Source organism: Vipera berus (genome assembly GCF_964194415.1).
Source record: "Vipera berus genome assembly, chromosome: 1".
NCBI classification, from domain to species: domain Eukaryota; kingdom Metazoa; phylum Chordata; class Lepidosauria; order Squamata; family Viperidae; genus Vipera; species Vipera berus.
The window spans coordinates 308,807,634-308,879,722 of NC_138202.1; the positions used below are offsets into that span (position 1 = coordinate 308,807,634).

The 72,089-nt window shown below is 38.5% G+C and overlaps 1 protein-coding gene across 1 annotated transcript; it reads right to left on the reverse strand.

The window, feature by feature from the left end:
- Positions 1–2,518: 2,518 nt before the first annotated feature.
- LYPLAL1 (lysophospholipase like 1) lies at positions 2,519–23,865 on the reverse strand. The gene is made up of 5 exons (XM_081312813.1): positions 23,630–23,865; positions 22,604–22,703; positions 6,396–6,565; positions 4,231–4,346; positions 2,519–3,029 (listed from the first exon to the last, which is right to left on the reverse strand). Exons 1-5 carry the CDS (start codon positions 23,718–23,720, stop codon positions 2,805–2,807), a joined length of 702 nt encoding a protein of 233 aa, XP_081168939.1. The 5' UTR covers positions 23,721–23,865; the 3' UTR covers positions 2,519–2,804.
- Between the last annotated feature and the right edge of the window lie 48,224 nt (positions 23,866–72,089).

The window sequence follows — 72,089 nt, forward strand, 5'->3', positions numbered from 1 at the left end:
TTATCATAATGTCTTACAAAGATTGAAATTCCTTAGTAGTAGTCGCCCGGCGCCAAATCTAGGCTATATGGGGGTGATCAAAAACATCCCAACGGAACTACTTCAGGTTCTTGGGTGTGTCTAGTAGTGTGCAGGCGAGCATTAGAATATAATAGAGCTAGACGGGACCTTGGAGGTCTTCTGGTCCAGCCCCCTGCTTGAGCAGGAGAACCTATACCATTTCAGACAAGTGACGGTCTAGTCTCTTCTTAAAAACCTCCAGTGATGGAGTGCCTACGATTTCTGAAGGCAAGCTGTTCCACTGGTTAACTGTCCTCACTATTAGGAAGTTTCTCCTTAATTCCAGGTTTATTCTCTCTTTGGTCAGTTTCCAACCATTGTTTCTTGTCCTGCCCTCTGCTGCTTTGGAGAATAGTTTGACCCCTCTTCTTTGTGGCAGCCCCTCCAATACTGGAATACTGTTATCATGTCGCCACTATTTCTTCTTTTCTTTAGACTAGCCAAACCCAAGTCTTGCAGCCGTTCTTCATGTTTTAGTCTCCAGGTCTTTGATTATTTTAGTTGCTCTTCTCTGAACTTTTTCCCAAGGCCTCAACATCTTTTTTGTAGTAGGGTGACCAAAATTGGTTGCAATATTCCAGGTATGGTCTCACTAGGGTTTTATAAAGCGGCACTAATACTTCCCCTCTGTTTATACAACCCAAGATTGTATTAGCTTTTTTGGCTGCTGCTGCACACTGCTGGCTCATAGTCAAGTGATCATCCACTAAGACTCCAAGGTCCCTCTCACAGTTGCTGTTTTTGAGCCAGGTCTCATCCAATCTGTACATGTACCTTTGAATTTTCCTGCCTAAATGTAAATGCCTAAATGTCTTTCCTGCCTAAATTCTTTTTTCCACATTAAAACTCATTTTGTTGGATAGGGCCCATTGTTCAAGTTTGTCAAGATCTTTTTGGATTGTAGGCTTATCTTCTGGGTGTTGGCTACTTCTGCCAGCTTAGTGTCATCTGCAAATCTGATGAGCTCCCTTTCTATTCCCTCATCTAAGTCATTAATGAAGATATTATCTTATATCATTATTCATTATCGTGAACCAACACGAACACTGGAAGTCAGCATGCCCTGATGCTTGTTATAGATGGCTCATCTTGAGTTTTGTAATGTTTCACAGTAGACTTCTGAATTGATGGTGGACCCACGCTCAATGAACTTCACTAGCAATACTTCTTTGGCATCTTCACATTTGGTGAGATTTTCTATGGCACCACTTTGGGTGTGGTGTTGGTTCACAATGCTCACCCACACACTGCTAGACACACCCAAGAACTTTTAAAGCACTTCTACTGGGATGTTTTTAATCACCCCCCCCTATAGCCCAGATTTGGCACCAAGCGACTACTGTTAAGGAATTTCAAACCTTATAAGACATTCTGAAGTGCCTCAATTTGAATGGTGATGTCAAACGTAATGTAGTTTTCTAATGTGCATGATAAAAGTTCTGTATCAGCAAGTGTCTTGTCATTGATAACCAAATGGAGGTTTATTTCCAAATTGCCCTCATATTTAGCTTGGAACATTTTCAGCATGGAGACACTATAGATGGAACAATCGGTTTTGAAACTCAAAATATTTCAAAGTCAAAATGTTCTGCGCTCCACTGAAAATTGAGTTTGAATTTCTGAAAAAGCAGCTTTCTCCTGTTATCATAGGACAACTGCATTTCAAAATTACTGTGCAACTTTGCAGTGTGGAAAAAAAGTGCCATACAAAAACATTCCAAGTGGATTTGATTCTAGCTTTAACTATTCCAAGAACCAACTGCCTTTATTTATTTTGCTTCTTCACTTTTAAGTATTCTTGTTATTATTATGAAGGTTGTAAAACATCCTCCCATTCACCACACATACCTCTTGTAAACTAGGCTCATCCAGGAGGAAGAATGGTACGAACAATTGCAGTCCAATTATGCAATCACAAGATGCATAGTACACATTGCAAAGACACTCATTCCTGAATAAATGTAATTCATATAAACATATTGATGACAAGTGATTTTTGATGAATTGTCTGAAGGAAGGCAAAATGATAAAGGTAGTACTAGACTTACAATCATTTATTATAAAGACATGAAAAAAGTGACTTATGACCATTTTTTTCAAATTTATGACCATTGCAGCATTTCCTTGGTCATGTGATTAAAATTTGGATGCTTGGCAACTGGCTTGTCTTTATGAAAGTTGCAGTCTCTCGGGGTCATGTGATCACCTCTTATGACCCTGTGACAAGCAAGTGAATAAGGAAATCTGATTCACTTAACAAATGTGCTACTAACTTAACTGCAGTGATTTACTGTGGCAACTGTGGCAAGAAAGGTTGTAAAATGGAGCAAAACTCTCAAGTTAGAACTATCTTGAATTTTTTGGCTTATTTATGGTCCTAAGTTGAGGACTACCTTTATATGGATCTGCTGAGAAATAATTAACTTGCTGCCATTTATCATGCAATGTAGACAAAGAAAACAATCACAAAATTGATTTTATTGAAACAAAATCATACAGCTAATCAGTTTCAAGTAACTGAAATATATAGACAAGTCCTGGCATGTACTACAACGTTTTCAACATGAGAAAGACTATTTGATATCATTTGAAATACAGAAATAAAAAATGAAGAACTGAAATTACACTGTATAAAATTATCAATATCCTATTTTATGTATTTTTGCAGACGCGGTCACTCCACATAGTAGTAAGAAACAATACTATTTTGCTATATCATGGCATTCTTCATTATTGATCTTTAATCAAGGCTCTTCTGGCAATTTTTTCAAAATCCAAGATCGCAGTTTTTCTAGCTCACTTTTGCTTAGTTCATGATAAAGATTTGGTAGACTCAAAAATGTAGTTGTTACTCCCAGAGCTTTTAAAGTCTTGTTGGTTTCTTCTCCCCAAGAATACAGAACCAGTTCATCAGCAGTTCCATGACACTGAAACAACTCTGGGAGTTCTCTTTCATTCTTCTCCAGCTCCTAGTAGCAGAAGAGACATCTGCTATGTTAGCAATCTTAAATCATGTACATTGTTAACAAAAAGAAAATAGATGTCCAGACTAGTGTCTGAATTCATTGTCTTTCCCATTTAAAAGACTGACAATTGGACAATAAGGCAGTATACGAGTTCTATGCATTGAAAATAGTATGAACAGAAATGTACTATCTGGCTCTGCCACCTAAAATAATTATTATACACGTAGGATGAAGGTCTGCAGTGGAAGGCCTGTTATAACGAAGTAGGTTCTCTCTGCAACACTGATATTGCATCATCAGAGTTCTAAATCAGGCAAGACTCTAAAACTGCAGCAGACTCCTTACTACAAACCTGTTTTCCAACCCACAAGAACAAGGAGACAGGACAAGCGTGTGATAGAGAGATACCCTCAGCTAGCAAGTCGCTGTTCTCTTGTGCATGATATGAAGTTATGAGAACTTGAATCAGTAGTGTTAATGAGTTTTCAAAGAACCAGACAAAGCAATTTACTAGGCTCTCTTCCTTGGGATGCCTCAAATGGAAATGCCCCAAAAGAAAGGCACTTTGCCATTAAGCTATTGTTTCTTCAACTGCAGGCACTTTGCCTCTGAGCTAAAGCTTTTCACCAAATTTCTGCTGAAGAAAAACAGTCTGGAAGAAGCTAGAATTATGTAACTCCATTAATGGAAAGAACCCTACCGCCTTTGCCCTAGTACATGGCACAATGTTACAACCATCATTTACTTGTGGCTGACTTACTACTGTTCCTGTTCTTAACCTATTTGCTCAAGGATACCTTTAAGAGAAGGAGCAAAAGAAATGATATAACCAAGGCAGATTTTTACAAGGTTATAAGATTTTAATGAACTTCATTTCTTTGAGTAATTTGGATTCCATAGAAAAATATAGCATTGGGCAATCCATGTGTGGACAATCCATAAATTTTACAAAATGAAAAGTGTGGTAGACTTCTTGTGCATAGTTTAAGTCTTACAGATAAATCCTCATATGCTCCCCCAATTGTTCATTTGATTTGTATCTTGCCAATCTGATAAATGAAGACATTCAACAAACAAAAACAATTCAGTAGATGAAAGAAATACTTCTTAATGAATTTTACTGTCTATTGGTTTGCCAATTCTGGAATAATTTTATGGATACAAGATAGAATTGAGGATTTTTTAAAAGCTAGTGAGCATCTACCTGGTAAACAGCTGAATTCTTATTAAGAAAACTTGAAAGTGCAAATACTCCAGCCACCTCTTGGTGATGTCTGTAAGCCAAATGCAAAGCCATGCCTCCACCCATTGAAAAACCACCTGTGGATGTATTTTAAAGACAAGAAAAAGAGATTAAAACTTTAAATACTGAGAAGATTTCAGAACTCTCTTCTTTTGTGCTGCATTTGTTGTATATTTTTAAATAAGAATTTTTCCTTCCCTAAAATAATTACTAGTGAGGACAGAATCTTAGATTCTCTGACCACAAGTTATATTAGAAAAATAAGCAATGATTAGGAGATACAAATAATACAGCAAATGACTGAAAAACAAGCAGGAGTCTTGGTGTTAAATTTGTCATTTGACTGACAAATGCTTAAATTTCCTAAACAACACTTTGGATTTTATAAATTTACAGTTCTTTTGATGAATTAACTTTGCTTTAAGACAATAAGATGTATTTCATATTTCTTAAGACCTGAGATAATTGATTTTGTGGTAAACTCCAAATCTGTTTCAGGTTTCTTGCCATTTTTGTTTTAGTACCTTTTAAAATTGTTCATAAAACTGAATTACTGGTTTTAGCGTTGATAAAACTAATTTATATTGAAAACTATATGATTTTCTGAGACAGCTAGTGGAGCTGATCCAAAAAGGACCACAAATGCTTTATCTGGATCTTATCTATAGCAATTACATCTAAATGTTTTTAAAATCTCATTAATTTCTTCTGGCTGGGGATTGATGGTTTTTTAGATGTCCCTGTGAATGGCTTGTTAACAGGGATAGCACTGTGGTGGAAATGTCAGTCAGGAACCAGTTTAAAAAGGTAAAGTTTCCCCCGCACATGCGTGCTAGTCGTTTCATCTGCGTTTCAAAGCCGAAGAGCCAGCGCTTGTCGTTTCATCTCCGTTTCAAAGCCAAAGAGCCAGCGCTTGTCCGAGGACGTCTCCGTGGTCATGTGGCTGGCATGACTAGATGCCAAAGGCGCACGGAACGCCGTTACCTTCCCACTGGAGTGGTCCCTATTTTTCTACTTGCATTTTTACGTGCTTTCGAACTGCTAAGTTGGCAGAAGCTGGGACGAGTAACAGTCGCTCACTCTGATAATGCGGCACTTGGGATTCGACTCGCCAAACTGCCGACCTTCTGATCGACAAGCTTAGCGTCCTAACCCACTGAGCCACCGCGTCCCTAGGAACCAGTTACTGGCTGACAAAAAATCTTCCCAGAGAAAAGGAGAGATATGGTGATCACCCACTTATGCTTTGGAAGAGCTGCTCCTTGTGAGGAGATCACAGGAACTGCCTTTTTTTGTGGTTGCTCATAGTTGATATGAACTTACAACCCAAGAGATATTTCAAATGGCAGGGAAGACAAAAGACTCTTGGTTAGTTATCTTTTTTTTCATATTAAGAAGGAGAAAAAAGCTATCCTAAAGGATTACAGCTTTAAAACAGATTGTGACTCAAGAAAATTTTGAAACGATAAAAGGGTTAGCAATTTTAGAAACATTTGTGACCAGAAACCACTTATGGACTTTTGCATAAAAATGGAAAAATTGAACTTGTGAATTATGGCTTTGAAACTTTCAAGAAACTTTCAAGAATATTTTGTTAAACAATTTTGTCAAAACTGTGGAAAAAGACAGTTATGATACCTTTCTGAAGCACAGCAACACTTAGCAATAGAGCCTCAACACTTTGTCTAGGATGGACCAAAATTTAGCTGCTCCCTTTTCTAGAACTATCTTAGGTTCTTACGTCTTAGTTACTATTCCACCTCGCTAATGACTAAGCGGGAATTTTCTAATTCGGTGTCTTCCAACTGTGTTGGACTGCAGAATATATTATCCAAAGCATGTTGTGCTACCTGGTAATGGTGACATTTATAATTCAACTAATTCTGGAGTACCCCAGGGTGGGAAAGATAGTATTAATGGGAATAAGAAAATGTTGGCTTTCTCTCTTCCACTTTTCATCTTGTATCATGTCTATTACACTATAAGGCTTCAGGCATATAAGATACTGTTTTCTTAAGAGCTTAGAAAACTTAAGGTATCTTAATATATTGGCATTCTTAGGCCTGCCTTGGCTCACAGGATGAGTTATCCTACAAATGTTATATATTTCTCCTTACAAATCTTACCCAACAGTATCCTGTTTTTCCTGATGCCATTTTTAACTTCATCATCAATCAAACTGTTAAGTGCTTGACACATCATATCAATGGTTTCAGTATGTTCTGGGCAATCATTAGAGATCTTGCATCTGTCAAACCACACATTGGACAAAGACCCCCTCATTGGTGTATATGGTCTGAAAGAAAGATGGATGAGAAATGCATGAAGACAAATTTCATACAAAAGTTTTTTGTGTTTTAGAATCATTCCCTTTGTACCTAGGAGACTGTGGTGTGTAAAACTGCCATTCAGTCATGGAGGTAAGACAAAACTACATCAAACATCTGTTTGTTTAAACAAGACTTGGCTCATTTTTAAGGGTATGTATGTCTATAGAACATTAAGAGCAAATAGGCTATTCATATGCAGGAACTAACCTCATGTTTGCCATATACTCTCCTAAACTTGGTTGTGTGTATCTTTGCTTTAGAGCTTCTCTTAGCATAGATTAAAAAACATGCAATACAAAGAGCCTATATTTAAAGTAACTACTCTAATCCCTAAGTAAAGCGACAAACCTTTAAACCAGCCTTGCTTTACTCCTTATATCATACAATTAACTGCAATTTATTCTACAATGTTGTTGTGAGAGAAAACATAATATAAAGCTAATGTGGGAAGACTGCAGCTGTTGCTATAAAGCATGATGTTTAAAGTAGTAGTTACACAAATCCATAATTAAAGAAACACTCCCATTCATAACTAGAGAAAAACTTGATAGAATAGGGCATATTAATTATCTTAATAATTAATCTTAATAATATCTTGAGTTTCTTCAGTTATCAGTGTAATAGATTCAACAGTAACCAATATTAAATGTATTAAAAAACATTTTCTAAACCTTCAAAAAATCAACACTGTACTCTTCACACAGATTCTTCACACAGTTTATACCCTAAAATTATATAATTCTAGATATCCGCTAACAGAGGACAACCTATCAATTTGAACAAAACAATGTTTTTTAAGGAATGAAGATTTTTAAAAATAAAAGGCTGTTTAGGAAAGACACTATTAATCCCTTAAAAAAACGTCTGCCAGAAAGAAGGATGTGTAATTTCATTTCTTCCAAAATGAAGCTCTGGAACCTAACCCTCAGTCCCAGAACTGTCAATCCAGTTTAGTAGAAAAATAAACATATGTCAGATAAGGAATGATACATTCTGAATCTGAAGAATAATGTTAAGGGGCAATAAGGAAGTCTCAGCAATGCAAAATACACTGCCCTCCTTTTTTTTTAAAGTTAAAAAAGTTTTTCTTGTAAAACTGCTAGCAGCAAATTTAGGTAGACATGTCTGTAGGAATAATACCGTCTCTACTATATTAGAGAAGCTTGGTTTACTTTTCCTGAGATTCAGTTTTGAAATAGAGCAGTCCACTGGTGGTAGCTTCTGTTGGCTGTTGGCTTCCAGTTCACTGGCAATAGAAAGGTCGCCATGGGTGCCAATTGCCATACTGAAGAATAGCTACACATACGCATGTTTTAAAAATTCATTTTTTTGTCAACTCAGCTTCTTTGTTGTAATAAATGCTCCCCAGCTGAAGTTTCTTTTAATTCCATGAATATAATCCAAGAAAGCTAAGAAAAGTTTTAAGTGTCCTCAGTTTCAACATGGGAGATTTAACCACTTGGCTAGCTTTTATCCTTTTATATTCTACCCACTGAAGATAGATGTGTATGCTTAAATATTTTTTTGAATCTGAGCCTCTGGCTGTGCAAAAATATTTCTCAGGCACTATATTCGATACTGTGACATAGCCTTCCTCCCCAAACCTCAAATTTCCAAAGAAAGAAAATATCTGCTTAATCTAACAATGATTTTAACACTTATTCATAATCCATAAATTCATGTTCATTAGCATAACTACATCTGGGCAAGGAGTCTGGATATACAGGTAGTCCTCAACTTACAACATTCATTTAATGACCTTTTGAAGTTACAATAGCAGTGATAAAAGGACTTATAACTGTTTCTCACACTTACGGCCATCCTTATGGTCACGTGATCAAAACTGATATGTTTGGCAACTGGTTCATATTTATGACGGTTGCAGTGTCTTGGGGTCATGGGATCTCCCTTTGTGACCTTCTGACCAGCAAAATACATTTCTTTTAATTTTTATATATTGTATTTTATTGTATTGCCCTGTACACTGCCCTGAGTCCTTCGGGAGAAGGGCGGTATAAAAATTAAATAAATAAATAATAAATAAAATCAATGGGAAAGCCCAACTGACTTAACAACTGAGCTACTAACTTAATAGCTGCAGTGATTCACTTAACAAAATGGGCAAAACTCACTTAACAAGCATTGCTTAGAAACAGAAATTTTGAGCTCAATTGTAGACAAAGAGTCAAAAATGAAACAAGTGAAAAGTAGTTCTGAAAATCTGAGGAATAAGAGCCATCGAAAAACCTTCAGAATGAAGCAGGTCATAAAACAGACTGCACTAGGGAATATTTTAATGAAGTTATTTCACTTGTGTGCAAAATGTAAACGCTGCAATTAAAAAAACCCTTCAGCACCAGGTTGCCCATGTTGAGAATAGCTCCCACTTTTCAGACACTGGACGTAGGCTTGGATAACTCTCCTATTCAGATTAGGAAATCTTGTTATAGCATCCATACTCTTTTATTCTTAAGAACTATTTGCCCTGAATATAACTTATGGATCAGCTTTTGAAGATACTATCAATATTCTTTGTAGTTGAAAAAAATACAATTATTATCACATTATAGTGGTTTAATAGGAACATATAATCCTTTTACTGTTCTACTTTTTTAAGTGTATGCATTCAGTAATGTTAACCAAGCATTAGACAGACTATCATTATTGACTTGGGGGTTTTTTGCTGTACCATTCCGGAAAATGAAATTCTAATCCTGTTTATCTGCACCTCCTTCAACATCATTGTTATTGATGGAATGGTATTCAGAAGTATCTGATGAAAAAGGTTCTAGCCATGTAAGTATGACAGAAAGACCTAGTGTATCACTGATTGATGATTGATTCCCCTACCCCACCCCAAACGAAATACACAACAGACACAGGCATAACCAGGTCAGAGGAAGAAGCAGGCAATGAAAATTTGTTTAGTTTGTTTATACAATTCTGCATGTGACTAAAAACACTCTCTTTGTTGATATGATGCAGTAAATTGAACCAGGCAACAGTTTGAACCAGGCAATAGTTGACCAAGCAGACCAAATATTACAGGGAAATTCTTAAATAAAATGTATAATAAAAGAAATTAAATAAGTAATAAATTTCTAGAGGAGAAAACTGTTATCCTGAGATTTGATAAATGGAACAATATGTACAATGATTCTGTCAAAGGTATTAGTGCAGCAATAAAAAATAAGGAAACTTTCTTTCTAAAAGAACAATTGATACATCAAGAACTATGCATAGCACTAAATCTTAATATATAGCCAAGGCAAAGCTGTAGCAAGTAGCCAAAATAATTTCAAATGCTTAGAACATGACTTTGCACAGAAAATCTCCTTTCATATTAACCATTTTGCAGAAACTGCTCTGAAGAAAGCTTGGGGAATCAAATTAATTCTACCACATGATATTTATATATATACAAAAGAGGTACAGATTTAATTTCACGGTCATGGCTGTTGCCTTGCCTATTTGGACTCCCTCGTTCATTGCCATGTAGAAATTTAGAAGGAACTGAATATAATTATAAAATGTTTCCTGTGCAGAGTTAGATGTATTACTTCAAAATTCATATGATTCTTTTATGTTCAATCTATTTTTAATTGAAGAAAGCTAGCCAGGCAAATAAGATGGTTAGTACAATCACTTAAACATGAGCAGCTGCCAAAAAAGCCAACACAGTGCTAGGCTGCATTAACAGAGGGACAGAATCAAGATCAGGTGAAGTGTTAATACCACTTTACAATGCCTTGGTAGGGCCACACTTGGAATACTGCATCCAGTTTTGGTCATCACAATGTAAAAAAGATGTTGAGACTCTAGAAAGAGTACAGAGAAGAGCAACAAAGATGATTAGGGGACTGGAGGCTAAAACATATAAGGAACAGTTGCTGGAATGGGATATGTCTAGTTTAATGAAGAGAAGGACAAGGGGTGACATGATAGCAGTGTTCCAATATCTCAGGGGCTGCCATAAGGAAGAGGGAGTCAAGCTATTCTCCAAAGCACCTGAAGGCAAGTCAAGAAGCAACGGATGGAAACTAGTCAAGGAGAGAAGCAACCTAGAATTAAGGAGAAACTTCCTGACAGTTAGAACAATTAATCAGTGGAACAACCTGCCTCCAGAAGCTGTGAATGCTCCAACACTGGAAGTTTTTAGGAAGAGACTGGACAGCCATTTCTCTGAAATGGTACAGGGTCTCCTGCCTGAGCAGGGGGTTGCGCTAGACAACCTCCATGGTCCCTTCCAACTTTTTATTATTGTTGTTGTTGTTAAGGATGTGTCAATGCCAAAAATACTGTCCAAATATCTATCACAGTTAATTGTACTTGAGCTCATTCAATGCCTAATGACTTCACTAGTATATATCTACTTGTTTAATACTGAATCAACATTCTGGTTTTTTATTAAAATGATTCTGAAAAATTTCTAAATAATTAATTTGCATGATTATGTATACTATATTATAAAAATGAAGTCTATACTGAAGAACTGAATCCTGAATAATATATACTTGGGTTATTTTATAAAGCAAGAAAGCATTTTTCCTGGAAATGATAAGTTTAGAAACATTTTGACTAGTGAATACACTATGATTTTATAAATAACTATGCTGGATCTTCTTAATGAATGATTCAAACCAGTACTTAAAATGTTTATTTTTGTATAATATTTTTATTTAATCTTTGGTGAGTGTTCATTTTTATTTCATATATGTTTGACAATGGCTTAATAAAAAGTATTCAATTTTTTTTTTAAAAAAATAATGTGTTTAAATTAACTCCACCCTGATTGCTATAGAGCTCCATGCTATGCAGAGGGTTGAAGAATAACAGGCATTAGTTATCTTTACATCAGATCTCCACAAGCTGAAGCCCTAGAGATCCAGCCAACTTTAAATGCAGACTCTATAGAATTAAAAATTAGTTCATTTCTAAAAGTTTTTTGTACTCCTTTCATAAAAAGTCAGAAGAAGTTTATAAAGGTCACACTATTATTCCATAAAAAAGAAGTCTAAAGTGAGATTAAACAGGATAACAGTGTAAACAAAATGAAAAAAGAATACAGGAAGGTCTCCAAGTCAGTCTTGGCACAGGACAAGTACATGGACATGATGGGATTCAAATATGTGAACAACTGGTTCTGTGTGTGGATACTGCTTCCAGAAGTCCGTTCTGGGCTTGGGCAAAAAAAAATTAGCTACCGGTTTTGCCGAACTGGTGCGAATTGGCTGAATCCCACCACAGCATGTAATACTATGGAAGGGATTTACTATTGCCTTTTTTTAAGTCCCCTCCCCCGACTGTAAGTCTCTAACTCTTGAATTTCCAATGCTTTCCCAATCATATACTAACTGGGTCCGACTCCTGTTTATCTTTTTTTTTTACTATGAATCAAAGACATCTAAATGAGAACAAAAAATAGCCGCTATAATAGAACTACTGGGAAATTTTGTAGCTGGAGAAAGTCAACATAAAATGAGGAAATTATAGCTCCTTCAGCTCCTATAATTTCAGGAAACATTAAAAAGCAGATATCTAGAGACCTACAATTCTAAAAAAAAATTGGAATACAATGCTAATATATAAAATTACCAACTGTAACTTTATTTAGAGTAGAAAAATGAATTCTGTACAAAAATACCCAATTTGAGTTTCTCATGAAATTCTAGCTTTATTGAATTTCACTGTACTGCTTTGTATATGTAAATAAAAATACTGTGTGCTTAGAACATCAAAAAATGTGACCATAATTAAAGTTGATTGAAAAGAGTAGGAATCCGACTGAGGTATTTGGGAGAGTTATTCACAGCAAGTCTCCCAATACAATTCTATCAATTCATCTCCATTGCTATCAACAGGGTTTTTGTGGGTCAAGTATCTGCCAATCTATTTAAAATAGTGTCAAACTGACTGATGATTCTGTACCACAGCCAAAGAAGAAAGAATTGCTACAAGGAACTCAAGAAAAAAAAGAAAAGAATCTGCATTGAAAGCTTAAAAAAAACTGCACTATTCTACAAAGCCATTTTCCAACTCTCCATAAATATTTTCTTAAATGGAAAGAGATCAACATTCTTCACAAAATATACAATAAGAACTGTAAAAATTATCTGCTGGTAACTGAAAAGAGTGCATGTAGAGTCCATTTCTTGCTAAGTTCAGTTTGGATTTACAGTGGGAAGGATTGTAAGAAGGAAATGTACAAAGATTCCTTGACCTAGATTTAGTGAAGCGTAACAAGGTACAGTGTAGTTATTCCAAAAAGTTGGGACAACATAATTTTAACTTGAACACGTTACCTGCTATAATGCCAATTTAAACTATCACTTTCTTATTTAGGAGAAATATAAGAAATATTCTCTCCTGATTTAGGCATTCAACAGAAAACAAATGTTTAAGTTGCTCCGCTAGCAGCTGTAACAGTATTTACAGTTTTTAGCCATGCCTGCTGAAAAGAGAGAAAAAGAATTTTGAGAGACGTGGCAGCAGATGCTATTTTTAAAATCCCAACCAAAGTTGCAACACATTTAATCACAATAATCAAGGACTGCGGGAATTAAAAGATGAAATTATATATCATAAGAGAAAGCTGAATCAGTTGTTTTCGGCACTGTAAATAATTAAGTGACCTATGGAAATATAAAGTAGTGCATAATCCTTAACCTATAAATTACTTAATCTTTGCAAGATTATTATTTGGCCACAATTATAAATCTTCTAGGAACTGGCCTTTGGAAAATACAGCCCTTAAACGTATCTTCTGCACTGACTAGTGAGCACAGAGGAAGGGGCTAGTATATTCACCAAATGAATCAGTTGTTTCAATTGGTCACCAGCTAATGCACAACACTGCAACTTTGACAAACTGGAAAACAGTGAAGGGAAATGAATGATAAAACTTACCATCAATTCTCTCTCCCTTCCCCACCCCTTCCTGTTTTAATAGCCATGACCATTGGCAGTCTGTTAGTAACAGAAACTCTTGTTGAAAACAGAACTGTCAGTTACTAAAACAAATACCCCCACTGTTCTCCACAAGATTAAAGGAACTTCCCCCCCCACCAACTTTTTTAAGCAAAGATGTCTGATGCTGCTCACTGCAGCATAGAGGAGCTCATGAGAAACTTCACTGTACTATTGTAATAACTGAAAGCTTGTAGCCTAATCAGTTCATCTGATTGGCAGAGGGCCTTTAAGGTTTTAAATGGAAGAAAATATTTTGTGACGGTGGTAGCACGATCCATTTTGATCTGAAGACTAAATCAGTCTCTTTTATGTAAAATGTGCATTGCAAATGAGCTATGCTTATCTTTCCATATAGTATTCCCATTCAGTGACCATAATCTATTGGTACAGAAAACTGTTATTAAGGAATATAGTTACTAAGCAGCTAAACTCTGAACCTAAAGTTAATAGAATGAAATCCTCCAATTAATTTCCCCCAAATTACTATAGTAAAGAAGGCTGTGCAGATCTTTGAAGAGATGTTTTACTTCAACAATGTCACACTTCTAGCCAATAAAGCTGCCACAGGTTTTACTTGTAACTCTCACCTCAACTTTTATCAAGATTGATTAGCCATCATCTACACAGGCCCAGCAGAAAGTTCAGTAAATGAAAATAGGCAGCAGACATCATAATTAAATGAGAGTCGTGAGATTATACTGGCAAACTGTTCACAATTTATGGTATCAAGAAGCGCTTTCTTCTTTTTCTTTTAAATTAAAACCGGAAATTAGATTTATTTTTTAAATTCTGAAAGGCAGAAGAAAATCTGTTCCCTTGATCAAGTCTCAAACCATTCTGTCACAGGAGCACTATTATTGCTAATCTGGCATAATCCAGTTTTAATGAGCTGGTTTTGGTATGCCCTGGCTTCCTTTCTTCAGATTATGTTCCTATTCATATAAGGCCAGCAAGCAATCCAAATATATTCCAAGTAGGCACACCAATCAAAGGAATCAGAAATCAGCCATTTTTTGAAATCTCATATAGATATTAACTTCTAGTTTTGAGAAAAAGCATCTTCTACCTCAGTGTTCTTAAGCTTGCCAAATTAAGATTTGTGGACTTCAACCTCCAGAATTCCTCAGGCAGCATGCTATCAGAAGGATTTACAACAAATCAGAGCTGAGCTTTTCAGCCAGATCCACCATGCTGGCCAAGCATTATTGCTAAAAGTACACTAGATTTTTAGGTATGCAGCATTTAGTAAAAGTCTAAGGTCACTTCTAAGAGACCCAATCAGTGTCCTATCACAAAAAGCTAAAAATATCTGCTCTCACGATGATCATGTTATGGTTGGCATTTTAAGTGTTGATTTGAAGGTGTAAGGCCAATTTTAGAGTGAGATGGTTTACCTTCTTGGCATCAGGGCGACAAATCATTAATTCTGTTTGACTATGCAATATATCAAGTCTGAAGCTTTTGAAAGCAAACGAAGGCAGCACTGACTTATGACTGAAGCAACACTTTTGTTCATGCTGTCCTTCCTCTGATTAGAACTGCCATTCCCATCATCTTTTCTAAAGCCTTTGAATGGAGAACATTTAATAGAAGAGAAAGAACGTGTCTTTGGCAACTTTCCTCTAATAACTGGAATGCAAGAACAGCAAATCCACTGCAGATAAATCCAGGAAATACCAAGATTTGTGCTCTTCCTCCATTGCCTTTGAATGCTTCTCTAACAAATAACATTTGTTGTTTTCTTGGAAGGAATAAAGTAAAACTTCTCAAGCTTTTACATTCCTACGCAGAGATACCAGTAAAGTATAAGTACATGGCACAGCTTCGCTTCACAGAACTGTCTGGACTCCCACTGCTAGTCAACTAGGACCATGGCAAAGGAAACCATGGTGTCCCACCATGATGCTGCCAATTGATATGTTGAGGTGGATTGCTTTGCTTTGATGGAAATCCCTTTTTTGCACGTGTACAAAAAATACTATCAAACTCCAATGAAACAACTGTCTCGACTAACAAATCTGTTGTAACCTCTTGAACATTTTATGTTGTGAACTGGTATCAAAGAGCCAACTGAGGTGGCTGTTTATACTCTAAACCAGGGGGTGTCAAACTTGCAACGTCATGTGATGTGTCGCGATATATTGCGACTTTTTTTGCCATTGCCGGCAATGGGGTGGGCGCGGTTTCGCTATGATGCATCCGGCAATTTGACACCCCTGCTCTAAACCCTGAAATCATTTTAACTGCATTACATATGGGTTTTGCAAACCTTATTTCTCTATTTCCATAATCACATGAATGCCTAATGCAAAAATTACTAAACAAATTATCAAAGGGAAGACTTAGTAGAGTAATAGTTCTGCCTGTTTATCTGGAGATTGTCTGTTATATTTGAATATGGGTTTTCAAATTTGATCTTTCAGGAATAGGCACAGAACCCAATCCATGAAAGCACACTGACTTAAAGGATTTTCTACCAAAATCTATTCTGTGTCCATTTATCAAAATACATGCAACATAACTTCATCCGATCTGTTTCAACTTGTTACTGAATTATATCCAGGAAGGTGACAGCATAGCAACACACTGATTTACTGCCCAGCTGCCAGTATCACATAGAAAGTGACATTTTTAGTGACAAATAAAGGAAGGTTGGAGAAGAATAGCTTATAAAATCTGTTGAAGTTTTAAATCAAGTTACATAAATGCTTTGCTGTAAAAACCAAGAAACAAACGCAGAAGAGCTTGCCTAGCAGTTCAACTTGATTATGACACCAAATCAGTGTCACCTCTTAGCAATCAGAAAGATAGATTTTCTCCAGGACAATTTATCCCCAATCTAGTTCTTCAGTCTCCTCATGTTGTACCCCCTGCCACTGTAATCAAAGCCATGTATCTTGATGCTTCTCACTGCCTTCTCGTCTTTTCTTCCATCTTTCCCAGCATTATACTTTTATCTAAAGCAGGGGTTCCCAACCAGGGGTGATCGTATTCCGAGGGGGGGGGGGCTTGCAAAAACTTGGGTTTTCAAAATTATAGTATATATGCATAATTTGTTGCTGGTATTTTGAACTTTTGTAAGGGGTGCAAGAATATATCAGAAGTGTTCTAGGGGTGTGGGGTATAGAAAAGGTTGGGAGCCACTGATCTAAAGAACCAGTCTTTATATAATGTGTATGAAGTATGATAATTTGAGGCTGCTCATTTCTGCCTTCAGTGAGAGCTCTGGGTTCATTGTATTTTCTTGGCTATTCAACACTAAAGTGCAAAAATGTCAATACTCTTTTTATTCTGCTTCTTCCAAATCTAACTGCACAATTCTAATCTTTGTAAGTAGAGACATCTTATATATCTCAATATATTTTCAAGGTTCTTTGGAATATTTTTAAAATTGGAGGAAAAATAACAATAGTCTACACTATGTTGAGGAAACTACTTTGATAGTTGAAAATGTGAATGATCTGACGGCTCTAATAATGAAAGTCATGAAGAAAAGTGGAAAATGAGCTTAAGTTATATGTATAAAGAAGACAAAAGTAATGGCAATCGGTACAGCAACCAGCCTTATTGAAGATTATCAATAAGCAGGCAAGAAAAGACTCCGTCTAAGCACATGGTAGAGTAATAGTAAAAACCTTGAAAATATAAAGACTGCCTTCCTGGAATCATGACGGACACAATTGAAGGTCTGTCTATAATTAATGAAGCATATATAGGCTGCTTTTTCTTATTCTTTGGCTTTCTCAATTATTCAGCATGAATTAATAATAATATATCTTGTTCCTTGGCCTCTTCTAAAGCCATGTGAGCATTATTTTGCTAGCATGTGAAATTAAAGACACTGTAAGGTAATTTGCATACTTCATTAACTCTTCTTTTCATCGGTACTGGTGTGTAGACTGATCTCTTTCAATATACTGGCCACTATGCTGTTCTCCAAATGTGCTGGCATAGATTGGTTACAACCTTTACTGATTCTTCTTCTGTTACTTGCCATATTTCTGTATATTCCTGTAGCCTTTTGATTTGGTAATATTCGGGGTACTGATCTAACTTCATCTTCTAGTAGTAGGAAATGATCCACTTGGAATCAGTTATTATCTGTCCATTTGCATCCTTTAGCATACCAGTTCAAGGTCAGAACTTACTTTTGGGTCAGAAATCTTCAGCCTTCCCTCTCCACCCCCACCCAAAGTCTTAAAATTCTATTTTCTTGTGACAGTCATCTACTTGACAGAAAACACTGCATGCTAGTTCTTGATCCATTCAACTTTTTCAGATTTTCATCTTAATTCAACCTGCATCAGAACACAGGCTGAGTTCAATTTCTCAAACCTGGTTCAAATGATGCCTTCGTTTTTTTATAATAATTTTATTTAAAATTACAATTACAACAATACAAACTAATACAAATAAAAAATAATAACTACAAATAATAATAGAAGGTTCAGGAAAGAAAAATGGAAAAAAGAATAAATATATAAAGACATGACTTTCCTCTTCATTACAAATATAATTTTAATAACTTATCACCGTTTTAAAAAATGCAACAAATATCTTTTCCCCATATCCTATCTCTTTTCTATAAATAGTTCCATAAAAATCCAGTTTCAATCCTGATATCAGCAAAAATCCTTTAAGTGTTGCCAGAGATAGCAACATATCAATTTTAATCTTAATCAAATAAACCAACTTTGTTGTTTTACTTAACCATCTTGATCTTTCGTCCCTTCTGATAATGTGCTAGAACTTGGATTTATTTTCATTTTCCACTTTGTCCCTTCTCACAAAATTCTTCAAGCTTTAACAAGCCTCTTTTGCAAATCCAATATGTTTCCTTTCTGTCTGTAGAGTGATTTTTGGAGACCCAGTCTACTCACTCTACTTTTTGTGGAACTGTCCTCAGTCTGCCATTTCTTCCCTGGAAGTCCAGATACCTTTGTGTTTAGATCACAGTATACAAGAAGTGATGTGCAACCCCTCTTCTCTCTCAAGTGGTGCTGTGATATCAGTAAGAATTCTGGGTGTGCCACTGCTCTCTGCAACAGAAAGCCTTTGGATACATAAGATAGCTTTCTCATGAACTGGAATGCTCTTTGTTGCTTTTCAAACAGAATCTAAAATTATAGAGTTGGAAGGATTCTCAAATGCAATTTAACCCAAATTATGATTGATGCAAGATCTACTAAAACATTTTTGAAATGGTGAATTTTACATGAGAATGTTTTGTCTGAATAGACACTATGTTAACCATAAAAGTGAAAAAAGCTGTGCACCTGAATGCAACTATGTTTCTCTTTACTTTACAAAAATACCCTAGAAAGCTAGGATTATGCTAGGATTGAGAAACTCTTGGGAAATAAGAATCCCGACACTCCCATGTTACACCTCTGCTCCGCGAGCTGCATTGGCTTCCAGTTGTCTTCTGGGTGAGATTCAAGGTGTTGGTAATGGCCTACAAAGCCCTACATGGCATGGGTCCGGAATACCTTGGGGAGCACCTGCGGCCGGCGTCAACTTCCCTCCGCCCAGTATGCTCCCAGAGAGGGCCTCCTCAGGGTGCCACCGGTCAAAGAATGTTGACTGGTGGCCCCCAGGGGGAGGGCGTTCTCTGTGGGCGCGCCGGATTTATGGAACCATCTTCCGGTCGAGCTCCGGATGGCGCCTGACCTCCGCTCCTTCCGGCGCGATCTCAAAACCTACCTTTTCGAACAAGCTGGCCTGGCCTGATGGGATGGGGTTGGGTTTTATTAATCTGTTTTAATCTATGTTTTAATGTGTTTTAACTTATTCATGGGCATTTGTTTAATTATTTTTAATTTTTGTATCTTGTTTTTTAATACCGTATATACTTGAGTATAAGCCGACTCGAGTATAAGCCGAGACCCCCAATTTCACCCCCAAAAACTGGAAAAAGTTATTGACTCGAGTATAAGCCGATCCGCCGTTCTGCAAGCCTCTGCCGCCAGCAGAGGCTCGATCCGCCATTTTGCAAGCCTGAATACACAGGAATACCCTGTGTGGCCGCGGCTCGTCGGCAGGTCTCCGTTCCTCCTGCCGACCTTTGGGGAGGTTTGGGCGCCTCCCCAAACCTCCCCAAACGTCGGCAGGTCTCCATTCCTCCTGCCGACCTTTGGGGAGGTTTGGGCGCCTCCCCAAACCTCCCCAAACCTCGGCAGGTCTCCGTTCCTCCTGCCGACCTTTGGGGAGGTTTGGGCGCCTCCCCAAACCTCCCCAAACCTTGGCAGGTCTCCGTTCCTCCGCGCAGACCTGCCGACCTTTGGGGAGGTTTGGGCGCCTCCCCAAACCTCGGCAGGTCTCCGTTCCTCCTGCCGACCTTTGGGGAGGTTTGGGCGCCTCCCCAAACCTCCCCAAACCTCGGCAGGTCTCCGTTCCTCCTGCCGACCTTTGGGGAGGTTTGGGCGCCTCCCCAAACCTCCCCAAACCTCGGCAGGTCTCCGTTCCTCCTGCCGACCTTTGGGGAGGTTTGGGCGCCTCCCCAAACCTCGGCAGGTCTCCGTTCCTCCGCGCAGACCTGCCGACCTTTGGGGAGGTTTGGGCGCCTCCCCAAACCTCGGCAGGTCTCCGTTCCTCCTGCCGACCTTTGGGGAGGTTTGGGCGCCTCCCCAAACCTCCCCAAACCTCGGCAGGTCTCCGTTCCTCCTGCCGACCTTTGGGGAGGTTTGGGCGCCTCCCCAAACCTCCCCAAACCTCGGCAGGTCTCCGTTCCTCCGCGCAGACCTGCCGACCTTTGGGGAGGTTTGGGCGCCTCCCCAAACCTCGGCAGGTCTCCGTTCCTCCTGCCGACCTTTGGGGAGGTTTGGGCGCCTCCCCAAACCTCCCCAAACCTCGGCAGGTCTCCGTTCCTCCTGCCGACCTTTGGGGAGGTTTGGGCGCCTCCCCAAACCTCGGCAGGTCTCCGTTCCTCCGCGCAGACCTGCCGACCTTTGGGGAGGTTTGGGCGCCTCCCCAAACCTCCCCAAACCTCGGCAGGTCTCCGTTCCTGTTTGGGGAGGTTTGGGCGCCTCCCCAAACCTCCCCAAACCTCGGCAGGTCTCCGTTCCTCCGCGCAGACCTGCCGAGGTTTGGGGAGGTTTGGGGAGGCGCCCAAACCTCCCCAAAGGTCGGCAGGAAGAACGGAGACCTGCCGAGGTTTGGGGAGGTTTGGGGAGGCGCCCAAACCTCCCCAAAGGTCGGCAGGTCTGCGCGGAGGAACGGAGACCTGCCGAGGTTTGGGGAGGCGCCCAAACCTCCCCAAACAGGAACGGAGACCTGCCGAGGTTTGGGGAGGTTTGGGGAGGCGCCCAAACCTCCCCAAACGTCGGCAGGTCTGCGCGGAGGAACGGAGACCTGCCGAGGTTTGGGGAGGTTTGGGGAGGCGCCCAAACCTCCCCAAACAGGAACGGAGACCTGCCGAGGTTTGGGGACGTTTGGGGAGGCGCCCAAACCTCCCCAAAGGTCGGCAGGTCTGCGCGGAGGAACGGAGACCTGCCGAGGTTTGGGGAGGTTTGGGGAGGCGCCCAAACCTCCCCAAACAGGAACGGAGACCTGCCGAGGTTTGGGGAGGCGCCCAAACCTCCCCAAAGGTCGGCAGGTCTGCGCGGAGGAACGGAGACCTGCCGAGGTTTGGGGAGGCGCCCAAACCTCCCCAAACAGGAACGGAGACCTGCCGAGGTTTGGGGAGGTTTGGGGAGGCGCCCAAACCTCCCCAAACGTCGGCAGGTCTGCGCGGAGGAACGGAGACCTGCCGAGGTTTGGGGAGGTTTGGGGAGGCGCCCAAACCTCCCCAAACAGGAACGGAGACCTGCCGAGGTTTGGGGAGGTTTGGGGAGGCGCCCAAACCTCCCCAAAGGTCGGCAGGAGGAACGGAGACCTGCCGAGGTTTGGGGAGGTTTGGGGAGGCGCCCAAACCTCCCCAAACGTCGGCAGGTCTGCGCGGAGGAACGGAGACCTGCCGAGGTTTGGGGAGGCGCCCAAACCTCCCCAAACGTCGGCAAGTCTCCGTTCCTCCGCGCCCTGCCTGCCTGCTTCTTTCCGCTGCGGAAAGAAGCAGGCAGGCAAGGCGCGGAGTTTGGGGAGGTGCGCGCGCACCTCCCCAAACCTCCCCAAACTTCGGCAGGTCTCGGACGGCGGTGGCTTGGGAGAGGTGCGGGCGATCCCGGAAGCACCAAAGCCTCGGCCGCGCACAAGTCCTCGGTAAGTTTTTTTGTTGACTGGAGTATAAGCCGAAGTGGAATTTTTCAGCCCAAAAAGTGGGCTGAAAAATTCGGCTTATACTCAAGTATATACGGTATGTATTGCCCTGTTCACCGCCCTGAGTCCTTCGGGAGAAGGGCGGTATACAAATAAAATTAATAAATAAATAATAATAAATAATAAATAAATAAGAAGTTGGAAAAATAAGTCTTATTTAAACCATGGTTTCATAGCTTGGCATTTTTATCCAAAGCAGAATATCCAGATTCAATCACAGTTTTGTTCCATATAGCATCAACCTTGTGAATTCTCAAGTTTTCTTTCTGCTCTGTACTCAAAATGGACAGTGATTAATGTGTGTGTGTGTGTGTGTGTGTGTAAATCTATCTATCTATCTATCTATCTATCTATCTATCTATCTATCTATCTATCTATCTAGGATCAGCTGCAACTATAAACTATAATTTCTTGGCTTACTTTTCCATTTAGCTGAGAGGGTAGGAAAAGTCTTTGTGATGAACTACATGAAGATATTTTATCCCTAAGGGGAAGAAAGTGATGGTACTTTGCATGTTTAGAAAAAATAATTATGACTGACAGGACTGCATTAAGGACAACACGAAGAATCAACAAGAGTTAAAACAAAAAAAAAAGAATCCCTACTGGGCTTGTTTTTACTTCTATAAATAACTTCACCTACTAAAGAAAGAAATAACAAGTCAGAGGGATACTGATTTCTGAAACATGAGTGGAACTTCAAATCCTTATAAAAATTAACTTCTACCTTTTCAATATAATTTCTAGATTTAGTCTACTGGAGATAAGAAAGAACAGAGTACCTGGCAGGAGCTGTTGGATAAACGACTTTTATATGCTGGAAAGACAAATCTTGCTTCAAAACCTGCTTGATCCAGTCTCTTACCCCTGGCCCAGTATCACCTGAATATAGCACAGAAAGATAGAACTGAATTAGACATCCATACAATGGAACAATGTGAACTGTCTTATGAACCTCAGACTTCATCTTGTCCGTACAGCTCTCTCTTTTCAAACTTCATTTTAGAAAAGTTACAACTGGTTGCTTATAGAAACCAAGCCTAATGGGCAATTTTCAAACATCAACAAGTAAGTCCTTGACTTACATTATGGAGCTTGTCATTATGGTTGTAAGTCATAATGGTTGTAAAGTGACTTATTTTATTACCATTTTTGTAGTGGTCATTAAGTGAATCACCGAAGTTATTACACATATTTGAGGTGGTTAAATGAACTCATTGTTTGCCATGGGGCCTTTTTTTGCCAAAATCTGGGAGTAAATGCTGTTAAGTTGTGGTCATGTGACTGCAGGATCCTGTGAATGCAGGCCAGATGCCACAAATGTGTGGATAGCCTTCGAAACTTGAGTTATAAGTACCTTTGGGAAGGGTCTGTCATAAGTTTGAGCAGTTGCAAAGCAACTGATTGTAAATCAAGGCCTGCACCCATCTCCACTAAGGAAGCCCTTTCAGGTGTCCCTATCCTACTGAGTGCAAAAATCCAAGTTTATAGAATCCTTGTCAGCTCTCTTGTCTCTGCTTGAATACATCCAATGAAGGAGCACATACTACCTCCGATAGCTGGTTGATTCCTCCCTGGGCAGACTTTCCTTTCCCGAGTATCTCCCTGGGACGGTTCACACATTTTAGGTTTATTGTACAAAACACGAGGGCTTGCCCCATTCCACCCGCAGTCCCGTAAGCCAAAACGATGCGAACCGCGTTTATGGGCTTAATGCACGCGTGACCTCTTTCGGCGAAAAGGCCCCCACAAGCTAGCCCAGAGATTCACGCCCCCAGCAAGACCATCTTGGGATCGGGAGCCTCCACCTGAGCCATGGAGAAAGATCACAGATGCCGTGTGTCTCCCCGCCGGGCCCACCGCTATCAGGCTCTTCTGCAACGCCGTCTGAACAGCCATGCCGCCTGTTTCCTTCCCATGCCGAACCCAAAGGGGGGGAAAAAAAAGAAAAAAGCAGGCCGCCGTTTACGGCGCAGCCGCGCTTGGGAGGTTCGCGGAGGTTCTCGCAGCAAAGCGGCAGGAGACTCCGCCTCCCACGAGTTCAGCGAAAGTGGCTCGGGAGCGCGGAGCGGGAGGGTGGTGGGTGTCTGTTGTGGGTCTGGGTGAGAGGAAGACGGGGGTGGGGGTGGGAGGTGCTGTGATGCTCCAGGCAATGCTGTGTTAAACCAATAAGTCTTTGAAATAGGTGGCTGTGAACGCGTTAAATTCTATGAGTTGGCATTTGCAAGGGAAACGCCAAGAGAAAAGAGCGTAAAGCAGGGGTCTTCAAACTTGGCCCTTTTATGACTTGTGGACTTCAACTCCCAGAATTCCTCAGCCAGCAAAGCTGGCTGAGGAATTCTGGGAGTTGAAGTCCACAAGTCATAAAAGGGCCAAGTTTGAAGACCCCTGGCGTAAAGTCTGTTAAAAGGCAATAACGCTGCTTTTTTGGAGAGAATGACATTCGCTTTCTTCTCTATCTTTTATCTGTGTTTTTCCGCCTTCAGATTTTCCAAGAACTCGCTGTCTGATAATCGACGCCATTCTAAACATTCATTATCCCTACTCCAAAATAAAGGTTGCATTGCCAGCCACGTTTACTTTGAGAGTCGATTACGTTGCATTCACAGGAATCCAATCTTGAGTAAAGCTGTGTAAAATCGTGCGATAATCCAGCGTTGCGAGGGCTGAAGAAAAAAAAAGAAACGGGAAGATAGGAATTGGTGATAGAAACGGGTGCTAAGTTGTTTTAGAATGATATTAATAGGACTTGAATTTATACAGATTTATACAGATAGAAATAGGAATTTTGGGTTAAGATTATGTGGATTTACAGTATTTTCCCTTTTGTGCCCAGAATGCAGGCTTTTACATTTTTCTCTTAGCACTTGCAATCTAACTCCTGCACAGGTGTGCCCAAGCTGTCACTTTTCTTCAGTGACCCTGTGATGTTTCATCTGCTCCCTAGTTAGCTCCTACTTAAGCCATCCTTTACTACAACAGTGTTAAAATTGTGTTCCCTCTCTTCTTGACACAGCTATTGCCATGGATACAGTCAGATACACTTCACGTCCCACTAACCCAAGGGTGTGGCATGGGATCAGCAAAGCTGGGTTTGTGAAGGGGTCTGCTTTTTTGCCAGGGCTTGGCTAGCTGGAGAATTCTGGAATTGAAGTCCACAGATCTTAAAATGGTCAAGGTTGGACACTCCTGTTTTATGCCTTCCAAGATAGCCTGCTGCTGTCAGAAGTAGTGGAGGATGGTGTCCCATGCCCAGGACTGAAACAAAACTCAATATTTCTTATAGTCCAAGGTCTATGCAAATTGTCCTGTCAGACAGCAATGTGTCTCAAGTGTTTTCACAATTGCCTGGTGCTGTCCATAATCCTTCCTTGACAACTCCTCAGATCTCCTTAGGAAGACCTGGTGCTCATTTTGAGCATCACTGCAATTTGTAGGAGGCATTTTAATATCCCACATATGTGGATAAATTCAGTAAACAAAGTGAAATAAACAATTATCTACCCCTTCCCTCCCCAATTACATTTTTATACTGCTGGGGTCTCATATTTATGGCTTTCATGTTTTGCCTAATAAAGATATAGAATGGTGTATTTTTCTCTCCAGTTTGGGTTCTGCCATAATAGTAGCTTCCCATCAAACCCCTGCTCCCTACCTCATTTTTTCATCACTTATTAGTTCAGCTATACAGCTGTTCAGCATCACTACTGGGTGTGAAGGCATAATTCTGATGAGTGTACTTTGGTCCAGATTTATGGCATGTCACAAGGTAAACAAGTGTTATATTCTAATTTCCATTAAAGGTAAAGGTTACCCCGCACATGCGTGCTAGTCGTTTCCAACTCTAGGGGCCAGTGCTCATCTCCGTTTCAAAGCCGAAGAGCCAGCGCTTGTCCTAGGACATCTCTGTGGTCATGTGGCCGGCATGACTAGACGCCAAAGGCGCACGGAACGCTGTTACCTTCCCACCGCAGTGGTCCCTATTTTTCTACTTGCATTTTTATGTGCTTTCGAACTGCTAGGTTGGCAGAAGCTGGGACGAGTAACAGGCGCTCACTCTGCTACGTGGCACTCGGGATTTGACCCGCCAAACCTCCGATCTTCTGATCGACAAGCTCAGCATCCTAACCCACTGAGCCACCGCGTCCCTTTACCTTTAATTTCCATTACAATATACTTATTTTTGTATGACAGCATCTGTCCACACAGCACTAACAGCACTGAAAATGGAGCATTTTTGCCAGGTTAAAATGATGTTTGGGTTGGCTTGCTTATAATTGGAACAAACTGACTGTCAACAAGAGGAAAATCAAACATGTTGGCTGATGCATCAAATTCGTTGTTAACATCAGGAGTGACATTTCTTCCATAGACATTGTGCGATGTCGTGTGACGTCATGAGTTTGACATGCCTGCCATACATTATGGTTAGCCTCATTTGCAGTCACTATATTCCTCTGAAATATGTCATGTTGTAAGATAATAGGTGACCAAGCCAAATTTAATTCCTAGAGTCCTAGGCAATATTGTATTTCTACCATGTCTTCTTGACATTTGCATATATGAGGATACATGTGCACCCACATGCACTTTGAAGTGGCTTGGTCTTGGACATCCATTAACAACACCAGTTATATGTTTAGTTTACTGAACTATTTTTTTCTTTATTTATTAATCCCTTACAGTCCAAGCATACATCACCATACGACTCAAATTGGATGGTGAACCACACACCCTCAGTTCAGCAGCTGATTTCCTAGAGAAATCACAGTCAACAGATTCAGAAATTCTGAGACAAATTCTCTGATGTTTTCTGATAGGTGATATGCGTGATCAATTGATGTGCCAGTGCAATAAGATTTGGCTAGCTCTCTCTTCCCTCTGTCCACTGAAGAATGAATAGAGAATGCTTATCTGAATAGAGTCTAATATTGTTCTGCAATATATCTGATGGTTGGCGAAGATTGTTCATATACGGTAGTATTATAAAGAAGACCAGTTATGCCTCTCTTGCTGCAGTCCTTTAAAAAGAGATGGTCTCCTTGGCAGATTTAGAAGTCTGAACTATCATGCAGTGAGGTTGCTGAAGGACAGGTGGATCAGGGACACTCCAGATTTGGTTTGTGTGATTTTCTATGAGTCACAGTATTTGGGAATGGGAATATAAACAAAAATCCATAGCCCAGAACAATAATAGAATACATTTTAAATGGCTTCTCTGGAGACTTCTCACATTCCATCCCCTTTGTTCCAAGAATCAATTTAACATTTATTTTGTTATGAGAAAATCTGGCTTTGAAAGGTTTCTCAATTTTTTATTGATATAATGGACTCAGGAAAATTCCTCAGGAGCTTTTTTCCCCCTTTTCTAAATAAATGCAGATAGATGATTTTTATTAACTTTGGTTAGCAACACCCTGGAATAGCTTTCATAAATCAAAGATAAGCCTTTCCTTAACACCACTTAAACTTGGTTGTGAGAAAATAAAGTCAGTTGACCATTGTAGGGATTATCTGGTAACTTGTTTATTAACAAGTAATTTCAATGGTTCAGAAGGCATTTTTCAATAGAAGATAAAGCAAATAATGCCATTTTCATTAAAAAGTCACTGGATGACAATGCCTTCAAAGAACTGCAAACCCATGAAAAGAATTCATTATCTCCTGTGCCCATCCTAAACACCACTTGTCTCACTTTGATTCCACCAAATCTCTTCGTCCTAACCTACACTAATTCTGTTTCCCATGGATACAGAACATCAACTGCTTTTCTTTCCCACAATTCAGCCCACATCAATCTGGTTTCATTCAGATATAATAGAAGCCACCAACCATCATGAGAGACTGATTATCTGGACCCGTACCAATCGGGCTTCAGGCCCGGACACAGCACGGAGACGGCATTGGTCGCGCTGGTGAATGATCTCTGGAGGGCTAGGGACAGGGGTTGCTCCTCTGTCCTGGTCCTATTAGATCTCTCAGCGGCGTTCGATACCATCGACCATGGTATCTTACTGCAGCGTCTCAGGGGGCTGGGAGTGGGAGGCACCGTTTTACAGTGGTTCTCCTCCTACCTCCAGGGCCGCTCGCAGTCGGTGTTGACAGGAGGGCAGAGATCCACCCCGAGGTCTCTCATTTGTGGAGTCCCTCAGGGGTCGGTTCTCTCGCCTCTCCTGTTCAACATCTATATGAAGCCGCTGGGCGAGATCATTCGTGGTTTTGGGGTGGGGTATCATCAGTACGCTGATGATACCCAACTTTTTCTTTCCACCCCGAACCAACCCAGTGATGCCCTCTCCGTGATGTCCCGGTGCCTGGAGGCGGTTCAGGTCTGGATGGGGAGAAACAGGCTTCGTCTCAATCCCGCCAAGACTGAGTGGCTGTGCATATCGGCATCTCGGGTTAACCAAGTTATTCCATCCTTAATGATGGGGGGTGAGGTGTTACCCCCCGTCGATAGGGCTCGCAACTTGGGCGTCCTCCTGGATTCACGGCTCAATTTCGAAGACCATATAGGAGCCGTGACCAGGGGGGCTTTTGCCCAGGTTCGCCTGGTGCGCCAGTTGCGTCCCTATCTGGACCGAGACGCCCTACGCACAGTTACTCATGCGCTTGTGACCTCCCGTTTGGACTACTGTAACGCTCTCTACATGGGGCTGCCCTTGAAGACCACTCGGAGGCTTCAACTGGTGCAGAATGCGGCCGCGCGAGTTGTAATGGGGGTTTCCCGATACTCCCATGTAACACCTCTACTCCGTGAGCTGCATTGGCTTCCGGTTGCCCTCCGGGTGAAATTCAAGGTGCTGGTTATCACCTATAAAGCCCTACATGGCCTGGGTCCGGGATATCTGAGGGAACACCTGCTGCCGGCATCAAATACCCTTCGCCCAGTGCGCTCCCACAGGGAGGGTCTGCTCAGGGTCCCGCCGGTAAGAGACTGCCGGCGGGTGACACCCAGGGATAGGGCCTTCTCGGTGGGAGCGCCTGCCCTCTGGAACCAGCTGCCGGTGGAGCTGAGAACTGCCCCCGACCTTCGATCATTCCGCCGGGGCCTGAAGACCTGGCTCTTCGAGCTCTCGGGCCCAGACTGAGGAGGAATTTTTAATTTGGGGTTCTTTTTAACTGACTACAGGGTTAATTTAATATTTTTTAATTTGGTTCTTAATTTTTGTATTTTGGATTTTTAATTCCCTGTAAACCGCCCTGAGTCCTCAGGGAATAGGGCGGTATATAAATATAACTAAATAAAATAAATAAATAAATAAATTCCTCCATTAGGTATACTAGTCTGCAATTTTTGGAGATGTAGTTCATCACTTCTAATGGGTCTCCAACCATATGGAAGACTACAATAATCTTATCTGCCTGTGCATGTCTTGCTTAATTCATAGCTTGGCGATCAAGCCTGTATTGTCACTTTTGTGGTAAGTATCTCTGTGTGTCTTAATTGGTCAGTAAACTTATGTCTACATAACACTTTACATGACAGAAACTTGACACCAATTGCATCACCCTGTGCCCCTCAGGATATTTGGCCTGTCACTTTGTGCTACTCTGCTGAAGTCATTCCTTGCCATTTCCTGAATGGATGCTGGTGTGCAAAAACATCTAATTATTTTTCTTTTGCTATTAGCAGAAGAAACACCATATCTTCACAAAAATAATGCATAGACCATGTAGACAAGAAAATAAAACAAGGAAAAGGATATCAGAGATAGAAGTTATTATGCAACACATTGTATAGAAGAAAAGTTATCATTTTCTTGAAACTGGAGAGAGGATTATCTCTTTACCTTTCTCTTTCTGTTCTTATTGTTTTGAGCCAAAGTTCTTTTTGTCCCTTCAAATAATTTTTCCATATTTTTCTTTATTATTTTCCAACAACTTTTTCCATATATCTTTTTATATATACATTTCTCTAATGTTCTACACTTCTAATAAAAATTATTACCCAATTGCACTTCTTTTTTTAAATTCAATTGAACTTTAGAAGTTAAACATTAGAGAATTACAAAAACAAATGATAATTGCATTCCAGTTTATTCAAGAACAGGCAACATGATACTCATGGACCCCAATATGGTATGGACACTACATTTGATTCCTTACAGGTTTCCTCTCCCAGAATCATATTTATCTGTGGGAATGTTTAGGGTCCCCAAATGTTCTTCTAGGATGGCAGAAAATTTTTTGGGCTACTTCCCCATCTGGTGGATAGGTGTTCAGTGATTGACTAAACATATCATAGCAGCCAATTTGTAAATGGGCCAATTCTGAGTGAGCATTCATGTTCTTGAAATGCACCCTCAGCCTTCCAGTTTAAGAAAAAACTGGCCACACTAAGATCCTTTGGCAGTAGCCTGCAACCAATTCAGTTTGGATTGTAATCTACTGGACAATTCCCTTGCTTTGGTGCCCTACTTTTTTTTTGTCTCAGGAAAGCAATTGCTAACCTCTTTCTTTCTACTGTGAGTGCCTTACTAGATATACCTAATACACATACTGGGTACCGTATAGTGGATATAACATTTACTTAACTTACGTAGCATTCCCAGTTTGAAATTGATCAGAAACATAATAGTTTTTTTTATTTTATTTCAAGAATGTTGTTTTCCCTGTGCCATCTACTTTTCTCCTGGCTTTATTTGCAGTGGCTGGAGATAAGTAACACTCAGAATCACCTCATTGGGGTGATGGGTGACATATTTTTTTAAAAAAAATAAATAAATAAAAGTAAATAATCACATTGAATCTAGAAACTGTTGATGGGTCTGTACTCAAGACAAGGCAATCAGGTAGTATGAATTGTTGCATTTAAAAATGTGTTTTGTTGATTCATAACATGTGAATTAAAGGAACTTCTCTCCATATATTGTTGGACTCCTCATTTATGTTTTATTTAAGAAAAATCTTAAATTATTGTGATGGACATTAGTTTCATTGTTTAATAGAAAAATGGTGGGAGAGTTGGACAAGCCCTCAAGTTTTTTTGAGTAACAGATATTCTATGGCCCTGGATTTAAAGTAGAGATTTATGCCCAAATCTTGCTACTTCAATCTATGTTTTCTGTTCAGTTGGGCCTATGTCCAAACAAAGCACCAGGTTATAGCCTTCACCATGTTTATTTCTGAAGCATGCTCGAGGATGTTCTGTGGGGTCCAGGGGTACTTTTCCAATATGTGAGAGGCTATCATTATTTTTGCAAGCCTCACATGTCATTACTAATTGCTTAATTTTTACAATTCCTAAGTGTTAAATGACAAAAGTTAGACAAAAGAGTAGGAGCTAAGTGATGTGTACTCCAGGATCCACCTACACCATGTATACGTTAGAATATAAGAGTGGTAAAAATATCTTTTCTTTCTTTTAGTATAGTGTTATGGGTGGATTGGGGATTTCAGCACATGTAATGTATATGCAACCCCTTGTCAGGTATAGTTTTCATTCCAGATTAATTCATGCAGAATGCAGGCTTTGTCATCTTGTATAAATATCACATGAGAGAGATTAAAAGGTAATGAAAATTCTCCATTACCTCCTTTCCCTCTGTTTCTTATTTTCTCATATTTATAGAAGAATGCTTTTCTATTTTGCCTCCTGTTCAAGACACAGGTCTCTTTATAAAGTGCTCATTGTTGTGCTGAAATATTTTTCCAATTGAGAATTCACTAATACTGTTTCTACCTTTAATTTAATTCTTTTATTTAATATTTAGTTATGTTTGCACAAAACCCTGAGCCTTTTATGTGTTCAGGCTTTTATGGTAATATAATATACCTACACCTTCCATTTTCTTTCATTTTAATTTAGTGCTCATAACATTCTTTGCATCTAATTTTTGACCCATATTACAATGGCCTATGTCTTAGTTTTTCTTGATTAGACTGAATGGAGAGAGAATTTCAACTACGTCTTTTTAAGAGTTTCTTAAATATGTCCAACCTTTTCTTAATATCTTATCTAGTTACATAAAGTACTGTCAGAAGTAACTTCTATTTTAATGTGGAGGCAACTGTTTTATTTTGTTAACTGCTTTCAACTACTTATGTACTGCTGTCAAAGGAATTGCATTAATGTGTCCATGAAATGACCAGTATTTAAGTTTGACTTGAAGGATATTTTACCTCTACTGAATAAAGTTAACTCTGGAAATCTGGCAGGTAGTGGTTTCCTTGTTTTTTGCTCAAAACAGAAGCATATGGCATAATTTATAGCTTTCTCCATTGTTAGGGATAAAGATAATTTGCTTCTATGATGATGATGACGGCGATGTCAATGATATTAAATTTATGGTGTTTTAAGGCTCCTTCTGTGGATAAGATGCTTTCATTCAAAACAGAACAGTGCAGAAACATTCTCCTGCATGTTTTATTACCAGTGTTCATTCAATTTAATAGAAAAAAATGCTTTTAAAAGTTATTTCGCGAGGGAAAAAAATCACTGAAAGTTTCAGGAACAAGGCATAGTGTTCTTGTACTAATGAGGCAAGTATGGATGTAGATATGAATGCCTCTTCTTTCACTGCACAATAATCTTACAACTGGTTTGTAGTCTCTTGGTGTTCCATACCTCACTTAAATCCAAGGAGAGGCAGCATGAGGGAAGTTTTTTCACTTTGTTTTTCCAGGCTGGGAAAAGTTGGCAATCAAAAAACTTCAAAATAGTGGAAAGTTGTTTAATAGACAACATCAGCGGTAGCATCGTCCATCATCTTCACAATAAAGTAAAATAATCATCGAGGTAAAGCTGAAATACACAAGGAAACAGCCTTAGAAGTAAAGCTCAAAAGTCCCTTTTTTTTGCAGTGCAAGAAAACTGATTTTGGCACAGTATTATTCAGCGATTTCTTAAATTTATTTAAAATGTGTGTATACTGCTTTTACTAGAAGTGTTAACAATAAATGCATAGTAGATAGTGATAGCTTCTCCCTATGAACAATAAAGGAACCAGCAGTGAAGAGATATGCTGCAGACTAGCATTTGGTAGTGCTGCTATAAAGGCCTCGGAAAGATACTCAGATGCCAAGATGGGACTATAGCTACAAAGATCAGAACTGTGCAAACAATCTTATTCTCTGTGATGCTCTATGGAAATGGCAGAATAGAACGAGTATTAATGCTTTCAGATTTCTATATTAGAGAAGACTCCTGAGAATATAATGGATAACTGAGAAAACAAACACATGGATCATAGAACAAATCAATCCAGAGTTCCCATTTGAGGCATAAATGATCAGGCTCAAATTGTTATATTTTGAATGTGTTATATGAAGATCTAGCTGCACTGTGATATCTGTAATGCTGAGAAAGGTGGAAGGTCAGACAATAGCCAAGCTATTCTCCAAGGCACCTGAGAGCAGGACAAGAAGCAACGGATGGAAACTAGTCAAGGAGAGAAGCAACCTAGAACTAAGGAGAAACTTCCTGACAGAACAATTAACCAGTGGAACAACCTGCCTCCAGAAGTGGTGAATGCTCCAACACTGGAAGTTTTTAAGAAGAGACTGGCCAGCCATTTGTCTGAAATTGTATAGGGTTTCCTGCCTGAGCAGGGGGTTGGACTAGATGACCTCCAAGGTCCCTTCCAACTACTACTACTTCTACTTCTTCTTCTTCTTCTTCTTCTTCTTCTTCTTCTTCTTCTTCTTCTTCTTCTTCTTCTTCTTCTTCTTCTTCTTCTTCTTCTTATTATTATTATTATTATTATTATTATTATTATTATTATTATTATTATTATTATTATTATTATTATTATTATTATTATTATTATCTAGCAGCAAAACAGATTGACTTGATTAGGTGATGGTGTATTTTTGAAAGATATTAAAGGCCAGGTTGGGTAGAGATTATTCTGAAGAAGATCAAACTAGGTGGCTGCTAAGAGTCAACACTGATTTGATGGCACATAATCAATCAATCAATCAATTCTGCTTTAAGCAATATTATTATTAAAAACAAAACATTAAAATATAGCATTAGAAAGTTAGCACTTAGGAAAACTAGTATAAAATGGAATGTTTTCAAAATATTCTTCAAATATGCCCTATGATACAGAAGGATGATAGTTCAGCAAGATAGGTATCAATGCAAAAAAAGGCTTGTTTTGTATTGCCACAAAGCAGCAAGGTGCTGTGCTGTGGAGATCAGGATTTCTGTCAATGATCACTGGTGTTTGGATGGCTGATGTAATTGAAGATATTATTTAAGCTAATAGGTCCCCAATTGTTTAAGGGGTTTTATATTGATATTAATGATTTTTCATTCACATTGACTCTCAGATAGTAATTCTTTGGATTTTTATACATTATATTTTGAATAACTAAGTCTTGCTCCACATCAAGAGTTTGTCAGAAATATATTTCATCGCTATATGAGAGAGTACATTTTCTGAAGTTATTCCTAAACTATGAACTCCCTGAATAAGAGATAAAATTTATTCTTTTTTAGCATTTAAGCATGAGCAACAATATGACCTGACATTACTTGAGCTGTGTTATGTATTGGACTTGTGGTGTTATACCACGTGCATTGCTGGAGGAGCTAACGGCTCTCCAGCAACCCAGACAGGCTGTCTCCAGTCCTTCAATTGGTTAACCCCAGGCGGCAAGCATGGGTTCAAACCTATTGGCTGCCACCCAGGGGCTAGGTTATATATTGTGGCTGTTTGCGGCCCAAGCTTCAGTACAGTTCCAGCAAGAATAAAAGAATGAGTTTTCCTGTACTCAGACTCGTGTCATCATTCCTGCTTACCAGAGCCCACGACTTAACAGTGGTGACGAGGATGGGATCCTGCTTCACCGATTAAGGGCTGAAGTCAATGAGGGGTCGGCAGTACACACCGGAGGGAAGAGGCATTTCCCCCCCCTCTCTAGGCTGGCTAGTAAGCCATGCTAGCGGCTGCGTGCTCAGAGGACGCATTCCCTGAGCCTAGAAGCAGGATCTGAAGAATGCAGGAATCTAAGGAAGATGCTGAAGGTTGGCAAATTAAGAGAGTTTGATGTGAAGCATCTGGAAGAATGGCCGTCTTACCTCTCACAAGTAGAGAACTATCTAAAAGCAAATCAAATTGCAGAGGAAGGCCTAAAGGCCGCCACGTTGCTTTGTGTGTGTGGCCCAGCAACTTTCGACCTAGCAGAGAACCTTTTCGTGCTGACACCCATCGAAGCAGTATCATATGCAGACCTTAAGAAGAAGCTGACCTGGCATTTCCAGCCCAAGATGTCGGAGATGGCGTGGCGATTTAAATTCGACCAGAGAGTGCAGCTACCCAGGGAGACAGCCTCGGAATTTATCGCGGGCCTAAGGCAGGCCGCACGCCTTTGCAAGTTCTCAAACTTAGAAGAACAATTAAGAGACCAGTTCGTCTGTGGCCTTTGGGACAGAACCCTTCAGCAGAGACTGTTTGCTAGACCCAAGCTGATGTTCTGTGAGGCACAGGATGAGGTAATGGCCGACGAAGCTGCTGGGGGTGCAGTGCAGACAGTTCAAACCTCCAAACCTTCAAAAGTCGAAGATTCTGTCCATCTTGAGGTTGCCAAATGCACCGGAGAATCGTCAGAAGATGAAGAACCTGAAATCAACAAGCTCCAAAGGCAACCAAACACGCAAAACCACAGCAATCATCAGTGAGAGAACGATTACAAGGCAGTTCTCTTACCTAGATGTAAGGGGTGCGGAGGCAACCATCTTTGCGCCAATTGCAGATTTCACTCGGCCACATGTAGAGCTTGTGGAAGAACAGGCCACATCGTGGTGGTTTGCAGAGCCCGCCAGAGAGACAGGCCACCCAAACACCAGTCAGAGGAACCAACTAGGAGAGGTACTGGGGCCCAAGGTCCAGTTAGTGTGGGGTTCTTCAGAAGCCGGAGAAGCATTTGCCGCACCAGGGCTTGACGCCCCCTCAAGCCTAAACTTAAGCTCTTGGTAGAGCTACAAGGAGTCCCATGTAAGATGGAGTTGGACTCTGGCTCTACAGTATCGATCATTTCACAAGACACATTTGACTTCGTGTGTAGGCGCAGTAACAATTGGGCTAAACTAAGACCCTCAGATATCATTTTAACGGATTTTCAGAATGTTCACATTAAAGTTAAGGATGAAGCCACATTATTGGTAAAATTTAAAGGGTTTTTGGGGCACCTGGATGTCATAGTAGTAGAGGGCCAAAGAACGAGTCTTATTGGACTTGATTGGTTTGATGCTTTAGGTATTCAGATTACTGGCATAAACCGGACACAAACTGCAGACCTCATGACTGTTTGTGAAGAATACACAGCTGTTTTTGATTCAACCCTGGGGACATACACTGGCCCACCAATTTCTTTTAAGTTAGATCCTAACGTTGTTCCAATTAGGGTTAAACCTTGCAGGGTCCCCTTTGCCTTGAAGCACAAAATTGATTCCGAAATCGATAAGCTTGTAGAACAGGGCGTGTTACAGCCTGTTGATGGGGGGGGGGAGTGGGAAACTCCTATTGTCACCCCACTGAAGTCCAACAGGGAAGTTCGCATTTGTGCTGATTATAAATGCACATTAAATAAGGCCCTCAAACAACATGCTTACCCAGTTCCTGTAGTCAACCATATTTTAGCCTCTTTGCAAGGGGGAACCATTTTTGCTAAACTTGATTTAGCACAGGCTTATCAGCAATTGCTGGTTGATGAGGCCACAGCCGTGGCTCAAACAATCGTGACTCACAGGGGGGCATTCAAAGTCAAACGCTTACAGTTTGGAGTCAGTGTTGCACTGGGTATTTTCCAAGGGATTATGGAACGCACACTTAAGGGTATCCAGGGCGTCTGCCCTTATTTTGATGATGTTCTTATTGCTGGGGAATCCCCAGAAGTGTTGGCCAGAAGGCTCAGGGCTGTTTTGCGAAGCGGGCCTCAAATTAAAGAAGAACAAATGTAGTATTGGGGTCTCATCAACAGAATTCTTGGGGTTCCGCATTGATGCTAATGGTATTCACCCTGCTGATTCTAAAGTGAAGGACATTAAAATGGCTCCTAGGCCAAAATCAAAAGGAGAGCTGGAAGCATTTTTGGGCCTCCTAAATTTTTATCACACATTCCTACCTCATAAGGCAGCAATAGCAGAGCCCCTCCACAGGCTGCTTGATAAAAAAGCCCCTTGGAAATGGACTAACTTACATGAAAAAAGCTTCCAGGCTTTGAAAGCCCTTCTATCTGAAAAGTCCACTGTAACTCATTACATAGAGTCTAAACCTATATGTCTTACATGTGATGCATCTCCTATGGGGTGGGGGCAGTATTAAGCCACATAGAGAAAAATGGGAAACAGATTCCTATTGCATTTTACTCTGGGATCTTATCCTCTGCTGAATGCAACTATGCACAGATTGATAAAGAAGCCTTGGCCATAGTTGCTGGAGTTAAAAAATTTCATGATTATTTATATGGCAGGGATTTCACTGTCTACACTGACCACAAACCTCTGTTGGGATTGTTTACAACAGACAAACAAACCCCCCACATACTATCTCCAAGAATGTTGAGATGGTCTATTTTTTTGTCTGCATACAATTTTAAGTTAATTCATAAACCAGGGAAGGAAATGGGCCATGCTGATGGCCTCAGCAGACTACCACTGCCACTAATGGATTGTGATCCAGCTCCTGCTGCTAGAATACTGTCCATTCCTCCTCAAGGTCTACAACTATTCTTTATCATCCTGCAGTTCCAAAGATTAGTACTGATGTTTGATTTTTTTGGAATTTTCAGAATGCTATAGTAATGTTTCTCAAACTTACCAATGTTAAGATGTGCAGAACTCAACTCTCAGAATGAAGGCCACACATCTTAAAGTTACTAAGGTTGAGAAACACTATAATATGTCAATTTCAGAGCCATTTTCCCTGGGTTAGTTAGTCTTGATTGAGTATATTTTGCTGTGTGTCTTCTAGATACAGTACCATGATATTGGTTGGCTCTTTATCCCCACTTTTCTTTTGCCATGAAGCAAGTAGGTAAATTCATCTCCTCCTCTAGTCCTTGCTTTCTACTTCCGATCCTTGGATAATTGTGAGCCCCAGCTAAGCAGTTGATGACCAAGTGATGTTCTACAGTAAGACAGTCCTTCTCACCATGATTTTATCTCCTTCCTCCCATTCTCTTTTAGGGCAACCAATCACACCACATCAGGCTTTGATGAATGGTTTTGCACACTGTTTCATTTTGTTTTTCAAAGAATAAGAAATAAACTTTCAGTGCTATAAAATGCTAAAGAACATTTTCTTCAGAGAAGTTATTTATTTAGCAGGAAGAAATTTTTAGGCTCTTCCAGAAGGCCAGGAGTGTGGGGGTGGACCTTACCTCTGGTGGGAGAATATTCCAGAGGGCCAGGGCCAGAACAAAAAAGGCTTTTCTCCTGGACCCCACCAACTGAAATTCTTTGGTTGACAGAATCCAAAATTGTCCCCTTTCCATTGGAATGAACGGGGCAGTTTAGTCCCATTTCAGTAAAGTCATTCATCAGATAACCTGGACCTATGCCATAAAGGGCTTTAAAGGTGACAACCAACACATTGAATTGGATCCAGAAGCAAACTGGCAACCAGTGCAGCTCAATAACAGCAGTGTCACATGTGTCACCTAAGGGGACGCCAGAACTGTCTATGCTGCTGCATTTTGTACCAACTGTAGCTTCTGAATGTTCTGACAGGATAGGTCCATGTAGAGCACATTGCAGTAATCCAACTGGGAGATGATCAAGGCATGAGTGACAATGTGCAGGACCTCACAATCTAGGAAAGGATGCAACTAGTGCACATCACAAAGTTACACAAGAAAAGCTACCTGCTCTTGAATGAAGTTATAGAAATTCAGTGTATGATAAGGAAACATCTGGGAAATGTCTAGTAGGAGGAGGAAGATCTTCAATAGGAGAAGAGGGAGGGCATGCTGAAATTGGCAATCAATTTGGGAAAAGCAACACATTTCAGCTCCAAGTGGCATAACCTTGACTTCCCTCTCACACCCATGTGCAAAATCAATGTTATGATGAAAGATATAGGAAAAGAGAAAAAACGAGAGTATAAAAAGAAACAACCACAGAGTCACTGTGAAATAAATCATAAAATAAAAAATGTTGTCTTGGGCTGTACACATACAGTATATAAAAAACATTCTCCATCTCCCCAACGCAACCAAAATGTGAAGGTTGAATGAAGGTAACCTAGTACTATTAAAATACCAGAGCTACATTCGAAAGATTTATATAATTTGATCTGCATTGTGCATTGAACCTGACACATTCTTTTCCATCACTGCATTTGACTTGGAGAATGAATCACAGGGTTTGACTGTGGAAAAAAGCATTGTTCTTATTATGGCCATGCATAAACAGTGCCCTCTTTCATACAGATAGCTGCAGGTTTATTTATTTCATAGTACATGTGAACTTGATTTAAAAGAGTTCTTTCTGCCAATTAGTGGCCACATGATACACAACACTCATCTGGCCCTTTCGTGTACATTTGGTTCCAGTTGAGTTGTCTTCACTTGTAAGTGCACCAACTGTTAAGTATTCATTTACTATTTCAAAATGTCAATCATTCAACAACCCAGTGAAAAGCAAATATCTTATACAGATACTTTCCTATAATTGAAGGGCTGAGCTTCTGAAAAACAAAAGACATACGTACAGCACAGAACAACATAATTAGTGAGCTTAGGTGGAAAGCAGCTGTATTTACTGACATCTGCCATTCTCCATTTTGTGCAATTCATTTTTCTTCTGTATTTATGATTTCACCTCAACCTCTATTGAGCTTGAATATCTAACTTATCTAAATAATTTGTGATAGACTTGTGCAAAACATTGAAATAGGTCTTTAATGGAGATTCATTCTAAAGAAGGCCAATTCATGAATAGAAGTGGGGACCCATTTGATGGCTCATCTATTTGTTTCTAAAAAGGATTTGGGATGCCACTTTCTGTGTGCTAGATTCTTTCTTTATGGACTTCCTATCTCTGTATAATTGTATTTTGTTGCCCCAGCCTGTTCTGTTACCCCTGCCAATGTATACGGTAATAATGTATACAACTGAGGCAGAGGAGGAGAGGACCTGGAGCTTATGGAGCGAAGGAACTGGATGAGGCTGTCGGCAGGCCCAGAGGAAGAGAGAGAGGCTTTTGGAGGAGTTGGTGGCGGCGGCAGCAGCGTGCTCCAGGGGCGAAAAGAAGCAAGGCCTCTTTAAGGAAAAGGTGGAAGAGTCAGGATCAGAAAAAGGAAAGAAGGCGAGGTTGTCAGAATACAAGGGAATTTGAGGGCTAATCCACATGGAGCCCCATTTCCATCTGTCCTGTTTGCCATCGTGCACTCCCTAGAGACTAAAATGGACAATGTGAAATTTGAGCGGGCCCCGAACAAGGAGTATATATCGGAGGTGGTGACCCTTTGAGAGCTGTATGCAACGAAATTTCATTTTGATGTATGCCGATTGGTGTACATTCAAAGTGACAATAAAGTTATCATCATTATCATTACTGCCAAAAAACAAAACCATGTTTGCTCAGATGTTTCAACAGTGGCTTCTTCCCAACCTTGTACTGGACTACTGCTAGCAATGAATGGATTGTTCCCATGACAGCACAAGCTTGCAACCAGTTATGCAATCCCTGCTGTCATCCCATAAAGCCCAGTAATCATTGGCAGCAAAGCATCCCATCTACAAAAACAAATCAATGGGCATTCTTCAGTTATTTTCCTACTATATAACCCAACAAAGCATCTAGAAAAGCAACAACTTAGTTTTTAAAACTGTTTATGTTTAGGTTGGAGTATTTCCTGCAATGTTCAACCCAATATAGGCTCTTTGTTGGACAATCTGAAGGCTGATTAGAAATCAATTCCACTTTGTGTCATCTCTGCCTTAAAAGATATGAAATAGAAATATTTAAACTAAATAACTGAAATGAAATTATGAACTGATTGAACTGATACATGACAGGCTTCACATTTTCTAGAGAATATACTATCCTGCTATTTTCATCCCTTCTGTTAAAGATTGGAGCAGTTATTGACACTTTAATGTCTTTCCATTATAGAGTTACCTTGAGGTAAGATGGTAGGCCTATAAATTTTATAAATAAATAATAATATATGCTATGGATGAAGACTGTTTTTAAAAAATCAAATCTCAACTTAAATAATACTTTGTTGATTAAACCAGATAATTGGTTCTTCTAATTTGTAAGTGTCTTCCTTGACTAAACAAACTTTGTTTTGAACGTACTGTGCTTCATTATACTTTTGGAAATCACTTTATTTGCCAGAAGTATTTTGTTCATTATTATATTTGCACTAGCATCTTTGGACATCTTACAGTAAGATGTTGAAAACATTCAGATATGTCTGATGTCTGACTAGAAATGTTTTGAGACAAAAAGAGTTCATTGTTATATTAGAAATGAGCAAACAACATGGGTTAATGAAATAATAACAATAACAATAACAACTATAACAACCATAACAACAACAACAATAATTGGAAGGGACCTTGGAGGTCATCTAGTCCAGACCCCTGCTCAGGCAGGAATCCCTATACCATTTCAGACAAATGGCTGTTCAATCTCTTCTTAAAGACTTCCAGTGTTGAAGCATTCACATTTTCTAGAGGCAGTTTGTTCCACTGATTAATTGTTCTAACTGTAAGGAAGTTTCTCCTTAGTTCTAGTTGCTTCTCTCTTTGGTTAGTTTCCATCCATTGCTTCTTGTCTTGCCTTCAGGTGCTTTGGAGAATAGCTTGACTCCCTCTTCTTTGTGGCAGCCCCTGAGATATTGGAACACTGTTATCATGTCCCCCCCCCGTCCTTCTCTTTATTAAACTAGACATGCCCAATTCCAGCAACCGTTCCTTGTATGTTTTAGCCTCCAGTCCCCTAATCATCTTTGTTGCTCTTCTCTGTACTCTTTCTAGAGTCTCAATATCTTTTTTACATTGTGGTGACCAAAACTGGTGCAGTTTTCAACATTTAACGTAGCACAGTACTTAAACAAAACAGTTCGGTTGAGATCTGCATATGTGGGACTGATTGGGGTAGATTGCAAGGGCAACTCCAAAATATAATTTTATCATATTTTATCTATATCTTAAATTATTGTACACTATTACAATTTCATTTTAGATTGTATTTTATTCCCATTTCATTTTAAATTGTATTTATCATAATTCCATATTTAAATTGTATTTTATCAAATTCCATTTTAAATTGCTTTTATCAAATTTTAGTAATAATTTGTTGCTGGAACTTTGCACTTTGATATGGCCCAAGGGCTAATCAATAAAGACTTATTATTACTATTTGCCAGGAAGTGAAGGGTGCAGTATTCCAAATGTGGCCTTACCAAGGCATTGTAAAGTGGTATTAACACTTGATGTGATCTTGATTCTGTCCCTTTATTAATGCATCCTAGCACTGTGTTGGCTTTTTGGGCAGCTGCAGCACACTGCTGGCTCATATTTAAGTGATTGTCCACTACAACTCTGAGATCCCTCTCACATTGAGCAAGGTATCTCCTAAACTATACCTGTGAATTTGGTTTTTCTTGCCTAAATGTAAAATCTTACTTTTTTCATCACTGAATTTCATTTTATTAGATAGCGCCCAGTGTTCAAGTCTGTCCAGATCCTCCTGTATCTTAAGTCTGTCTTCTGGAGTGTTGGCTATTCCTGCCAGCTTGATGTTGTCTGCAAATTTGATGAGTTCCCCATCTATCCCCTCGTTCAAATCATTGATGAAGATGTTGAAGAGCACTGGGCCCAGAACAGAACCCTGGGGAACCCCACTACACACTTCCTTCCATGTAGATGCAGTTCCATTGAGGACCACATGCTGAGTATGGCAGGTCAGCCAGCTACAAATCCATTTGGTGGTGGATGCTGTCTAACCCACATTTTTCTATCTTATCAAGTAGTAAGTTGTGATCTACTTTATCAAATGCCTTAAAGGTAAAGGTTCCCCCGCACATGCGTGCTAGTCGTTTCCAACTCTAGGGGCCGGTGCTTATCTCCGTTTCAAAGCCGAAGAGCCAGCGCTTGTCCAAGGACTTCTCCATGGTCATGTGGCTGGCATGACTAGATGCCAAAGGCGCACGGAACACTGTTACCTTCCCACCATAGTGGTCCCTATTTTTCTACTTGCATTTTTACATGCTTTCGAACTGCTAGGTTGGCAGAAATCAAATGCCTTACTGAAGTCCAAATAAATTACATCCACAGCATTCCTCTGGTCCACTAATTTTGTCACTTGGTCAAAGAATCCAATAAGATTTGTCTGGCATGATCTGTTTTTGACAAACCCATGTTGGCTTTTAGTAATGACTTTGTTTGCCTCTAGGTGTTCACTGATTCGTTGTTTAATTATCTGTTCCAGAATCTTCCCAGGTATTGAGGTCAGGCTGATAGGTCTGTAGTTTCCTAGATCTATTTTTTCCCTTTTTTGAAGATGGTAACTACATCAGCTCTTTTCTAGTCCTCTGGTAGTTCCCCAGTCCTCCAGGATCTTTGAAAAATATAGTTCAGTGGTTCTGAGATCACATCTGCCAGTTCCTTGAGAACCTTGGGGTGTAATCCGTCTGGTCCTGGTGATTTGAACTCATCTAGGCTGGTTGCTCACTTACCATTTTCTTGCCTATATTAACTTGTGTTTCTAATCTGCTTTTTGCGGTACTGTTTTTAATAGCTTGGGCTGTTTTTTTCCCTTTGTGTAAAGACGGATGCAAAAAATGAGTTAAATAGTTCTGCTTTCTCTCTGTTGCTTGTCACCTTCTTGCCAGTTTCTCCCACTAATGGGCCAATCGTTTCCTTGACTTTTTTCTTGTTTACATGTTTTTACTTTTGTCACAAGCCTTAGTTCATTTTTAGCCTTAGCTTTCCTCACTTCATCTTTGCAGGCTCGGGCTATTTGCTGATATTCTGCCTTAGTTATGTGCCCTTCTTTCCACTTGTTATACTTCTCTTTTTTGACTTTCAATTTATCAGAGTTCTTTTGGTTTCTTTCGAGAGCTGTTATTTTTCTTCTTCATTGGTATTGTGCAAGATTGAGCTTTTATTATTTTACTTTTCAAAATTTCTCAAGCTTCTTGAGTTGTTTTCCCCTTGAGGATTCTCTTCCATGGAATCCTTCCCAAGCTCTCTCTAAGTTTATTGAAATTAGCTCTCTTGAAGTCCAAAATTCTATTTTGACTGTGTTCTATTGCTTGTGCTTGCATAAATGTTGAATTCGAATATTGCATGATCACTCCCCCACAAGGTTCCTGTGGCTTCAACACCTTCTCTCATTTCATCCCTGTTAGTGAGAATTAGGTCCAATATGGCTAATCCCCTAGTTCCCTTCTCTACTTTTTGGGAGACAAAGTTGTCTGCTAGGTTTGTAAGGAATCTGTGTGATCTTCCACTTGGTGCAGAGTTTGTCTCCCAATTGATGTCAGGGTAATTAAAGTCCCCCATTACTATTGTGATGTGCTTCCTACATACCTTAGTTAACTGACTAGCAAAAGGTTCATTTATTTCCTCTGGTTGGGTGGCCTATAGTATACACTTATGGCAATGTCATTTCCCCCCTTTTATATTGACCTAAATGCATTCAAGACAATTTTCATCATTGATTTGCTCTAATTTTGTAGAGATGTAGTTATTTCTTATATAGAGAGCAACTCTACCTCCTCTTTTATTTGGTCTGTTTCTTTTAAATAATTTAAATTCCTCTAGCTGTGTGTTCCATTTGTGGGTTTCATCCCACCAAGTTTCCGTAATGGCAACAATATCATGTCTGCACTCATTTACCTGAATTTCTAATTCACCCTGTTTATTGCTCATACTCTGTGCGTTGGTGTATAGACATTTGAGTCCTGTTTGATTGACCGTGTTTGCTTTCTACATAACCTGTGTGGTGCCTGAGTTCCCCTATTTTCTTACCACCTGTTTGATTAGTGCACTTGGTGTGGCACTCATTATTGAAAGCTTGTTTTTGTTTGACAGCTAGCTTGATATGCTTGTCCACACACCCCCTATGTTACATGCACTGATAATCCTATAATTTTTAGATTGCTGGGGACAGGAATGTTCTGTATCAATTAACTCACTGTCCCCATTGTTTAGTTTAAATATTTCTACAGAAAATCTGTGTGAATGTATTGCCAAGTAACTCAGTCCCTTTTTTTGATGGATGCAAACCATCTCTTTTGTACACTTTTTCATTAGACCAGCTGCAGACATTGTGACTAATGTAACCAAAGACTTCCTCTTTACACAACTCCTTTAGCCACATGTTGAATTCTGCTATATGCTGGCCTTTTCCATTTTGTTCCTTATACACTGGTAAAACCTCGGAAAAAGTAAGCCTACAGCTTACTAATTAGAACTCTACAGACCCACCTTGCCTCTAGTGCTCTTCATAATAATTAAGGATACTGTCCCCACAGTATATTAAAAAAACAACCCCAAACTAGCATAGATAATTATTCTGATGATAGAAAAATATTAGGAATTCATTAATATAGTTTTCTCTCTTGAGAATTCTGAGAGGAAACCATTGCCCTGTAACAATAGAATAGAGTTCATATAATACGGTTTCTGTTTCTCAAAGTTGCCTACATCAGAGAAGTGACATATTCCTTCAAATCCAAAACTGACAGAGGGTACCGCAACTCTCTGGAACATATAGTATATGGATGAATTATAGAGTGACTGTAGAGAAATAGGGAAATCTTATGCTGTTTGTGGTAGCCATTCTTTTTTGCATTACTGGATAGCATCAAAGGGTTTGCAAAAACTTAACGATAAGTATAGGCATGAGGGTTTCTATGTAATATGCATGCGTAAGTGCATGTTTGTGTATATTACAATTTCCCCGGTACCAAAATAGTCCTTGCTATCCACCAGCTCAGAGGTGATGAGAGGGCAGGAATAATTCTAAAGCTAATAAACATTCAACACCATTTCCATTTATTTCAATAGCTAATAATCACAGCATGATGATTTACAGAAATTGTCTGCCCTCTGTTTTGCTAAGGTTTTTGCCTGTGATCACTGTAATCAATTTTACCATTTTAAAGCAATGCTTGCTTACACAGCTTGAAACATTTAATATGTCTCAAGCTGGGCTTTGGCATGGCTAATAGCATGTCCTGTGGGCATGACAGTTAATTATGTGAGCTTCTGCCTCTCATCTACCCCATTCCTTTAAATCTGGTTGATAAGATTATCTTTTTGTCCACATTTTTTGACTCATTACTTCTTCCATGTCAAATTACCAGTGCAAAGTCCGTAATCCTCAAATAATCCCATTTTCTGAGGGTTTGTATCAAAGTGCAGCATTTTTGTAGGCTTTGAATTACTGCTTTGCAGTAGTATTTATTACAGCTGCTATGCTTCCAAGCTTAGACAAAAGGACATAAATCCTACTGAACTCAATAATAATCAAGGAATCCTGTGAAAGTCCAACTCTGAAAGGTTTAAACCACTCTATCTGCAAAGAATATGTATAGATGGCAACATTTCTCTTTTATGAAGAACATACTAATGAAAATACATTTATCAGTGAACATATTATTGAAAAAACAGAGTGAAACCTGACGTAAACCTGATCCCAGCCTCCCAGTAGAAGCCATTGCTCATGCACCTTAATTCTTTACCTTTAACCATTTTTTCCAGCCATCCAATCAGCATTTAGGTACCCAAGGTTTGAAACCATCACTGTTATTTCCCACTACTGTAAAGGAAAGGGCACATCACTTGCAGCCTGGAGATAGTACAACTTAATCTTCTGGAGGACTTAACCAGGATGTCACCAGAACAAGATAAACTGGATGGTTTGGGCCCTTTTTTTGGGGGGGGGGAGAGGTTTCTTTGGGGTTGGAATGGGAGACCTTTCAAAGACAATAGGTCCCATTTCTACAGTTAAAACTAACCCTGGAATATGAACTAAATCAGCAAACCTCTTAGAGCAATACGGTCTTGGTCTGCTGAAGTGGCTACACCTCTCTAATAAAGAGAAGGACAGTGCTATTTATAAGTTTGAATGGTCACTAAATGAACTGTTGTTAGTCAAGGACTACCTGTATACCAGGGAGGCTCTTGGACATCTCCCAAAACAAGAATAGTCCTAATATCAGGGAACCTATTCATGGACTCTTTTTCATGGCTCACTATTCTGAACATTGCTATATTACAAAAATCAATATCAGAATCAATTCTGTGTTTAAAGATAGACAAAAATATATGGTTTAAGGCTTGCTTGTTTAGGATTTTATGGAAAGATTAATAAGATGAGTATTGTCTTTTTAAAACTATATATTAACTTGTAAGGGGGCAAAAACATACTTATATATGAAGACATGCAAAACTAGAAAGAATGAAAAACAAAGCATTCCACCCATTTCTGCTCAACAAATTGCTTTTTTCTGCCTATATTCACTTTTACCATTTGCTGCCCAAGACACTGACCAGTGAATTGACTTTGGCTGAACATACTGTACAATACCAAAAATAATCTTTCTTCAATCTGGTATCCTTTATGATCTACACCAAGGGGTAGAGAACAATGGCCCTTTTATGACTTGTGGACTTCAACTCCCAGAATTCTGGATGGCTCAGGAATTCTGGGATTTGAAGTCCACAAGTCATAAAAGGGGCTATGGCTGCCCACCTCTGATTTACAATATTAATTGGGATTCGCCAGGGCAGTTACAGTCATATTTTTTATAGGTGTTAAAAGTATATAATGTCAGAAAAACTACAAATCTTTTTGAAGTAGAGTATTAAATGGTGAAATAGTCATTGTCCTGATTAAAGAGGGAAAATGAAGAAAAACTGAGGTAAGACTATAGCTCATCATATTCTATAATGGGAAAAAAATATTTAAATTTGGAAACAAAACATTTAGGGTCTTTTGTGAGACTTTAAATCTTACACCATGCAGGCAATTCAGAAAGATTTTAGATGTATCATTCGATAGAAGAGATGATATGTGGAACAGTGATCTGGAAAACAGGGGAATAATTTCTCAAAACACTGTCAAGGCACCTCCCTTTCTGTGTAAACAAGAAAGGATGGACCGAAATGTCCTTTTCAGAGTAAGGCAGAATGTCTAGTTCACTCATGAGCACAGTTTGAAGATATGTTATCTCTTAAACTGCAAATGTGTTCTTATGCAATATGTGAATCATTTGTTTCTCCTTTCTGTGTTTATGTGTTCCCCACTAGCTATGGATACAAGCAAGAATTTGCAGCTAAAAGGAAAGAACATCTCCAACCTGTCCTGAAATGCATTGCAACTGCATAGAACAGGGGTGTCAAACTCAATTTCATTGAGGGCCGCATCAGCATTGCGGTTGCCCTCAAGGGGCTGGGTGGGTATGGCCAGGGTGGGCGTGGCCTACTGGGCAGGCGTGGCTAGAGTACATATGGCCTACTGGGTGGGTATGGCCAGCTCTACATCGTTCACATCAAGGGTGCCTATGGTGGCCTGGGCAGGAGTGGGACAGATCTGAGCGTCTCTGGCAGAAGGAGGGTCTCTGGGCCAGAGCCAAGGCAGTGGGGGCCGTTCCCTCACTGTTTCCAGGATGGCTTCGTGGGCCACATGAAACCACTTCGCGGGCCACATCTGGCCCCCGGGCCTTGTATTTGACATGTCTGGCATATACAGTTCATTCATAAAGTGTATAGCATGTGGCCCAGGACATGGAATGATTCCTTTTGTAGGTAGATTCCATTGAATAGGTTCCATTCCATATATACTGTATATGGCTCATTTTTAATAGTAATTTTATTAAATTTATAATTACCTGCAATAAATTTTTTAATTACATATAATTACATACTTATAAGCAGTAAATTTTCTCACTAATACAAAGTGAGAAAAAACAGAATAAAATGAAAGAGTAGAAGGTGCAGAAAAGAAAGAAAAATGGGATTATAGAAAAATAAATAGAAAAGAAGAAAAATATATATGGAGGTGACTTCTCATCTTACAAGTATAAACAGTTTTAGTAACTTATCACCTTCTCTTAAAATATAACAAATAATCTCTTCTTTCCATATCCCATTTCTTATCTATAAACAAATCCATAAAGCATTTCCATTTCAGTTATAATGTCAGCAGAATTCCATTAAGGATCACCAGAGATAACAGCATATCTATTTTAAGCTTGACTAAATAAACCAACTTTATATTCCTTCCTTTTACTTTTAACAATCTTTAGTCCCTTCAAATAAGTAGAACTTGGTTTCTTTTCATTTTTTATTTATCTGATCTCACAAAAAAATCTTCAAAATTTTAATATGCCTCTTTTGTAAATCCAATATAAGAAAATTATCAGGTCATTCTTTTGATTTGTTGTTTGTAAAGATAAAGGTTTCCCTATCCAGATGTATCTGACACTAGAGTGTGGTGATCACCATTGTTTCTTAGCTGAGAGAGCTAGCATTGTCTGGAGACATTTCCATGGTCATGTGGCCAGCATGGCTATATGTCAAAGGTGCATGGAACACTGTTACCTTCTCACCAAAGTGGTACTTATTTATCTACTCACATTTCCATGCTTTTGAACTTCTAGGTGGGCAGGAACTGGGGCAAGTAACAGGAATTCACTCTGTTATATGGTGCTTGGGTCTTGTCTTAACCTCTGAACCATCACGCTCCCTATATTGTTGTTTATATATCCCTTTTAATAATAAAGACATCTGTTGGATTTCTTTTGTATGTCTAATGTAGCATCTTTCTCCATGTCCATCTTGATCTTGCCAGGTAGAACTTTTTCCTCTTGCATAAAATCTTTTAGACATTTATTTATAGAGGGAGACATTATTAAAATTAACTTCTGGGTTTGTTGTTCAAACATTTTCTTCAATATGTCCAAAGTTAAAATATTTTCTTCATTCTGCAATTGTATTTAAATTTAAATTTAAATAATGGATTTACAAATCCAATCATTAGTAATAATTAGTTCCATTTAGTGTCCATTTTGTAAAAAAAATATATTATTTTTTTAAAAATTCCAAACAAAAACATTTTCTCTGGGGTTATGTGTTCCATGTAACACATAACCTAACTCAGTGGCCATCATATTTTGGTTGTAGTTTCCAAATATTTTTCTAGACCTGACAGAAATTCAATGTGTATTTCAATGTGACATGAACAAGCAAGAAACTATGTGGGCAGATCATGCCTAGCCTACACTTTTTATTTTTTTAAAAAAAAATTGCTAAAAATCTTTTCAAAGAAACATTTCCAAAGTACAGATGATGACAGATTTCCACTGGAGAAAACTTACCTTTCAAAATCAGTAGTTTACAACCAATTTGAAAAAAGCTAATAAACATATTCAGGAAAATCTGAATTCTTGGGCTGTAGAAATATTCCCATAAGAATTCCCCAAGACTAAAAGAGCCAATTCTTCCCAAATAGTCAGATTTTAGATCCATACATGTTGCAGGGTGGGAGAATTAAATATGGGCAGTTGTGGAAAAAATCCAAAAGAGGAAGCAAATCCTTTCTCAGCCCTTCTCTGAGGTCACAGCATTTTCAAAGGAATTTGGGAATAACACGATTCAGAGAAGTTCAGGTTTGTGCCTGATGTTTTTCATGGTGAGAGCAGCATGTCAGGGCTCTTGGCTGTTCCTTCTGGACTGCAGGACTTTAACTTCTATCACTGTAAAGAGAATGAAAACTTCTCAGACACTTCTAAGTAAATAAATAAATACCTGGTTCCAGCACTATATATTTCTAATAGAATCATAGAGTTGGAAGGGACAAGTCAATATTGTGAAATCTACTCATCTGAACCATTGATGATAAAATACTAAAAGGATCCTTCAGTCTTCTAATACTATCTTCAAAGCATCTGTTTGGCATCCTGCTGGCTGGTTGTCTTTGTTTAGAAAGACAGTACTTCGTAATTGCCACAGGGGGAACTGTTGGCTTAATTTTGCACATGCAAATCTTACCACTCAATTTATTAAACTAGTAATTCATGCTCTTCTGATCAAACCACCTCTTTCATTTCTATTAGCCTGTTTTGTTTACTTTTCACGACTGCAGAGCTTTTTTGATGGCTTCTTATTTTGTCTTTCTGTACAGTTTATTTATCATATTATTTATCATATTCACAAACCATTGGTGGCTAAAGAGAAAACTTTCTTTTTTAAAAAATCCTGCAAGTTTTAAATTAACCACTGTTCTGCTATTGAGAATTTTTAAAATTTCAAGTTACACTAACAATCGATGTCAACACTAACTTAATTCTAGTTTCTGGTTTTAAAATAGCAGAAAATTTAAGTTTTTCTTTAAAAAAAAGTTTCTATGATGGCGTCCCTTTGGAGCTATGAATTCAACCATTTTCCCCTTATGATATTTGTCTTTATGCCATCTGAAGGATTTAAATTGTGCTTAAAGACTCCAGTGTTTGCATGTGTAATTTATGTGCGCTGCTACATATGAGTTATTTTGCTTACCTAAAGGTTGATTTATTTTTATATAAGTGCAGCTTTAATAGGTCAGAGAACTACTAAGAGCCTTACTGTGCAAGATTATGTAAGAACATGGAAAAATAAATATCAAATGATAGTAATTTTGCTTACTTGTTTTATGTTCTGTTAGAGCTGTGTACAAGTGCTTACTCAGAATTCTGTAAACTGTTCAAGTTATTTATATGCAGACAAACTTGCAAGTTTGGAAGTGACGGTTTTTTCATTACTACAAATTCTTTCTTTCTTTCTTCTTTTCTTCCTTCCTTCCGTTTCTTTGTCTCTTTCTTTCTTTCTTTTTTTTATTTTATTTAAAAAGTTTTACAATACATTTTGACTTTAATCCCCCCCTCCCCCACCCCTATCTAGCCCTCCCTATCCCTCTCCCCCATTCCCTCCTCCCCCCCCCCGACTTCCCAGAGCTAAATACAGGGTATAAAATCGAAAAACAAACGTAAGCACCCCTATGTTATCAACAATAAACTATTAATTCTATCTCCCTCTAGCTCATATAAAATGAATACAAACAATATTAATATTAAAAGTAAAGTAAAAAAGAAAAAGAGGAAAACAGAAAAAGAGCTTTACTCAGAATAGATTTTCTTAATCCCAGTCCTTATTCATATTAATTTCAAAAAAAAAGGAAAAAAAACTTTCACCTACTATTTGCATTCTCCCACCTTTCTCTAATTTCTAAACAAATTCTCAATTATGCGCCAAAAGCGCCTATCTCTGTTAACCTTAATAATCTCCAACCAAACTAAACTATGATCAAAAATAGTTCTTGCATATATCTTTCTTTCTTAAAATCTGTGATTGCACCCATTTTGAATCCCTCACAGGACTCTCAAGAGAATTATAGGATGGCTTGGAGCAGAGGAAAAGATAGCTACCAATAACAATTGTAAACCATTTTTAAAAATATGAAACCTTTTATTAAAAATATTCAGCTAAATCTTCTGAAGAGTTCTTTAATATATAAATTATTGCCTTGGATTTCTTATTAATCTCCCACCCACATATTAACCAGGTATGACCCTAAGATTTCTAAAGATTAGCCAAAGTTAGGTGGGTGTTGTCACTTTTTTTAACTGTTTTGAATAAGCAGTTCTAGTGTTCTATTGTGAAATTTCTGATCCATTTTGTGTCTTACCCAGTTTCTTTTTTTTTAAAGTTTTAAAATACATTTTTAAAAACATAAACTCCCTCCCTCCCCCTCCCCCCCACTTCCCCTCCCCCCCCTGACTTCCCAGAGCTGAATACAGGGTATACACTTTAACCAACTTAAGCTAAAATATGCTAACCAACTAAAAAAAGACACTTTAAATTCTATCACACTTTAACTCCTCTTAACATAACTAAATAACTAAATAATAATAACTAATTAATAATACATCATATAATACTAATACTTATTCATATACTAAATGAAACTTTCTAATCCCATATTTATTCTGAATATAATCGATCCATCTTCTCCATTCCAAAATATATCTCTGTTGGGAGTGTTCTTTCAAATATGCTGAAATCTTTCGCCATTTCCGCCAGGTTTGAATCTTTTAAAGTCCACTCTTCTATAGTAGGCAGTTCCTCCTTCTTCCAATATTGCGCTACCAAGAGTCTTGCTGCCATAATTAAATTTAACATCAATTTAGTATCTATAACAGTACAATCTGTAATAATACCCAACAGAAATAACTGTGGAGAAAACCTTATCTTTTTCTTAAATATCTTCTGCATATTCCACCAAATTTTAATCCAAAAAGCTTTTTACCTGGTTTCTTTAATGAAAATAAACTGACCTGTCTTTTTTTCTCTCTCTTCAACAACTACAGTTGAAGTATGAAGATATAGAGAGACCTAATGTCTTGCCTTTACTATTTAATTCAGTAGTATTACTTATAAGTAGCCCTCCATTACCAACTGCCTTGTTTATAACCTTCAAAGTTATGACAGTGTAACTATAAATAGCTTTGAGACCATTCTTCGCGTTTATCACCATTGCAATATTCTGCAGTCATGTGATCACCGTTTGTATACTTTGCAACTGCTTTGCAACAAGTAGAGTTAACAGAGAAGGCAGAAGTAAAATTTTAAGTCATGGTCCTGTGATGTTTTACTTAGTAATTGTGGTGCTTAGCAATGGAATTCCCAGTCCCATTTGTAGCCATTAAGCAAGGACTGCCTCAATTGTGAGTCAGTTTGGTGTAGTGGTTAAGTTACCAAGCTGGAAGTTTGGAGACCCTGAGTTGTAGGTGTGAACCTAGCTGGAGGACCTTGGCAATGGCCAACTGCTTCTGAAGAACCTTGCCAAGAATACTGTAGCGGTTAGTAAACAGTTATGATTATGATTATGAACAATCACTTTGGTTTGAGGCAGCAGTATGTTGCAGCTATGAAAAAAGCAGATGCAGTCCTAAGCAGCATCAACAGAGGGGTAGTATCACAATCACGTGAAGTAAAACTTACCAGTGCTTTATTCTGCACTGGTGAGACCACACTTGGAATACTGCATCCAGTTCTGTCACTGTGATGCAAAAAAGATATTAGACCAGAAGGCCTCTAAGGTTCCTTCTATTGTGTAGTGGGTCCGACGCAAGAGAGACGCCAGCCGGTGTGTGAGTTCAGCTCTTTATTGGAAGGGGAAGTGAACTGGGGAATGAGGGCTACCTGGCCTCCTTATATACCTGGCCAGGTAAGCTAACAGCCAATGGGGTTGGCCCTAGGTTTCCCGCCGAAACTGTCCAGGCCAACGCCCCCTGGTGGCTGTTGCTATGCAGGTGCCTGCATACATAACACCTTCCAACTGTGTTATTCTGTTATTCTGATTAGTCCAGGCAGTCCCTAGGTGTCCAAAACTGACTTTAAAGCACATACAAAAGTAACTTCACTGAAGAGATAAATATTGTAACAATTACAGCATTTTTTGCCAATCATGATTGATACACACTCAAAATATGCTTCCTACTTTTTTTTAAAAAAAGTACATAATTTCATAATCTTATTTAGAATGTGATTCTTCTCAAAAGAACATTACAGATAATAGCCTCTCTGGAGAACTAGCAGCCTTTCAACAGCTTTTATGTGCCCGTAAAAAAAGGAAAGAAATGTTTTTCTTAAAAAAAAATTATAGATTTACTGGAAATTCCCTGTGTGTTTTAAGCCATTTCTGAGCTGTCAGGAGAGAATTGTATAAAGATGTCTCTCATGAGACATGAGGTGTTTCTCTGTATTTTGCCAAGCAATAAAATCGCTTTCTAAGAGAGAACTGTGTAAAATTGTGCTTTTTAAAATAACAATTCACAAATGCATTACTCGTTTCAAGTATGCTTTTTTAATGTAACATCAGCTGTGACTATATAATAGCACTTCCCTACTTTGTATCTGAAAGTGCCCCTCCTTTACCGTGGAATAAGTGGGTGATGAACTGAATAGGCTTTAAACCTTTACAGCTCTTATAGCTTTTAAGTTGCAAGAGCTGAAAATTTTGAAATAAAGTGAGAGGCAGGTCACCATTATTTTCCACAGTTACCTCACTGAAGTATAGAAATGCTTGCAGTTCACTCTTTTAGATAGCTCTGGAGAAAATCCGTATTTCACCAACAGAAATTGTGCTAATGGTACAAGTGACTGCCCAACTCAGCTCTGATTGAACCTAAGTTGGAATTTTGAGATTTGAAGAAAGCAGGTTTGTACTTCAAGATTTAGGTCACAAAAGATTTGATCTGAGTAAAAATAATCCTTCAATCATAGCAGGGCTCTTCAAACTTGGCCCTTTTATGACTTGTGGACTTCAACTCCCAGAATTCCTCAGCCAGCCAAGTTTGAAGACCCCTGAATCATAGGCTGTAATGGGGAAATTTCAAGACAATCACTGATATTTCATAGTTTAGCTAAATAGGATGAGAAAAGCCGGGAATGTAGACTCTTCATATGAGATTTTCCTTTCAAGCTTGAGCTAAATATATCCTGTAATTTCACAGCAATGACTTTTGAAATATTACCCCATACCTCTTTTTAAGGGCAGAGATGTGGAAAGGAATGTACAGTAGTTTCTCACTTATTCAGCAGTAAACAAAGCAAAATGTCCTCATCCAACTTAAGAAAAAAATTCAAAAAGCTATCAAAGTTACATTTTTATTTTACCTCTTGCGTTGCTGTCTTACAGCAGCTAATGGTGTGCCAAGAGCATTCCCATAGTGAGTTGGCAATTGCCCTTCCTTTGGCAAGGCTCCTTTAGCATTGACTTCAACCAAGTGCCAGATTGGACAGGGTCTAATGGTCATGCTTGATTTTTTTCTGGCAATGCTGCATATTAATCAGATTGCTAGCAGAGAATCTGGCTGACACAATAAGGTACAATACCTCAGAGATAAGCAAGTCACAAGTTAGCCCAGAGGAAATGGCATTGTCCCATCAGTTCTCCCAAACAGTAAAAACCTAGAATGAGTAGCCAAACATCCATTCATTTTGAAATCTATCCTAGTCATACAGAATTTAAAAGTAAGGCTTGGCTCAAGAGACCATACTGGGTTGGAATTGAGGACAGCTTCAGGCACAGTCCTGTGAGCCAGGTTGAAGTTCCCATTATGTTGGCAGGAATAATAGAAGTAAAAGCTTGTGGCTGGACACAGTGAAAAAATAAAAAAGAAAGAAAACTGAGGGAATAAAGGAAGACCAAGGCAATGTCACTCTTGTCATCCCAAAAGAGCTTGGATAATCAAAGGGTTTAAATGAAGTGATAAAAATCATTGCCTTATTTCTCACATTAATGTAAGAGAGCTCCTTATGCCACTCAATTCCCTTTAACATTCTCCATATAGGGATATGAAACACAAAACTGTACATTCTGTACTAACCCCAGAATTAGCAGACTATTTATTAATTCAGCAAAGCTCTTTGCAGCCACCTGATTTGAGTCACAGCATCTGTTTTGATTCCAGATCTGCTTTGATGGGCAGATGCAATCAAAGCCTGATCAAACTGGAGCTTTGCACAACCCTAGTCACAAAGTATGTCTTTGACTTCAGTGCTAATCCAGATTTGATGTCTTCCTTGGGCAACATGTTTTCACTTTGTGAACCCAACTGCTCCTTTATTTTTCAGTTGCTCATTCTTATGTTCCTTTCCCTTCAGACCTAAAAGGCATAATTTTCCAGAGCTAGTTGCTCTTTCTTGATTAAATGAATGATAACAGTGAGAAGCAGCTATAGTAAAGCTATAGGAGATGGATGACTGGCACTTGGCTGCCTGAGTGGTTGAAGTAGTTATATTTCTCCTCCAGAAGATGTTTATGATGGAGAGAGCCAACATCTTCAGCCCCTCAACCCCAAATGTGGAAGAGTGTTTACTTAAGTCATCCAAATTTAAATAAGTATAAGCTCAAATACATAAGCTTTGCAGGCAGCCTTTTCTGAGCATGTTTTGCTTGCCCTCATCAAATCTTCTGCCCTATTGGCTAAGTGAATAAAAGTAGAAACCATACATACTGATGTAAAGACTGTCAAGGAAAATGATCTGGCTATCTTAATTTCTCAGGTTGGTTTGACATTTTCTTCTGTGTCATCTGCTACTTTCTTTCTTTCTTTCTGAATTGGCACTTTTTCTCCCTTTTGGATCTTTCAGAGTATCTGGATTCATGTCTTTCCTTTTGTTTCCTTCTGTTCTTAGTTCTTAGTGAAGAAGATGCAAATAAGTAGAGAAGAGCATGGCAGATTCCTCGGTTCCTTATAGAGGAACCTAACATTGGTTCTTGAAAGCACACGACACTATGAATCTTTCATCCAATATCACCACCCAAAAGCAAGGTTGCACACTTTAGCAGATGCATTGATAAAGACCTACATTTAAAGCTACACTGAGTCATAGAACCAAACCAAAGCTAAAACGTTACTAGATTATCTTGAGAGACTATCATTGCCTTTCAAAGAAAAAAATTGTTTAAGAAATATATTTGAGAAATTCTATTTATGCTGCTCAGACACTCCTGAAATTCTGAAGGGGTAGCTTCTACTATGTTGTGCTTGCCAGTGTCTTTTTTTATCAGATTCATAATTATCTATTGTACTTTATTAAATAATTTAGTCTAAATCCTTTTCTTCATACTAGGTGTCCCGACTATGTATTTAACTGTTCACCTACTCTTATAATCATTCAGTATAAACTGAAAGTATAATTGAATCAGTGCTGTTGTTATTTGTTTTTCAATAAGCTTCTAATCTTCAACAGTTCCATTCAGGAAAAAAAATCAGAATAAATGTCTCCATATTGAAAACATTTGTAGTTATTGATTTGGCTGACACAGATAGTTAGAATTTTGCCTGTCTTTTTAGCCTTACCAAACTATGCAATATGTCATTAATACATTGGTGCTTTTAAAGAAAAATCAGGTGTCACAGTAAGCAAAATGGATTGATTAGTCAATTCTAAGTCATTAGTGGCTTTCATTTACAACTCTTCTTCCTTCCTATAAAACATTTTATTTCAATCAAAAGGACAGAAGAGCTGCTTAGAATGTCTTCCTTCTTCTCATTGGATCAAAGTAATTCCACTGCTGCTGGATAGGGTCAACAACATTTCTCATCCTGATACCCCAGATATGTTAAACTTCAGCTCCCAACAAATCCAACAATCAAGACAACTGAGAACTGTGATCAACACATCTGGAGGGCATTAGTCAGGGGAAAGCTGACATAACACTCTCTGTATTATTGACATAGGATAATGTATCATTCTTTGTATTCAGCTTCCTTGTGTATCAACACTGCCTCAAGCTTTCCTTTCTCCATGTAACTTTGGCTGAGCTTTTCCTGCTTTTTTTTAATTGGTTAAGTTCCCACCATCACTTAATGATGTGTCATCAGCAAGTGTATCTTTTGAAGTTGTACTTTTGAACCACTGAAGGTCATTCATAAACACAGTAAACCAAACCTGGATCTCAATATTGACCTTTCCAATCACACCGCTCATTACCTCTTCCTAGTCCTCAAGTCTTCACTTTTGCTAACCCCTTCTGTTTCCTGTCGGTAAACCATTTTTTTATATTGACAATATTTATGTAGTTGTCATACACATGGGTTCCTGAGGGCAAATTATTTCTGCCTTTCATGTGGATTTGGAGAAGTAAAGAGTACTGTGGACCTTCAGGTCTTGCTCTAATAATCGTCTTTAAAAGGCCAAAAATGTGTCTAATATATATTATTAAAGTCCTCAGGAGAGGGATAAAAACTGAAAAAAAAATCTTACCCATCCCAAGTTATATTAAATACACTGACAGTTGTTGAAGGCATTATTAGTGATATTTTAAATGATTTCATTGGATCCCTTTTACAGATATTTAAATTTGTATAATATACTATTTTGAATGATTGGTAAACAATAAAGATATTCTACTAGAATTAGGACTATAGTTTAAACCATTAATACACAAATTATTGACTAAAGATACACCTCAGATTAATTGGCCAACTTTCCATTTTTTTCCTCTTGGTTTTCCTGCTTTAGTATATTTATAAAAATTGCAGCTGTGAAGCATCATTTCAGAAGGGACCCATAGACACTGTCTAAAAATAAAGCATGCCTTTGCCTTCAAAACAATGTTTCAGATAGAAATGTTCAATTAATCGAATATTATTTCTTTTTCTGGGAGTAGTTCTAAGCATTACTGAAGATGCTCAAGAAAGGAGGGTTCTCTACAGAACTTCTTTAAGAAAGGAAAATTCCAAGACAAGAAACAATGGTTGGAAACTAACCAAGGAGAGAAGCAACCTAGAACTGAGGAGAAAATTCCTAGTGGTGAGAACAACCAATGGAATAGTTTGCCTTCAGAAATTGTGGGTGCTCCATCACTGGAGGCTTTCAAAAAGAGATAATCATTTGTCTGAAATGGCATAGGGTTTTCTGCTTGAGTGGGGGATTGGACTAGAAGACCTTTGAGGTCCCTTCCAATTCTGTTATTTTATGTTCTATGTTCACTCCTAAGGAGGAATCCAAATCCCTTTGGTACTCTAGTTTCCTTCTATGAATGAAACCTCGTTCTATGAGTGGAACCAACAATTCAGGCTAAGAATAGGAAGTCTTCAATTTACAACCATTCAATTAGTGACCAAAGTAACAATGCAACTGAAAAAGGGACTTAAGACCAATCCCCAAACTTACAACTGTTGCAGCATCCCCAGGATCACATGATCAGAATTTGGGTGCTTGGCAACTGACATGTTTATATGATGGTTGCAGCATCCTGGGGTTATGTGATCACCATTTGTGACCTTCCCCTTTGGCTTCCAGCAAGAAAAGTAAATGTCTAGCTCAGGAAATCAAATCAAATCAAATCAACCTTTATTATCAAAGTACAACATGTGTACAATGAGATTGGCTGAGCCTCCTTTCCTGCCTCCCCCCACAACTCACAATGACAACAAACCGACCATCTTGTTACACCATGTGAGCTAATTGCACAACGTGCCAGCCCCACAAGTCTATCATACATGGAGTTATTTCCCATTCAGGAGCCAGACAGCCCATGGATAGAAACTGTTTTTCAGCCTGTTGGTGCGGCTGGCTATACTTCTATATCTCCTACCCGATGGCTGTGAGTTGTCCCTGAGAATTTTCCTCACTCTTCCGAGGTAGCGGGCCCTAGCAATGTCATCCAGTATTATCAGGGGACAGCCTACGATCTTTTGTGCTATGCTCACCACCCTCTGTAGTATCTTTCTATCCGCGGCTGTCAAGCCAGCATACCACATAACAATACAGTGCAAGAGGACGCTCTCTATAGTAGACCGGTAAAAGAAGGTCATGGGTCATTGTCATTGTTCTACCCTGTTCTTTCGCAAGAGCCTGAGGAAGTGGAGTCTCTGTTGGGCCTTTCTGGCCACCTGGGTTGTGTTGATTTTCCAGGTATTGACTCCCAGGAATTTAAAGGAGCCAAAGCAGTTCCAATGAATACCGATTCATTACTTGCTAACTCACTCTCTACAAAACTGTGAACTACTATCAATCAAAGCAAATCAGTAGTAGATAAGAGTCAATGGAATTCAAGGTGGCTCGACTTAGATCTCCTGTGGGATTGAAGGAAGGAACTGATGGCACACTTGACCCCTCCCTTGAGCTCAGCCTGGTCATCTCCTACAATCAATGGGTAAAAGTGGATTCATTTAACAACTGCTTTGCTTAGCAGTGGAAATTCTAGCTCCAATTGTGCTGGTAAGTTTTTTTTAAAACTTTGATGGAGAAACATAAGGATAAACCTAGGATCTATTTTTTTAGATGAATATATTTATGAGGCACATTTTAGTTTTAAAAGGTGCTATCTTGAAATAATCCTTTGACTATTTGGCTTTAAATTGGGAAGTTTTTTAGATTATAATCCTGTGAGTTTGGTTTGTAAAAGGAAATCCAGTTCTTTTGTTGTTGTTAGTTGCAAAGTCGTGTCTGACCCATCGCGACCCCATGGACAACATTATCCAGTTCTTTTAGACGGAGTCTAAATGAAATGTTGCTATAGAAAAAAGGAGAAAAAAGGAGGAAATTAAAAAGAAATTGAAATACTTTTTTGAAAATAATTAGGTATAGGTACTGGTTTAAGAATGGTTTAAGATGCAGGTAAAGCTTTCATTAGAGGTTATTTCATATGACATAATAGTGAACTCCAAAAAAAGGCAAGAGAAAACATAAGCTATTTTTTGATGAGATAAGGAGAAAAGATGAAAGAAATTTAGAGAAGATAAGTATTTCTCATCAAATTAAGTTCTTATAATAGTTATCTATATGAGAGAAACAAATAAAAATGAACTATGTAAAGCTAAAAAACTGAGTTTGAAAACAAACCAGGGAGGTTGTTGCATATAAATTATGAAAAGAAAAAGAAAAGAAAATGATTTTGAAACAAGAGGGAGATACTGACAGGTTTCTGCAGAAAATAGATAAAATACCTAGAGAAATTTACCAAGAATTGCAGAGGAACAGAAACAGATTATGAATGGATCTATAATAATAAGGGAAGTTTGTGAAGCTATAAACAAGATTAAACCAGAAAAGCTGCTTGGATTATCAGAGTCTTATTGTAAATGTTTTGAGGATGCACTTTTACAACTTTACAAAATACAATGATTTCTACCTTAGAGAAAGAAAAGATGCCAGAGATCTGGAAAGAAGCCACCTAAAGAGGGACAATAAGAAACTACAGGTTGAAGTCATTGTTGAATAATGATTATAAGTTGTTTACAATGTTTCTGGTGGATAAACTGAAAATAATTTTGCAAGAATTTATTCATCAATGTCAATGTGGGGTTTTACCTGAAAGACAGTTAAGGGATGATATAATCTGTTGGACATTTTAGAATATTTAGAGCAACAAAATGACAAGCATTGATTTTCTTAGATGTAAGCAGACATGTCAAATTCACAACATCAGGTGACATCACGAGACGTATTGTGATTATTTTGCCATTGCTGGCAATAGGGTGGATGTGGCTTCCAGATGATGTGTCTGGCCTGTGGGCCGGCAGTTTGATACCCCTGATGTAGAGTAAGCCTTTTGAGAATTTGAACGGGGCTTGTTCAAAGTTTTGGAAGACAGGAACTTTGTAGAGAACATTATAAAATGGGTAAAACCAATTTATACTTCAACAAAGCACAAATACTTGTTAATGGACATCTCACAAAGCCTTGTGAAATACAAAAAGAAATAATGTTATAATTTTAAAGAGAATTTTTATAAAATAATATACTAGTGATATATTTCATTAGAGAAATTGTGTAGAATATAAAACATCAAATTTATGTTGGAAATGTGAACAAGTAGGGAAAAAAGTAGAAAATTTTGGATTGAAACACACACACTGATTCAGAGAAAGATTAATATACAGATGAGACCAGATGTGTTTCTTTTGGAATTGAGGAACAAACAGTTGGGAAAAATTCATTGGAACTTTTTTTAATATATGATAATGGCAGTGAGATTATTCTATACACAAAGAAAGATTTGGCAATGCCCACAATGGAAGAATGGTTGATGAAGATGATGGAACTTGCTGAGATGGTGAAATTGACTTTGTTGACTAGAAAAAAGACAATATTTATTGCTGGAAGTCCCTGATGGAAGTTTTGTATGAAACATAAAAAAAATGACTTATGGTTTTGATAATTAGGCAAGATAGATAGTAGAAAGAAATATTCTTGTAACTTTAGAGACAGAGATACATTTATAATTCTACAGTATATATAACTGCTATAAAGAAGATCGGAAGCCAATTCTTTGTATCCTTTTTCTTTCTTTTCTTTTCTTTATTTTTTTCTTGCTCTTTTAGCTTGGTCTTTGAATCCTTTTCTTTTTTTCTGCCTTATTTTATATTAGTTTGCATTAGTTTTTAATCTTTCTTTTAATAACTTCTAATAAAAGTATAAAAACGGATTTAACCACATTTTAGAAAAACACTCATCTTCATGATCCCACTTTCATTTTATATCAGAAGTTGAGCACAAACCTTTCAAATTGCTCCTATTCCTTGCTTGAACCTGCTGAATGTTACAGATGGTCTTTCTCTTCACTGGGTATAGTATTTTTCTAATCTGCTAAGTGATCTTTAGCATAGAAGAAGACCTCACAGAAGAAAAACATTGATGGAAAGCATTCATGGCAATAAATGTGCTGTTCTGTCAAAGAAAAATTGAACACCATCCAAAAATTAAAAGGACCTTGTTTTCAAAAGTACAACTGTTCTTTTCACTAGAAAGCTGCTATAGAAATAATCTAATTTCAAGAAGTACCTCTTCTCTTAAAAATAAAATTCTGAACAATTTAGGGTTAGATGTGCATTGAAATTTTTTTTAATGAAAAGAAATGGGAAAAGCGTGTAACACTCCAAACCAAAAACAGATCAAATCTCATTGTTTTGGTGTAAGCCAGTTTCTGTGCTACCTTTATAGGGATGAACAGCTGCAGAGACTTGTGGAGTGATGGTAAGGAAGATCTAAGGCTGGATTATCTCAAACAAGAAAAGTCAAAGTTCGGTCTCTATAGTGAAGCAGATGAAGTCCAGAAAACCATGGGATTATACTGTTATTTATATTTCAATCAGACATGTGGCACTGAAACTGATATTGAATGATGCAGAGTGCTCCCTTGATGTTACACTTATGGTGTGAAAAGATACACCTGTTATAGTGTGAAAAAAATACATCTTTCCTCTCCCACAAAGTGATGCTGGCTAGAACTCTTGGAAGCTATGAAAATAGCCTAGATGATTTGAAGTCCTGGGGGGATTACATTGCCATTGGTAAAGAATGCTAGTCGGGAATATAACAATGTTCTTGCCTAGGAATAGCATGGATATCATATTTCACTACCCCTTCCTCTTTCATTGACTGTGCAATCTCAGTAAAATGTGGGTGTATTTCAAGGGGAAAAATATGTGAGTGAGACCGCAAAAATACAAGAGGCTAGCTCTGTTGAGTATAAAGATCCTATTTTTTTTCTTTCTTGGGCTTAGTTTTAAGCCATCACAGGGGAAAAATAAGTAATAAACAATTGTAAGATCACTGTCAGGGAAGCTTCTGATGATCGCTATTTAGAACTGAGCTTGGGTCAACTACATCTAGTCCTCAACTTATAACAGTTTGTTTCCTGACCATTTGAAGTTACAACAGCACTGAAAAAAGGTGACATGACCCTTTTTCACATTTACAACCATTACAGCATCCCCATGGTCACGTGATAAAAATTCCAAAGCTTGGCACTGGCTCATATTTATCACAGTTGCACTGGGATTATGTGATCACCTTTTGTGACCTTATGTCAATAGGGAAACCAGATTCACTTAACAGCTGTGTTACTAATTTAACAACTGCAATGATTCACTTAACAATGGTGGCAAGAAAGGTTTTAAAATGGGGCAAATCTCACTTAACTGGCTCACTTAGTAACATAAATTTTGGGCTCCATTGTGGCCATAAGTCAAGGACTACTTTGCTCTGTTCCTTACAAAGTTACCTTGGGAGAGAGTAGAAAAAAGTTTAGAGGTGAAATAGACAAATATTTGGGAGATGAAACAAGTGGGTATTCTGTGCCCTCCCATTATGAAGTCTTTAAAAAACCCCAAACCCAGCCACATGCACAAAATCAAAGCAACCAATCTTTCAGAGTGGAGGAGCATGTCCTTCAGATGTATTCTAAGAATTCAGAGTATCAACAAAACTCAACTGAAGCAAAGAACTGTATAAATTCCTGCTATCCAGATCGGCCTTTCTGCTTATGCATTTCTTTAAATATTTTTCATTCTTTGTTATCTAATGCTAGAGCTCCAGAGTTTGGTTTTGATGAAGAAAGCCACCCAGGAGTTTGAATGTTTATCTGATGTTGGCCCAGATTATCTGGTTCCTCAGGAGCCAATTTCTTCCTTGCTATATAAATCCATGGAAATGAATTATCTTGATTTGCTGTGTTTTTACTGTGCTTTTTTTGCTGCTGGAAACAGCTTCCATGTGAGCAGAAAACATTGTATTGAATTTAATCCATTATTACTTTTGATAGAAGGACTGGAAATATGAAGCATACTCCCAAATATGTATACAAAAGATAATAATGAATTTATTACTTTTCTATTGCATGTAATCTGTCAATGTGGTATATGTAGGTTGTACCAGTTGTTTAGGATACTTTCCTTCAAGAAATGTTTTGAACTATGCTCTGCCCCTCACATTTGGCTCCTACAACAAAATACCTTTCTTTCAGCATTGTATCAACACACAACTGCTTACCAACGACCTGAAGATGGCAGGTGAAAGAAGCAACTGGTCTGAATGAGCTGAGAGTTGTGGTAAGTTGGGCATTCAGAAGTCTTAGTACAAAAGTCAGAAGATAAACCCAACAACCCAAGGAAATAAAGGAGAATTGTCAAAATGTTGATTTGTTTTGAAAACCAGACCAGTTGAATTCAAAACTTTGAAATGGTTGAAAGGAATCTAAAGGCATCCAAACACTTCAGCAGGTATCTCTTTCTTGAATGGTTAAGGATAGTGAGAATTTGTTTGGATAATTTTTATACTTGTGCACATTCTATTTCCAGACCCACTTTGAATCCTGTCATTCACAGCACCAGTCATGGGAAGATACCACAGATGTTTGCTTGTGATGTGCACTGCCATTTTTCTGGCTTTTCTTTGTATATTTTTTCAACATACTGATCTTTTTTATTACAGATTTTTTGGCATTTAGGTATTATACTTTTCAGTACTTTTTTTTCCTCCAGTAGAGTTTCTTCTTCTATAAGCTTTCTATCTGTGCATAATCTTGTGATTTCTTGCTCTACTGTTAATAAGGGACTTCAACTTCTGTATCTTTAAAGCTTTTTAAAAACTAACTTAATTGTTCTTTTTCTTAAAATTGTTTATAATTTCCAGCAACCTAATAGTGGTGTATCCCACGATACCAGGAAATACTTACTGGGATTCAAGCAATGAATGTGGGGCCACCCAAGAGGTGTATATAACAAAATAATGTCAAGATGGTACCTATTTCTGTATGATCAGTCCCTTTCTTCATGACACATATATGAAAAAGAGAAGGGGCTGTGATATTATGTTCTTGGCTGCCATCTTGACTTTTTGCCCACTTATGAGAGTACCCTTGCATGGAAATCAAGAAAAAAAAAGATATTTCATTCTCAACTAATGTGGTGTCATCAACACATTTTGCTAAACATCCAATTAAATGTGTATGAATGCAAATGTTCTAAGGCATGTAACATAGGGATAAGAGTTTTGCTAGATCAAGTTAATAATTAAGTAGAAATGTTTGGTTCTGATTTATTTAATTTTGACTATTTCTGCACTGTTTTTAAATCGTGTGTAGGACTAGATGGTATGAAATATAAATGGAATTAATTTGTGTGTTGGAAAAGACCATACTGTATTTTAATTGCCTAGCAGACATCTAGGTGCCATGTGATGCAAAGCTAAACTGTCATCATTTAGTCAGAGGGAGTAATACAAAATTATGCAAAATAATACAAAATGTTCCAAAATTTGTGCCATATTACTTAAACAGATATGCATAGGATAAAGCGGTAGTATAAAATAATCACCACACTTTTTGTTATAGTAAATTTATTTGCTTTAAGAATGAACCTTTTGCTTTCTATTGGAAAAAAGATAATTGTTCTGTATAGCACTTATGTTAACATAACTAGTTTCTGTACATTCATATACACATATTTTACTAATTTTACTCTTTATAAGTTGTGAGGGGTAGGGAGTGAGTGAGTGAGTGAGTAAGTAAGTTTCTGCATTTATCACCCTGTCTCTGCAGTACCTGGATTTGTCCAATAATTCATTATTGCTTGAGAAGATTATATTGTAAACTGTTTTGGCTTTTCACTTGATTGTACTTAAGTGTTTTTTATAACATGAATGCCACTATAGGATACTGAAAAAGCCAAACACAAACTTTACAAAAGGGACACACTATTTTCTTGCCTATTGAGTTTCTGCCTTTTCCAGAAACTACTCTGAATATAAATCGTAATGTCTCATAGCACCAATACTTTATGACATATACTGTATGTACATACGTACTGTTAACCCCGCCACCCTTTCCAACAGTTCCATCATACCAAACCATAGCAGGCTCTCTGTTTTCCAAATGGGCAATAAGACTTCAAATTAAAAGATACCGTGCTGAAAATCAGAAACCAGATGAAGAATGACCAATACTTCTCTATTCAAGGAAAGGAGATAGAGTAATGTGGATTTAGAGTGAAGTTCCAGGAGTCCTAGGAGTCACATACAAAATTAATCTACATACAAACAGAAAAAAAGTTTAAAAATAAAGAGCTGAAGTCTGAAGCCCATTAATAAGTCAAATAACAATGCTTTAAGAAAACAGAAAGAAAAAGAAGGTACAAAAATTAAGAGAGAATGAATAAATTCCATGTGAGAAAAGAAGACAAGTCTTAGAAATCAATAATTATGTAAAACTATTTTCAAAGCAAAAAAAATCTAGCCTGATAGAGCACTAGCAAGATTTCAATAAAGTGATAAAGATTATCTGAAGGTATGTAATATACTGAAGCAGTAGGCGTGAGCTTAAATGGACTCCAGAAGATGGTAGAGGACAGGAAGGCCTGGAGGAACGTTGTCCATAGGGTCGCGATGGGTCGGACACGACTTCGCAGCTAACAACAACAACAAAAATGTAATATACCCATGGAATACTCAGCACTGAAAAATTAAACTCAGTATAAAACTATTAACAGCAAAAAAAAAATCAATCAGTATAATAATGAAGCTTGCATCCATGTTTGAGAGAAGATAAAATTTTTCATCTATCCATATAAGGCTTTGTCCATTCTGTATTAAGAGAGATAAAGCTATGTAAAATCTTGTGAAGTAATTTTGAATTGTTTTCCTCCTCTCCCTGCCTCTCTCTAGCATACTGCATACTAGGGACAAAACGAATATTCTTCCATAAAATAATGCTACAGATTGAGTCTTGCATAACTGGGGCAACTAATCACGTAGAATAACCTAAATACGCCCATGCTTCTTTGGAAGCTTTCTGAGGCCAGGGTACACCAGCTTTAGAAAATGTTAGCCTGGTGGTGATATGGGAAGAAGAATCAAAATCATATTTACCTTTCTAAAGTCAGAGTTCTCCTTCTGTTGTGCAGTGAGTTCTTTGGAGGCAGTAAGCAAGACAAGAGGTTACAAACAGGAACATTGTTTTATTGAGGCAAACAGGAACAGAACTGAAACAGAGGCTTCTGTGCAGCTACTTATATGTTTGGCCACTAGGCGGCAGCCAATAGGTTTAAAGGAACTCATTCCCACCCCAAATCATCCAATGATCTTCTTGGAGACAGCAAGTCTGGCTATTTAGTGACCCAAACAGACACGTGAAACAGTTCAAGTAAAATCCCAATACATTACACCTTCCATCCTGGAGTGACTAAGTCAAAGAATCCTATCAAAGTTTAAAGTTTTCAAAACAATAGCAGCAGCAGCAACAACAAAAATCCTGCCACAAATAACTGCTAGAGTTGAAATCTAAACTCAAGACCTCAAAATTATTTTTTTAAACAGTGAAAGGCACACTGTGATAGATTTTGCATAACTGGAAGGATTATCAAGTTTGTAGGAATATCAGGGAACAATATAAGGAAAATATGGCTCCTTCCTCTCATTTTAAATTCTACATGATCAAAGCCCTGAATCATATGAAATAGTCTAAATTCATCTAACTAAATACATGTAACCCAGTTATGTATCAAAACCACTTGCCTTCAAAATAGCATTCTCCCTGAGATCTATACAGGCCCAATTCTGCTGCTCTTCTTCAAAAGATCTTTGAAAACCTGATTTTTTCCCCTCAAGTCCTGGGCTAGGACATCATACAAGCCCATTTCTGAATCTGAGTCATTGCTGTTAAGTTATATGTGTGTTCTCTCTCTCTCTCTCTCTCTCTCTCTCTCTCTCTCTCTCTCTCTCTCTCTCTCTCTCTCTCTCTCTCTCTCTCTCTCTCTCTCTCTCTCTCTCTCTCTCTCTCTCTCTCCCTCCCTCCCTCCCTCCCTCCCTCCCTCTCTCTCTCTCTCTCTCTCTCCTGACACATAGTTTTAAGTTGTAACTGTATTATTTTAACCTTTATAAGGAGTCACGTGTGAGTGGGCGGCAGGCGAAGTTGAATTTATAAATCACAGGCACAAAGATAAACTGATGTCAAAAAGCTAAGCAGGGTTAGCACAAGTAGCATCTGAAAGGAAGACGATAGGTGATATCAGGATTCTGAGCTAGACTGCAAAGTTGAAAGAATGTCTTAGAAATAATTGTCAGAAGAATAGTTTGGAGTCCCAGTTTGAGCTGGGGTTATGCAAGAACAAATTAGAATGAAATTTAAGCATGCTGTGTGGAAAGAAGATGATTTATTTATTTCTCAAAGTAAAGAGGTTCCCTTCTTGAGGTAGCAACAGAGAAAATGAGGTACAGAGAGGTTGTTATAGGGTCCTTGGTGTGGGGTTTAGGGACATGGGTTTTAGTTCTAGTATGTGATACCTGAGGGGCATGGGTGTGTGTACATGTTGGTTCTAGTGTGTAACTTTGTCAAAAGGTCAATCTTGATTGTCCATCCTTGTGTCTACCGACTTGCCTTGGTTGTGTAGATGATGTCTGGGCAGCCTATTTGTGGGTTTGGGGAGGTGTGGATGAACGGGTCCTTTGGTTAATTACTCTTGCACAGGTAATTGGTTTTACTATTTATCGATTGCTTGCTTAGTGGACAATTGCTTTCAATGATATTCAGAGTGTTCTTTGTTAAAATGCACCTATTTGACTGCAACATAGTTTCTTAGTCCTGGTCAATTGTTTGAGACCAAGAAAGAATCTCCTATTATAATTACTGATTCTTCCCACATGGTTAATGGGGAATCAATTCTGTTTTGTTACCAAGGAAACTACCTGGATATGCCTGTGTGGTCATCATCAGACATTCTGTATCTCCCTAAACCCCTAAATAATAAAGGATGAAGTAAAGAACAAGAAAAAAACTCATTGGGAATAAAGCATTACTTAAAAAGAGTCTATTTTAAAGATGTGCTTGGGTTTCTCCTTCACCTCGTTACTCAGTATATCAAAATCTGGGAAGAGATCTAGCAGGACTAAGATGTTGCAGTTTGTCAGTGCGTTCAGTCCATCCTTGCCTACTTTTACAGAGGTTTAAGAAGGTAATTTTCTGCATAGGGATAGAGAATTTCTTATTTTCAAGGGTTTCAGTATTAATGGTCAAGAGTGCTAAATATTTATGTTATTATTAAGAAGAGGTGAAAAATCAAGCCCAGTTGAAGAAATAGCTTCATGCTTATAAACATCTCCTGCAATAATAAAACTATTTGTTCAAGGGGGAAAAAAGTAAAAGAAAACCTATACAGAAAAATGGCATTAAAATTAAATTCCTGACTGCAACAAAATCCCCCAGCCAAACCGTTTAAGTAGGCAGCCAAGCAAAAGGAAATGGTAACATATTTTTTGCAGAATTTACACTTTTCCTGCTATTGATGGAACACACAGTTCCATGCATGGATTACTGGAGCAGGGCACTGAAGTCAGTAATATTCCATGGAGACAGGCAAACAGAATAACTTCCATGGTGTAACTTTTGAATGCAGAATTCTATCCATAAAATGAATTAGGCACAGTGTCAGCACTGAAGTATCACTTCTCTCCACTTAAGTCATATGTTTATACTAGGAGTAGTATACTAGGAGTAATGTATGCTGCTTTTCCACTGTAGACTGTGCCCAAAGTAGCTTAAAAGAAACATCACCTTTAGAAAAATAACACAAAAACAAATTTAATAACTGAAAACAAATGATAATTTCAATACGTTAATCTATGTTTACACTGAAAAAAGACAAAACAACATTGAAATTAATACACTGAAAAGCTACTGCTTAGGATAAGCACTTGACCTGCCGTTCTCCAAGTAGCTACACAGCCTGGCTTAACTACAGTTTAGAAAAGGGTGGGCTCTTTTTGCTGGCCTAAATGATTCACTACTGGCTGCCTAGTCTGTACTCCATGGGGGATTGGCAGCAGTAAGAGGAAAATGCTGAAGAATGACCATAGTAGCAAGTCCTTTTCCATTGTCCAGGTGTTCCAGCAGCTGGAATACTTCTCTTATAACTTTCCCACCTAATATTTTGCTCTTTGCCCCAGACCCTCAGTTGGAACAAAGAACAGAACAGAACAGCATAGAATAGAATAACAGAGTTGGAAGGGGCCTGGGAGGTTTTCTAGTCCAACCTTGGCTTGACTCTCTCTTCTTTGTGGCAACCCCCTAATCCATGTGTTTGTTAGACACACCCTATCTGTGCTGCAAAAACTAAACCATGAGTTATTATTTTGATTCTCGGTCCCATATATGGTGGCTGGTTCACCTCAGAATTCAGTTAAATCGTTGTTAGAATTTGCATCTTTAAGTAAACCCCTGGTTTATTTATTTTCTGCAGAATGCAAAAAAATGGAACCAAAGCAATTTCCCTAATCCCCCATTCCAGACGTTACTCTTCTTCTCCATTCTCTTGTAGATTCATTTTAACTTTGTGATCACGGGCTGATGTTCTCTGGCAGAAATCTGTAGTATAAAGCAGAATTCATGCTTCTTTAAATGTGGAGGCAAGTTATCCAGAATCCAAACCAGCAAAACAACCCAAACCATGACTTTGCTACTTCTACATCTGAGAGTTGGTATGGGGTTCTTAGTGTGGAATGTCTTGGATTTGGTTTTCCCCAAATATAATGATACCCACATAATCCAAAATTTTCCACTTTTGACTCATCTGTCCATAGAACATTACTCCAGCACCTGGAGAATCATCCAGATACAGTTTAGCAAACTTGAGATGAGCATCAATGCCCTTCTTAAGAAGCACTGATTTCTGCCTTTGTAGTCTCCTAACAAAACATATCTGTATGCAGGGGTTTTCCTCCCAACTTCACCTCAAATTCCAAAGGTGAACTGGGTGGTTCTAATTGCTGCAAAAACGATGCCATCTGACTTTTCACCATATGAATGATGTCTGAATTTGCCAGGGTTTCTGTGTTGTTATTTTAAGATAAGACATCCTCAGTCTCGTGTGTAAATTTGTTTTAAGTCACACTCAATTTAACTCACAAATAGGCAGATGTATATGTTTTAGCATAACTGTAACTTTAGAATGATTAATGTAGTGCACAGGATCTTTTGATTTACAACTGGCAGGAAAAAACCTAACTAATACTAATGAA

Coding starts and splice junctions, on each gene's coding strand:
- LYPLAL1 (XM_081312813.1), bottom strand. CDS start 23,720: ATGGCTGTTCAGACGGCGTTGCAGAAGAGCCTGATAGCGGTGGGCCCG. Junction 4,347..6,395: donor GAAAAACAGGATACTGTTGG/GTAAGATTTGTA, acceptor ATACATCCACAG/GTGGTTTTTCAATGGGTGGA. Junction 3,030..4,230: donor AGAATTCAGCTGTTTACCAG/GTAGATGCTCAC, acceptor TTCTGCTACTAG/GAGCTGGAGAAGAATGAAAG.